The sequence below is a fragment of the Ahaetulla prasina genome, chromosome 2, assembly GCF_028640845.1.
Source record: "Ahaetulla prasina isolate Xishuangbanna chromosome 2, ASM2864084v1, whole genome shotgun sequence".
Classification (NCBI taxonomy): Eukaryota; Metazoa; Chordata; class Lepidosauria; order Squamata; family Colubridae; genus Ahaetulla; species Ahaetulla prasina.
The window spans coordinates 73,787,624-73,859,712 of record NC_080540.1 but is presented as its reverse complement, the minus strand read 5'-3'; the positions used below and the strand labels follow the sequence as shown (position 1 = coordinate 73,859,712).

General features: G+C 39.2%; 2 protein-coding genes across 10 annotated transcripts; one reads left to right on the top strand and one right to left on the bottom strand.

Moving 5' to 3' along the window:
• Positions 1-27,886: 27,886 nt before the first annotated feature.
• Positions 27,887-56,287, bottom strand: GLYCTK (glycerate kinase). Of its 7 annotated transcripts, XM_058166441.1 has the most exons (6): positions 56,023-56,287; positions 55,181-55,351; positions 40,618-41,031; positions 40,098-40,249; positions 31,500-31,675; positions 27,887-29,559 (listed from the first exon to the last, which is right to left on the bottom strand). In XM_058166441.1, the coding sequence occupies exons 2-6, from the start codon at positions 55,228-55,230 to the stop codon at positions 28,654-28,656; spliced, it is 1,698 nt and encodes a 565-aa protein (XP_058022424.1). In that variant the 5' UTR covers positions 55,231-55,351; positions 56,023-56,287; the 3' UTR covers positions 27,887-28,653. The 7 variants fall into 7 exon arrangements, with proteins under 7 accessions (XP_058022424.1, XP_058022426.1, XP_058022422.1 ...); XM_058166443.1 differs by lacking the exon at positions 55,181-55,351 and having other exon boundaries at positions 40,618-40,866; XM_058166439.1 differs by lacking the exon at positions 55,181-55,351 and having other exon boundaries at positions 56,023-56,107.
• Positions 56,153-71,445, top strand: WDR82 (WD repeat domain 82). 3 transcript variants are annotated; one of them, XR_009153142.1, is made up of 10 exons: positions 56,153-56,570; positions 60,996-61,093; positions 64,448-64,514; positions 64,720-64,819; positions 66,185-66,301; positions 66,587-66,742; positions 68,443-68,512; positions 68,730-68,872; positions 69,347-69,493; positions 71,101-71,445. XR_009153142.1 is itself a non-coding variant. In XM_058166446.1 (10 exons), exons 1-10 carry the CDS (start codon positions 56,504-56,506, stop codon positions 71,128-71,130), a joined length of 933 nt encoding a protein of 310 aa, XP_058022429.1. In that variant the 5' UTR covers positions 56,153-56,503; the 3' UTR covers positions 71,131-71,445. The 3 variants fall into 3 exon arrangements, 2 of the variants coding, with proteins under 2 accessions (XP_058022429.1, XP_058022428.1); XM_058166446.1 differs by lacking the exon at positions 69,347-69,493 and adding an exon at positions 59,968-60,052; XM_058166445.1 differs by lacking the exon at positions 69,347-69,493.
• The last annotated feature ends 644 nt before the right edge of the window (positions 71,446-72,089 follow it).

Below are 72,089 nucleotides of genomic sequence, written 5' to 3'. Positions count from 1 at the left end.
CGTTAAAATAGAATATAAGGAAAAAACCTTCTTTGACTCTCAGAATGATTGTCAATTCCTTGGCAGACACTTACAACCGGGAAGGCCAGATTCTCAGTCTTATTAACCAGATTTATTTAAAGGAAGAAAAGAATTGGGTTACATAATCTTTGGAAACAGGATATGTATACTTAAGCAATCCATATATCAGGAAGTTCATTACGGCAAGGATTCTTTGATCCTCTTGCTGACTGCCTCTTAAAATAGTGAGAAAATTGCTAATTGCTTCCCTGATAGAGAAAGAATGTGCAAATGTTCCCGTCTCATAATATTTTTCAAACTGCCATTCACTTTCTTAAGCTTTGAGAAGTTCGTTAAAACTCTGACATTATACAGATAGAAATTGGAAAACCATTTGTCAGAGACTGGACAACCATTTGTCTGAAATGGTATAAGGTCTCCTGCTGGAGCAGGGGGTTAGACTAGAAGACCTCCAAGCTCCCTTCCAAGTCTGTTATTCTGTTATAGGTTCAGTAGATGGAGCAAGACATTAAGACCTCAATTTAGCAGCTCAGGTGGAAAGCAGAGGTGTCCATCATTTCCAAATGTTGCACAAAGATGTCATTTCATAAATGATGCAAATCATGTCACTTACATCGTTTTACATAATTTACATGATGGTATCATTATGCAATTGATGTAAATTGCTTTAGTTCACTACATGTGAAGTTTATTACATTTATTGAGACCTGGTAAATGAAGATTCATTAGGAAATAATTTCCTTTATGCTAAATCTCAAGTGCCAGACTGATGGAATTGTGTTCAAATATTTTTTCATGAGAGGGGAGAGTATCCTATTATGTGTTTTCTCCATCCTGTGGATATACTGTACAGATTGCCTGCCCTGGCCATTCCATCTCTTACAAGCCTTAGCATAGAGTTTCTCAACCTTGGAAATTTGACGCTATATGGACTTTAATTCCCAGAATTCCTCAATCAATATGTTCCACACATTTCCCAATTGCCAAGATTGAGAAACGCTGCCTTTTCATCTAGCAAGAGACAAACGTGTTGGAAATTGCATTCTTTACAGACTTGCACGACATCTATGAAGGAGCAAGATTTGGACATTGCATATTTCATCATTGTGGTTAAGAAATCTATGAGAATCTACTTACAGAAGAAAATATTTGTGACTGTCTAAAGGAGAGCAATCCTAAACCACTGTATTTTGGTACCATTAAAAAAAAATCACTTCTCGTTCACATGTATTCTGATACATTTCCATGTAATTGTAAAGTCATTCTACAAATTGTGCTCTCAGAAAACCAAAACCACCAGGAAACAGTTTGAAAATATAGAGCAAATGTCATACCAGCCTCTTAAATCTGCAGTGGTACAATTACAGCTAATATATACTCTTGTACTTTATCCTGATTAATAACACTAATCATACATTTATGTAATACTTTTCATTGAGCAAAATCACAACATGCTTTTTTTCCTAAAAGGTCATTGACTTCTTTCCCAAATCACTTACTACTGCATGCAAAGGCGGCCTTTCGCAGATCAATGCAACAGCATCGCACAATAATTGTGTTTTGGTTTTAAGAGATCTAATCTGCCTTTCTCATTCCAACCTATATTTTCTTTTAATTGACTCCCCATTCTTTTGCAGCAGCCAGACTTGCTATGTTATTCTCTCTTCGATATTTTAGTCTGAAGATTATTAATGCAATAATTACGCTTAATGGGTTATATAATTATCAAGCATGGCTATTTTAAAAATGGTACAAAATTGGAGTGTGTAGTACAAAGAAAATGGGTATCTGGTTTTTAAAAGTTCAAATAATAAAGGAATGTCATATTCAGCTGCTTTCTGGGTTCAGCCAAAACTGTAAAATAATGGCGAAAATCACATCAATTACCTTACTGTCTAGTCCATTAGACTCAGTTAATCCATAACTGCTCTTGTGAAATTTCAGTCTAAGAATTTAAAGAGATTTCACATGTAGTTGGATGAATCTTTTAAGAAGTATAAAAGATTATTAACCATTATAGGATGAACTTCCCCTTCGTGACTTGATAACTACATTGGTAAGTGAGAAAGAGATTTCATCAAAATGATGGTGCAGGAGAAAACAGTTAAATAGTGCAATATTGCTGTTTCCTAGTAGCTCTGGGAAAATAAGAAGTAGTTAATTCAAATCCAGTTTTCCCACTGACATTTGATGATTTGTGAACACAGAAACGCCCCCTCCATTTCCTCTAATATGAATTATGATCCTTTGATTATGTACAATATCAAAATAAATAGTTACTATTTTTATTATGGCATCATGAGTAAAATAAGCCTTATGTCAATTCAAGAATTTGAGAATTAAATCATGTTTCATATCTATGTCTTTTCACTTATCAAACTCTTCTTCCAAAGATCTTTACCAATGTTTTTTTTCCTAAGAATTGACCTACCATTGTACTCATTCATTGATTAAATTGATATTTAAATTGTGACTAAGACCTTCCCAAGCGTCATGTTTAGTTATAATATTACCATATTGCTTCTTATTGCCTGAGTGCCTATGTAATAAGTGACTCTCCTAAAGCACACAGCCTAGACAGCATAGGTTTTTGTGGCATTTCATTAGACTTCTGTAATCTGTCACTCACCCATCTTAACCTGAGGATGTTCTGAGAACTACGGAATATTCTATATTTCAGATTGCAGAGAAGGCTTTTGGAGCAGGCTCAATTAGTCTTTATTTCCACATTCCACAACTGACAAGGAGTTTGAAAGATTGTCACTAGGCTAATCTGCCCAAGCATTCAAGAATCCTTGAATTCTGTAAACCCAGTGGTAGACTGTTAACGTATAGGAAGGATCTGCCACTTTAAAACTTTATGAGGAATTGATCTATCCACAATAAAGATACAATTAAAACTCCCAGGCCCAAACAGGAATTGTAGACTAGTATTTCTCCTAATTACAAAAAATAATTCTTCAAGATATGATATGTTGATTGATAGAATGAATTGAAAGAACTCCATGGTTATTATAAGGACCATAAACTCCTGAACTGTGGACACTGAAGTCTCTCAAGAGTAACAGACTATGGTTCCCAACACCATATCCGATATCATTTCAGCCAGTTTTGCCATGGAGATTGCAGGTACCATGTATGTTATACCATCATAATTCCTATCTTATCATCTGGACCAACACCAGGTCCAAACCCTCAAAACTGGGGTTGATGGTTTTGGCAGTAATGTTATTATATTGGCATTTTAGTATTCAAGTATTCTGGTGCAAAATGTTGTGCATTATAATATGCCTCTTCTGTCCTTGTTTCCTTTGCCATGTTGAAGACCAGCTGTTGCCAAATGAACAAATAGCTCATTTTTGTGAATCATGTTGTTTTCTACATGAAATCATGACAGTGTAGACATTTTACAACATCGGATGGATTCTTTGTTTTTTTCTAATTATCCTATGAATGTTTTTCAGTTTCATCCTTATAATTCCTATTTTCTTCAGCATCCAAACTTGAGTCTCTAACTCCATAAGGTTACTTCATAAACTTGGTTTCAATTAAATGCACATTTACTTTGAAATAAATTAAACAGGACTTGATTAGGTGCTCTTCAAACTGAGCTCATTTCCCAATAATTGGATAAATGTACATATCTTCTCTTGTCTTTAGTAATGCCTTGTAATTCTTACAAGGATGTTTTAGTAATCTTTGATTCCACCCATCCACCTTTTCTATTATCTTTTCCCTTTATAAGCTCCCCTCAACCTTGCCAAGCATATTTTTTCTCATTCAACATCCACCCATATCGCATGATTAAAGAATATGAGTTTCTGCTTGTTGCTCATTGTCTCAAACTTTTATCTGATCCAAAACTGAATCACGGATTCTTTGAGCAGTCCATGATACCCTTAGTAGCATTTCCATATCCATTATTCAAAAGATCTATATCCTTTTTGTTGCTTCAATCCAACAATGCATTTATTTCTTTATATGTCTTTTATACTCCTTCAGTCCAATAGGGATGCATTTGTTCAGTTATAAGGTTTAACAAGTCCGATAGTTGCTGTTATTAAATGTCTTTATCCATCATGGTCTTATTTACATTTGTCATAAACTTACTCCATGAACCCAAGAAAAGAAACTATCATATTTCTTCTCCATTTAGATCTCTTGTGTTAATTGTGTTGCAATGTGACATTTGTTCCTTTGAATCTGAGCTTTGAGAATCAGGTATAAAAGTTTTAAATTTTGTTCCAAGATTTGTTCAGATTATTTTCCTTTGTGACATGTGAAAATACATGAAGCCTTGTTCTGACTGTAGCTTTCATTTATTCTGAGGAAAAACTGGCCTCACAAGATGGATTGACTTCCCTTCTTCTGTTTTAAAGTTTAAATCTTATATGCCTTTAGTAAAATATTGACAATATGATTCCCAAACTGCATCTGAGAAAGATCTGTTGTGTTTTATCATTTCCTTATAAATACAGATTTTTAGAAACCCCGAAACCTATTCCCACAAAGCGCTAGAAATCTGTGTGGAAAATGGTGCTTCTGTTTGATCAACAATCTATAAATGTAGTAGCATTTCGGAAAGGAATGTTTTGTGTCATAAGGGCATATATATGCATGCTCACTGCCATGGTGTTTTTTTGTTTTTTTGTTTTGCCTAGTAGGCAGATGTGCAATTATGTTTAGCTATTAATACCTTTGCCTGATGCATCGTAACATTCCCAGAACTAATGTCAAATATGTATGAAAACTGAATGCTGAACAGACTACACTGTCAGTGTTCCTCTCCAAGCTCTTATAAATGCTAGCATTATGACTGCTTTGAGGGAGGATCTTTTTTCTAGGATATTAATCAGCACAAAGAAAATATAATAGGAGGGAGGAGCAGCTTAGAAAAACATAATGCCTTCATTCTGAGATTGGAACAGTTTGATAACACAATTCCTCTACTATTGAATTCCATGTTTTGGCTTTAAAAATCTGCAACAACATAAGACATGGAAAAAAGGGATTCAACTATAAAGACTAGGACTGTGTTAGGTGGTATTCACCAATGTGTATCCCTTTTCAGCTGCATTCCTCACCCAGCACAGAGGAAGAATATGAGGCGTGTCTCATATTTCATTCATATGGTTTATTTATATACATATAAATATGTATATGTATATACATATATGTATATGTGTGTGTGTGTGTGTGTGTGTGTGTGTGTGTGTAATAATAATAATAACAACAGAGTTGGAAGGGACCTTGGAGGCCTTCTAGTCCAACCCCCTGCCCAGGCAGGAAACCCTACATCATCTCAGACAGATGGTTATCCAACATTTTCTTAAAAATTTCCAGTGTTGGAGCATTCTGCAGGCAAGTCGTTCCACTTATTAATTGTTCTAACTGTCAGGAAATTTCTCCTTAGTTCTAAGTTGCTTCTTTCCTTGATCAGTTTTCACCCATTGCTTCTTGTTCTACCCTCAGGTGCTTTGGAGAACAGCCCAACTCCCTCTTCTTTGTGGCAACCCCTGAGATATTGGAACACTGCTATCATGTCTCCCCTAGTCCTTCTTTTCATTAAACTAGACATACCGAGTTCCTGCAACCATTCTTCATATGTTTTAGCCTCCAGTCCCCTAATCATCTTTGTTGCTCTTCTCTGCACTCTTTCTAGAGTCTCAGCATCTTTTTTACATTGCGGCAACCAAAACTGAATGCAGTATTCCAAGTGTGGCCTTACCAAGGCATTATAAAGTGGCACTAACACTTCATGTGATCTTGATTCTATCCCTCTGTTCATGCAGCCCAGAACTGTGTTGGCTTTTTTAGCAGCTGCTGCACATTGCTGGCTCATATCTAAATGGTTGTCCACTAGGACTCCAAGATCCCTTTCACAGGTACTACTATTGAGCAAGGTACCACATATACGGTACCTGTGCATTTTTTTTTTGCCTAAATGTAGAACCTTATTTTTTTCACTGTTGAATTTCATTTTGTTAGATAGCACCCAATGTTCAAGTCTGTCAAGATCCTTCTGTATCTTGAGCCTATCTTCTGGAGTGTTGGCTATTCCTGCCAGCTTGGTGTCATCTGCAAATTTGATGAGTTCCCCATCTATCCCCTTGTCCAAGTCATTGATGAAGATGTTGAAGAGTACTGGACAAACATAGCCTTGGGGTACTCCACTGCATACTTCCCTCCATGTGGATGTACTACATGGAGTACACATTGAGTGCCGTTGTTCAGCCAGTTACGAATCCATCTGGTGGTGATGCTGTCTAACCCACATTTTTCTACTTTATCTAGTAGTAGGTTATGGTCTACTTTATCAAATGCTTTACTGAAGTCCAAGTAAATTATATCGACAGCATTCCTCTGGTCTACTAATTTTGTCACTTTGTCAAAGAATGCAATAACATTAGTCTGGCATGATCTGTTTTTTACATGTTGGCTTTTGGTTATTACTTTGTTTTCTTCTAGGTGTTTGGTGATTCGTTGCTTGATTATCTTTTCCAGAATCTTCCCCGGTATTGAGGTCAGGTTGATAGGTCTGTAGTTTCCTGGATCTGTTTTGTTTCCTTTTTTGAAGATGGGAACTACATCAGCTCTTTTCCAGTCCTCTGGCAGCTCCCCTGTGCTCCAGGATCTTTGAAAGATATAGTTCAGTGATTCTGAGATCACGTCTGCCAGTTCCTTCAGAACCTTGGGGTGTAATCCATCTGGTCCTGGTGATTTGAACTCATCTAGGGTAGACAGATGTTGACTTACCATTTTCTTCCCTATTTTCACTTGTGTTCCTAATCTGTTTTTTGTGATGCTGTTTTTGATAGGTTGGATTGTTTTTTCCTTTTGTGTAAAGACAGGTGCAAAATATGAGTTAAGTAGATCTGCTTTCTCCCTGTTGTATATATATGTATATATTTATATACATATGTATGTGTGTATTTCAGATGTATAAAGAGAGAAAACAATGCTAGAAATAGGATTAATCTTTAGGGCTGCCAAATTTGGAGATACGTAGTTCTGTCCTCAATTTCCCATAGTGCTAAAAGTCTAGATATCTGGCTTCTGCTTATACCTGAAGCTGTTGGCCTTTGATGTATCTTTGATAAGGAGGCTGCTTGGAATTCAGTCTTCCTTCAAAGAGAAGTTTGGCAAGATTGTGGTTGCCTCCCTCCCTGCCTCTCCTTTTACAATCTCTGATTTATTGCTTGCAGAGAAAAGTGGGGTTACTAGGGGAAAAATGTTCTTAGTCTACTAACTTTTCCCTCCCTCCCTCCCTCCCACTCTCTCTCTCCCTCCCTATTGTTGTAAGATGGCCTTTTTCATCTGGACATCCTCCAGACACATGGAGTTCAGTACACAGAAATAATTAATAATAATAATAATAATAACAACAACAACAACAACAACAACAACAACAACAACAACAGAGTTGGAAGGGACCTAACAACAACAACAACAGAGTTGGAAGGGACCTTGGAGGTCTTTTAGTCCAACCCCCTGCCCAGGCAGGAAAACCTACACCACTTCAGAAAAGTGGTTATCCAACTTCTGCAGGCAAATCCTTAGCAGCAAGGTCATTATAAGAATTATGGCAACTGAATGTTTGTAGAAGACCCTTTTTAGCTCTGCGGGCAGCATAACTTGTTGGATCAGAGTGGTATAAATATTCACATTTATTCACACATACACAGACCCCATCGCTCATACATATACACACGTATGCACAATTTTGTCTCTTTCTCCCACACACATTCTCTTCTCGGTCCCTTATTCAGGGATCAGCCTGGCTTCATTCTGTTAATGGTAACAGATAACTAGCGATCCAATTTTCTGCAATTCTAAGTTCTGCTCTTGAAGGTGAAAGCTGCATAGAATTTCAAACTGCAGATTGATTTATGAATTGTATAAGAAGCATAACAGACAGTACCTGCCAGTAGGTAATGTCTTCAGATGCTTTAAAGTACTGTTGCAGGTATAATTCCCATTTATGTTCAAGACTAAGACAGATTTATGAATAAATCTGAAAATTAAAGTAAATTAAATTGTCCCCATTTAAAGTTATTGCTCAGTTAAAATATGGGTGGGATACAGAATAACTTTTAGTGGGCAGCCAGTTATTTTGTGGATTTTTATTACTACGGTAAGATGATGGAGGGATTCTGTTAAGCAAACACATTTGGTGAAAATAAATAGTAATCCATCCCAACAGGTTTGTTAAAACACTCCTAGAAATTCCCCAATGATTCCCAAGGTACAAGGTTTACATTTTTTTATACTGCATGTATACAGTATAATGATGGAGGGGACATAGTATATCCTGGGGATATTCTATCTACATTGCTAGAGGTCATAAATAACTAGGAAATGAAAAATGCAGACAGGTGAACTAAAATATGTTTTGTACATAGACTGGAATATTTTGTTGATGTTTACCAAAAGAACAGATGCCATTGAAAACACTTATGCCTTGCTGAAGCAGTTACTTCTGTAAGATTTTTATATTGGATCCTTCAAATTATAGTCTTGTTATTTAAGTACGATAGAAAGACTTGCTTATCTCATCTTCCTCTTCTTGAATGCAATAAGTGCATATCTTCTTAACATTAGTAATGTGGCCCATTTCCCAGGGTCTTAACTGCAGAAGTGACAAAACTTATTTTCACTTTTTTATTGTTTTTCTACTCCTGGGTCATTCATAGAAGAGATTAAAGCCAAGTCGAAACAAGCAATTGAATGTGGGAAGAAAGCTGATGCAGCAGACTGAATTTGGAGATGTCATTTTTCAATGCTTCCTGCGTAATATGTAATGTGTTCTGTGCAAGAACAAATTATTACAGATTACATAGTAACTTTTACTCATCTCAGTGATTGTACCAAAAAGATATGGCTGATCATGGTCCTAAATTAGGATACTAAAGTTTTGAGGAGTTCATTTCCCCCTCTTTTTTTGAATGTGTTGCCTCAGAGAGTATTTTCGAAGGATTCCTTCATGTCCTCAATATCTTCTTCTGAAATTTTATCTTAAAGAGAGTCTCCCTTCATGATTTGTTTTTGGAATTACAAGGGCCATGTAACCCTCACCCTCCCATGGCCAGGTAATTGTATTTTTGGCGCTTGGCAAGTAGCTCACCTTTATGGACATTTGCAGCATCCCGCAGTAATATGACCTTAATTCACAGTGGTTTTTGTCAGTTTCCATGGTTTACTTCTGGTTTCTGGCAAAAAAACTTAACAACCATAGAATTTGCTTAACGGCTATTGTGTTCATTTAACAACTGTCATAAAATGGACATGACTTCAAGTCCAATCCCAGAATGTCAGGGTCCCACGTCCAATGACTTAGGACCATAATTTCAGGCTCAATTATAACCATAAGTCAAAGGCTACCTGTAATCTTTAGAGATGCCACTGTCTACATGAGGATTCCAACAGACATTTTGAATGCATTTATGAAGAGTCAGTGTGAAAGAATTATGCATTATTTGCCTTATTCCCCAGAGACACCCTTGGGAACTCAGAAATGGCATTGGAGAACTCCAGACTAGTGATCTTGGGAACAACTCTGAACTTTGTGATCATCAAGAGAACCATAGGACTCATAACTATCAGCCTGATGCATGATCATACTTAGGACTGAAACATTTACCTTAGTGTTCTCCCTCTCCCTCCCTCCCTCCCCCCTCTCTCTCTGACAGAGACAAAGAGAACTAAGCAGAGAAATATTTCTGTGGTAGGGCTTCTGTGACTCCTTTACCATGGATAGTCCATTTCCTAATAAGATTTAGATTGGTGGCGGCAGAATTTCCTTATAGGATAAATAACCTATTAGAATGATCTGCTCCTGAAGACATATAAGATCCAGAGGTTCTTGAAAGGTTGGAAGATTTCCAGATTGATAGGGCTGATGTACTTGTCAAGCTTTGTCACATCATTGAATGATGAGATGGAAAGTTTATTGGAAAGGCTATCCATGAATCCCCTCTTTGATGCTGGTGAAGCCAGAATGTCCCCTTGATTTTTGGAGCATCTTTATGATGCTGAAATAGTCTGTCAAATGGCATACTTTAAAGATGAAGGCCATTGAGCATAAGTGAGAGCACTACCTGTGCCTATTATGGAGCTGTGGAAGAAGCAAAATAATTTATTTTATCTTTTTTATTGCATTCTTGAGGTCTATCCATCAGAAACATTTTAATTGGTTAAGGGACTCCTGGGCAGTGGGCCAGCAATGATAGCTCCTGAACATTTAGACATTCATTGTTTTTAACGTGCTAAGTGCATTGGATAAAACCAGGCATGTCTGCAGGGGAAATTTTTTTAAAAGTCAAGGTGGTGACTGCAACTGCTAAATCAAAGCCCCACCCTTTTTTTTTACATGCATGCAAAGTGTGGCACTTATAATAAAAAGGGGCGATTTTACCTAACCATCTATAACCCCCCTCTGTTCTTATCGAAGTGGAACTTCACATCATAATTGCAACAATATTTGGGGAGATCATTCTTTGGGATTTATTGTTAGTTTCTCTGGCTGTAGATAGTTGCATCTCTTCGGTCTTCAACTGTAGTATTGATCATAGCCCTGCTTGGAAATTAACATATAGCTAGTCCACAGTTAGTGACTCCAGTTGGGACTGGCAACTTGATCATTGTGCAAAGCTGTCATTAAATGAAACCATGACTGTGCTTTTGATCTTCCTTCAGCTTTTTGTTGCTTTACAAATCTGCAAAGCTCATAAATTTGAAGGATTGGTTGCAAAATTACTTTTTCATCAACAGTGTAACCGGGAATTATTGCTAAACAAGGCAGTCACTAAATTAGAATGTGCCTATTTAAATCAATATGTTCTGCTTTTGCACCTCTTAGTAAAGAGGACATCCCTGGAAAACAGTTTCTCTGTTGTAAAGAACACCTTTGGAGGCACAGTACTTAAAATTCATCAGCTTTATGTGTTTTAAGAAATTACAAATTATATGTGTCTTTCATTTGAATGTCAAGTCTGGTTTCTTGACAGTTCTCCCGTCTTTCCCCTAAGGCAGTTCAAATACACTCCTGTTGATCTTCCTAGAGTTCTCAGCAACTGTTGATAATGCAAAACTGCTTTATGAAATATTCTGTTACTGGAAAAGGAGGCAACATTCTTCTCCCTCAACACCAGAGAATGGATTTAGGTATTTTTTTCCTAGTCTATGGCTTGCCAGGCAGTGGTTCCCACAAAGATCCATTCTGTTTCCTTAGGTCTTTAACCTCTATCTGAAGCCACTGAATGATGGACAGCACTTGGGATGGGAGAATCCAACCAGCATGCTGATTAAATTAAGCTACAGAATATATTTCTTGTCCCTCATATAAGATGAGGTGGTACAGAAATTAAATCAGAGTTTGAATGCTGTAAAGCAGGGGTCTTCATCCTTGACAACTTTACAACTTGTGGACTTCAACTCCCAGAATTCCTCAGCCAGCATGTGCTGGCTGAGGAATTCTGGGAGTTGAAGTCCACAAGCTGTAAAGTTGCCAAGGTTGGAGACCCCTGCTGTAAAGGACTGAGGGTGATTGGCAACTCATGGGTCCAGAAATTAATCCTGAAAAAGTTGAGGCCCTAAGTGACCTGAAACGCATTCAGCCAACTATCCCTGATGCACCAGCTGCAACTATTATTGGTTAAGGGTGGCCAGGTGACAGTAGCCTATACTGTGGTAAAATCCCACTTGAACTAATGTAGTGCACACTATGTAGTCTGCCCTTGAATATGACCAAGAAGAAACTATCATCACTAAAGTTTAATTTAGACCAGCATATTGGTAATTTCTTTGGAAGTTATGATTATATTAGACATTATAGCTGAAGTGACAGATACTTGATATGAAACCAAATTTTCTGAAGAAGTTTGTATGAAGGTGTTGAAAGATATGTGTAAATATAGGTGCCGCTTGCATTTTATTGATTGACTTTTCTACCCCAAACGGTGGAATATCCCCATGCAGCAACTTGCTTCCCTACTACTGACTGGAGAGTAAGAATGGAGAGATATGGTAAAAGGACAGAAAAGACAATCCATGCTTGTCTGCATTTGCATTCAGGCAGACGGGGAGAGAGGAACACTAGCCTGTACAAATCAAGCTGGGTTAAATTTGCAAAATGAGCAACAGCGGGCTTACGAACAGCTCGCCTTTTCGAAAAGGCCAACACAAAGCCATGAACGCCTAAGAAAGAAAAAGATCAACTCGTGATGTTTCTGCTAAAAAAAGAAGGCCCATCGCATGTTTTCAGACTGCATGGGACCACCTGCCCTTGGGCACGTATGCATGGATTTCTGCATGACACATCCGTGCTTTTGCGTAAGCTTCTCCTTCTCAAAATAAGCAGTCCTGCAAGTAGTCATCAAACAAAGGCTAACAGAGCAATAGATCCCATATTTCGTTCCTCCCACACTCCTTCTTAACAGAATATCTCTGTTCGCTCTGTTGTCTGGCTTCCTGTCAAGATATCCTGCAGTCAGCCTAGAGCAGCCTCTAATGGGCTGCCAGGGGATTTAGTCTGTTAGGCGTGTAGACCAGGTGCTGACAGCTTGCTGGAACAGCTCGCTCTACTTGCCTGATTGGAAATTGGTCTCTCATTTTCACCCTGTCATAGTGGTAGATAGCAGACGGAAGGAAGGGATGCTCTCTTTCTGCAGTCTTTCACTGCTGCAAGAGGTGGGGCACAGACAGCTTTTTCTGCCTGAAGATGCCTGGCTGGAGCCTGTTTTCACACCACCTTCGCTCTTGTCATAATGGCCAGGTTCCGGTTAGCGTTATCAGCCAGCGCCACATGAAGTGGTGCCCCTTTGGCAGCAGATCCACTTGCAGGTGCTATTTTCCCCCATCCATTGTCTGTCCCTGTCATTAAAAAATAAAGGAGGGGGGGGAGTTCCTTTGTATGCACAAGTGTGATTTCCACGTTTCTGGATATGGAGAAAAGCAGCAGGAGACAGGCTGTGAAATTAAAACATGGCTGAGAAGCATTTGCATCGGCTTCTAAGCGGTCAGTAGAAGAATAAGATTTTCAGAAACTTTTTGACCCAGACCAATTTATTGTTTGATTTTTGTTCGCCTGTTTTAATATATTCATTGCATTTCTATATTTTTCAAAGGAACAGAGAGCTGTTCTCCAGATAGTTTACAATTTAAAATGATAGCATAATGAAAAATAAATCCTAAAAGTGATGTAGAAGAAATTTTAAAGCAATCTATCAATCAGTCAGAATAGATTTGTTCTATTCTTCTAGAGCTGGAAGCAACATTGGAGATCATCTAGTTCAACCCCCTGCTCAAGCAACCTAAAAAGCACAGCTTTTTTTTTTTTTTTTACTTAGAAGGACTTTTTTAAAAAGCCTGGCAGAGAAGAAAAAGTGTTTCACCAGCCTCCAAATTAATTATTAATGTAATTAATGCCAGGCATTTTTTTTCCAATGGCGGGCATTCTATGACTGCTGGACTAACTTTCCCCTTAATAACCTCTTGCCCCAACTCATTTTGACCAGGGCACTCAAGGGACAATCTTGGAAGATGGTCTTCAAATCCAAGCAGGGCAATATAATGCATGGAATCCTTCAGACAATCTCCCCCCAACCTCTTGAGGTTTTTAAAGTTTCACACTATTTCTTTTATTTGGGTCCTGAAAAGCAGTGCAGATTACAAAGGAACAACGTGATAAGATTTATTGACATATCAATGTTAACAATCTTACAGCTCTATTTTTTTAAAAAAAAGGTCTGCCCCACACCCAACATAAGCAATTATTCAAACGACAGGCTATCAAACGTGAATAACTGTAACTTGTCTACCTCTTTCCAGGTACGACAGTAATTGTACCAGATTAATTGATAAGAACTTCTCCATATCTCAGAGCTCACTCGTCTGCTCAGCTCCAGTACTTCATTTAAGAACAAGCCTGGAATATAAACTTGATTCTTAGAGTACAATCTTCTCCTAAACAGATTGAGTAGTACTAAGTTAGCAGGTAAACCATTATATCTCATCTGAGTTTCCATCTTTGTCCTTCAGTGCATTGCACCCACTGCCTTGCCTGTGTTTAATGAAAAGAAGAGAAAGAATTAAATGCACTCGCTTCTTACTGGTAGCACCCTGACCTTTTTAAGATACGCTCATCTGGCCTATAGATATCAATGGTATGATTGCCAGGAGCAAAGCAGCTATACTATAGCACCACCTTCTGGTATCAAACACCCAACCAGAACTGGACTTGTACAATACAGTCCTTCAACATCCAATCCAGATAGCAAAGAAGGTTTTTGTAGGCTATAATGAGGAAGCATCCTGCGGATCCTTTCAGTCAAGGAATTTTGACTGGTTGGGTCCAGAAGAAGAGACGTCTCTGCTGTGGCTCCTGTCCTTTAGAACATCTTGCCTCCCCCACCCTCCCTGGAAGTGAGATCTGCCCCCACCCTCCTGACCTCCTCTAAGGGCCTAAAAACCCGGCTCTGCAAGTTGGCTTGGGGCTGCAGTGGGGAGTGCCACCCTGGTGGTGGTTGATGGACTAATAGCAGATCCTACCTCAACCCTTGCACACCTTGTTCTCTCCATCTTTTTAATTATAACTTATAATTTTATTGCTATATAATATATTTCTATTGTTATATTATTGTATTATTGATTTTTTAAGCCATCCAGAATGACCTTCTGACTAGATGGCCGGCAAATATATTTAAAAAATTGATAAAAATAAATAAAACAAATAAATTATAGTTAAAATCACAGATTGTTCCAAGAGAATCAATAGGCTCATGACCATTCAGTTCCTGCTTGTAAAGGGTCCTCCTATGGCTAGCTGTGTCTTGTGTCCTGCACCTGGTTTCCTAATATTCATTTTGCAGCCCTCACAACTTGTTGTGGAAGATAGACCCAAAATGCTTTTATTAGGGGATAGGGGTTCAAAGAGTGACGTGGGTATCTGAAGTCAGAGCCATACTTAAGGCATACCTTTTGTTTCCTAAACCCAATTAAACTTAATTTCAAATCAGCCAAAATAATATAATATAGGTTTTTCCTACTTGAACAGGGGGTTGGACTAGAAGACCTCCAAGGTCCCTTCCAACTCTATTATTCTGTTAATCCCTTATATCAAGGGTGTCAAACTGGCAGCCTGCAGGCCGGATGCATCACATGTAGGCCACACCCATCTCAACTCCATGAAGGGAGAAAACCAGGGGTGAAATGCTCCCAGTTTGGACCAGATCAAGAGAACCAGTAGCAAAAACCCTGCCCCACCCCATGCCCAGCGGAGCCACATGATCATCAGAGTTTTGGGTTTTTTTACTTTTAAAAGCATTTTTTCAGCTGAAGAAAAAATGCTTTTAAAAGTAAAAAAAAAAGCCTCTGATGATCACGCTGCTCAGCTGGAATCACAAGAGGCTTTTAAAAGCATTTTTTACCACCTCTTCAGCCAAAGAGGTTGTAGAAAAAATGCTTTTAAAAGTAAAAAAAAAAAGTTGGCCACGCCCACCCAGCCACATTACCACCACCACCCCAACCCACGTCCACAGAACTGGTAGTAACAAATTTTACATTTCACTCCTGGGGAAAACATAGAGAAACATCACATGATGGCAATATGATGCGGTGAGTTTGATACCCATGCCTTCTATGGTGTCATTATCATCAGTCATGCCCCTGTGATTCTTGAAAGCCAAAATAATGATCAAGGAGGTTGCCTCAGGTGCAAAATATCAACTGCTGATCTAGCTTATTGCTTTGTGCCTGTAGCTTCTTTCTCGGTAAGACATTTTTAACCTCTAGTACCACCAGCAAGACGACTTTTCCATATTAGCTATAATGCACCATGTTGCACAAACATCATAGATCAGCGGTTCTCAACCAGTGGGTCACGACCCCATTGGGGGTCGAATGACGATTTGCCAAGGGTCGCCTAAGACCATTGGAAATATGGGAAGTATGCTTGTGAGTCGAAGAATCGCGCTCCAATGGTTGACTCCACAAGCCAGCTGCAGGCTCTTCAAATCGCTAGCCGAATTCGGCTTCAGGCACAATGAATTAAAAAAGAGAGAAATCTTTGCTCTGATGTCTCCTTCTCAAGCCAGCTGCAATCACTCCCAATCGCTAGCCTAATCTGGCTTCAGGCACAATAAACTTAATAGGGGAGGAGTCTCTGCTTTAATGCCTCCGTCCTCCAGGCAATCACAAGCAGTTCAGATTGCTAGCCAATACGGCTTCAGGTGCGATAAATTCAAAACAAAAATAATTTTACGGTTGGGGTCGCCACATCGTGGGGAGTTGTATTAAAGGGGTCGCAGCACTATAAAGGTTGAGAACCACTGTCATAGATGGGCTACGGGTAGCCTTCAAGTTACAGCTACTCATTGACAGACTGTTTGAAGTTACAACAACACTGAAAACAAGACCTCGACTTGTTTTTCACACAAACGTTTGCGGCATCCCCATGGTCATGTGATCAAAATTCAGACACTTGGCAAGTGACTCATATTAATGACGGTTGCAGTGTCCTGGGGTCATGTAAATCACCTTTTGCAACTTTGACAAAATCAGTGGCGAAGCCTGATTCACTTAACAACCGCATTACTAAATTAATAACTATAATGATTCACTTAACAACTGGCAAGAAAGGTCTTGAAATGGAGCAAAATTCACTTAATAAATGTCTTGTTTAACGACAGCAATTTAGGACAGAATTCTGGTCATTCGTCGAGACTAAATTATTCCTTTCTGAAGCCTGCAACCTTGAGACTTTAACGGTCAAAAGTTGCCTAATAAAACTAGAGTCATCCACATTTTTCCTATTTCTGCTCATAGATTTATGGATTGGTTTATATGATTTATAGAACCTCACATTTCACACAAGTGACCTTGGGGCAGCTTATAAGGACAGAAAAATACAGGAAAAACAAACACAGAAAAATATGCAACACATAACCCCAGGCACCCGAGAACAAACCATAACTCTACTCACAGGGGAAGAGAAAAAACACAACCATAGTAATAGAATGTATCTAACTGTTTGATCGAAATGCCTGTGGAAACAACCAGGCTTTCAATACCTGTCAGCTCTATCAGGTAGAGAAGACTTAGAAACAGACATCATGCAGATGTAAAAGTATTTTTATTAGTACAGGTATAGAAACAGCTTCTTGAAAGTCTGAATGTGTTACCTTCTTGTATCTTCATGAGACTAGGGTTGTGGGAGCTATCTGAGGTGATTTCAAAAACAGTTTTCTTAGCTGGGCTCAAGTTCTGCTTATTTGGTTTTTGCCTTGATATATAATATGTATATATATTAGCCACTTATTAGCCACAGATATATAATAGCCACTTATGACTGTATGACTATAACTTGTTGCTGGCAATCCTTATGATTTATATTGATATATTGACCATCAATTGTGTCGTAAATGTTGTACCTTGATGAACGTATCTTTTCTTTTATGTACACTGAGAGCATATGCACCAAGACAAATTCCTTGTGTGTCCAATCACACTTGGCCAATAAAAATTCTATTCTATTCTATTCTATTCTAATATATGGCAGAGGTTCTTCGCTCTGCCCTTCAAGATCATCTTGTTTGTTTATTACAAATTGGGTGGGTGGGAATGCTGTTCTGTAGGGCAGGTGCTGCCACTTGGGGATCCAACAGGGTTACATTATTCAAGAGAAATCGCCTTGATCTGGTGGGATAAGCAATCTGCATTACTTGTGGAGCCCAAATCATATGGTGACAATATAGTTAAAACATTTCACAAATTTGGTACAGCCATCTACCAAGCCATTTTTTTTTAAATCATCTCTTTCCTTAATTCAGATTGCAGCAGATCCAAACTGCTAGAAATTGAGAAGATGGAATAATAATGAAAAATAAAGCTCTTTCTGCTGGCATCATGATTAAAGAGCTTAGTAATTAATTGAAACAGGCCAGTTTTAATGCAATTTTTTTCACCAGTGTCTTGCCTCTCGCTCCATTGCCCCTGGATCAGGTATATTTTAAAAAGCTGCCTGTTTAGAAGAAACAGGTTTTTCAGCATGATAATATTAACTGTCTGAGTCTTTCAGCATTCAGAATTGTACATTTACATTCAGTTAGTATCCATTGGTCAATTCATACCAAACCATAGTTACCAAAGCCTTCTAAGGATCTACTCAGTAGGAACAACAATAACAATAACAACAAAATAGGTCTATAAATTCAGTTTTCTATAATGGAAATATATCACATATTGCTTAGATATACCGAAAATGAGATAACCAAGTGTGTGTGTGTGTGTGTGTGCAGGCACACATACTGCTCACCATACTGCAGCAAAAATTATGCCTTTTTAATTCTCAGTATTTCTGAATAAAATGGTGGATTAGATCACAGACAAAGCTAATGAATTCCATATTCCTGGAATTCAAATATTTTCAGGATGGGAAGGTCCCACAAAAATGAATATGAATGTGTTTGCTTTAATGTCTTCTAGAATACCTCTGAAGGATCCACAAATATTCTTTGATTTAAAAACATCTTTGCTATATATTTTTTCCTCTAATTATATTTAGCATAAAGAATTGTCACTCCAGTCTGCTGTCAGCACAAGATTTTATAGCTAAGTTTAAAGATGGCTCAAATAAAACTGCATAAATTTACACAGCAATATATTGTGATATGAGTGAGAGAGAGTGAGAAATAATGGATTAAGATCTTATAAATAATTGGGTCTTTATTGGTATACTAGTGACTGCTTATTTTTCTTTTTTTTAAAAAAAGGAACTAATACCTGTACCTTGTAATAGAGAAGAGAGAAATTTTTTTTTTATCAGGTAATAAGGTCTTGCTTTCATTTGGCAAGCCAATTTATACTGAATGATTAGTTCTTTTCAGATGATAGAGATTTGGAATTACAATTCTGAGACATCTGTAACATATGTGTTTCTTATCAGGTCTTGCTGAGGTGTTTACTCATCAAACCATTTTTATATTTTTGCAATTTCTCATAGCTTCATGATTATTGTGAACAAGCTCCAGAGGGTAACCAACAGCGATGTAACAGGTGAGCATTTTTAAATTAATTCTTTGCCAACTTGTGCTTTCTGAAAGGATTAGACTATATTTTGTATAATTCCCAACTAGTGTTTTTTGTATAACTCCCAACTACTATTGACTTGATTATAGCTCAATCAAATCAATATTATAATGTTTAATGTGCTAATGTGTAGCAGATTAAGATAAGGAAGGAAGCATTGGCTTCAACATTTGTAAAGGCTTCCATTTGTCTGGGAACACAGCATGATTAGGGTTCTCTTCTCTATTAGTGTTATACTCATATTCTAGAATATACCAGTTGTAGCTCCTATCGATGTTTTTATTCATGCTGCCAAGATCAGAAATTAAGAGGCCAATGACAATATTCATGAGAGCATTAGCGGTGAGGTGTAGACACTCTTTGCAAAAGCACTACTTTGGTATGCTTTGTACAAATGTAATAACTAAGTAAAACACATGAAAGATAGTAAAGCTTTATACCAATTTAGTAACTAAAGTAAGATATTTAACAACATACATATATCTATAATAGACCAAACATAGTATTTTTTCTCCCAGAAATTTAGGTATATAGTATATCAAAACCATTATTTGATATATTATTTTTATATAATATATCAAAACCCACAATTATTTGGGTTTAAATGTCTGCATTTGAGGCTACTATAATTTCATACGGTTGTACAAGCAATTCCAAAGTCCATGAAAACACTACCAGGACTATGTTTTTTAAAGAATGCTTTTCCCAAAGTTGATTGTATAACCTCCAAAAGAATGACCAAAGATCAATGAAAATATCAACATTAATGGCATAAATAAATATCTATAGGCAGGAATAAAAATATAGAAACAAGTTTGTTTCCATTTTCATGTCTTATTCACTTCTTTTCCACTTTTTCTTTATCCAAGCTGAGTATAACACATTTCCTTCCTTGTCCTTCTCTTCTTTAACGCTACTCATCCTAGGACACTTGATCACTTTGGTTCAGCCTAAACCTTGGTCTGTTTTTTTAAAAGTCTGAACAATGAAGGCTATGGCCTGAAAATGCATTTGGGGAAAAGAGGAGTGGAAAGAGGCAGTGTGGAAGAATTTACAACAAATTTGCTAAGCAGGATAATGGATACCCCATTATCCCATTGTCTTCTATGGCTTTTTATTCCTATGTGATTATATTGCTAATTTCATATAGGGATTGAAGCCATGCAATACATTGGGGACTTGCAACAGAGGATGCCTTTAAATGCCTTGTTCAGTGGAGAGAACTCGGTTCTTCATAAACAGGGGAAAGGATTGTCTCCATTAATCTTTATCATGTGGTTGCTACATCCTGCTTTCATCTGCTCTGCTACATCAGTAACCATTTTTCCTTCTCTTTCCCCATTGCAAGCAAAGCCTCCTGCTAAACAAGGATACTGGCAAGATGTTTTTTAGCAATCTGACCAGGGGTGAAATCCAGCTGGTTCTGACAGGAGAACCAGTAGCGGAAATTTTGAGCAGTTCGGAGAACCCGTAGCAGACATTTTGAGTAGTTCAGAGATATACCACCTCTGACTGGCCCCAGAGAGGGAAGGGAATGGAGATTTTCCAAAATCCTTCCCCCAGGAGTGGGGCGGGAATGGGGATTTTGCAGTACCCTTCCCCTGGAGTGGGGTGGGAATGGAGATTTTGCAGTATCCTTCCCCTGCCATGCCCACCAAGCTACAGCATGCCCATCAAGCCATGCCCACAGAACCGGTAATAAAATTTGGATTTCACCACTGAATCTGACTCTTCACATAACGTGCAGAATTAACTGGATATCGTTGCATATGGCTGGCTTCTTTTCTGTTGTGGGATTATGCTAAAACCAGCCACCATAGAGTAGAGATTTGTAAACTATGAGAGACTGAACTTTTCTAAAAGCACAGTACAACTTCTTTTAAGGGGTACTTGCCCTTACCAGGCTGTTTGGGTCCAGGCTTAGGTGGGAGGCAGTGGGGAAAGCCAAGCACATTGGCTGATCCTACAGAAAGGTCAGAAGGAAGTTCTGGAAAGCCTCAGGGCTGAACATGCAAATGGGAAGTGATGCACAGACAGGCTGATTTCTCCTGTTGGGGATATTGTAGAAGGAGGAGGGCACAGCCAGGGGCTACAGTTGAACAGAGGGAGGGAGAGGGAAGGGCTGAGAAAATCGGGGGTGTGTGTGTGTGACTGAGACAGAGTGAGATGCTGCACTGGGTCAGCAGCTGGAGGGATAGTAGCTGGATGGGACCGGTTGGAGAACAAGGAAGGGGGCAGGCTGGTGCAACATGTCATGTTGCATTGGCAGTAGGAAAGGGATGATATATTGGAGCTTTGCTCACTTCCTTTCCGAATTTGTTTTATGCATCTGGTTGAAATGGTTCGGCAGAAGTGCAGAAACACAGGAGTTTCTACTGACTAGAGAAAAAAAAGATGTTGTGCTCACTTCTACTACTTAGGTATACAATATATGGCAATAAAATAAGAATGTCATCAATCTGAATTGAGCTTTTAGTATGGCCTTCAGAGAAACAGCTGAGGCATCAATGTTTTCTGTTGTAGCAGTTTAAAAACAAAACAAAAAAACTGGTGATGATGAAAATATTTTTCAGTTTGAGAAGAGCTCCTTAAATGCATGGATGTAAGAATTATCTGTCAGTAAAATTACCTTGGTCATTTTAAGACCAAGAAGAAACCAGATACCACTAATAATTATCCAGGTCTAATGGGTACATGGGACCTTTTGCTGTGTTAGCCCTTCCTTCCTTCCTTCCTTCCTTCCTTCCTTCCTTCCTTCCTTCCTTCCTTCCTCCCTCCCTCCCTCCCTCCCTCCCTTCTTTCCTTACTTCCTTCCTTCTGTCCCCAAACCCTATTTTATCCAGGGATTTTCACATGCGACCATCTACACAGAGGTACCTTATGTAGTTCATCCTTAACTACAGAAAACATGCCTAGAGCAGTATTTTCAAGCACCTGCATCTAAGCAGCTTTCTGAAGTGGTTCTCCACCATCATTTGAAGAGAAGCACAAACAATGGAAGAAATACCGGTACTGTCAAGAGTCTGTTTCATTTATTTATACGTATGCAATTATACTTGTTTAAAATGTATATGCTGCTTCCTATTTTAAAATATCTCAAGCTGTTTGCAGCTATATCTGGAGAAGAATGATTATGCTTTTACACTCCACCCTTTGCTATCTGCTTGTGTTCAAAAGTGAGCCAAGTTGCTGTTTCTCTGAAAAGCTGAGGCCAAAGGCAGAGATCTTCTGAAGGGGAACTCTTCCCTTTAGCACAGGGTGAAGACACATCCTGCCACTGATCCTGCCTGAGGAAAAAGCGATGGACAAATATTTTTTTATCTGCAGCCAAGAGTACCCTTGGATTTTTGTGAGTTCGGGAAGTGGAAGGCTGAAAACGATGCCGTGGCAGAAGTATTACTGCTGTTATATAATTTTTCCAAAACTTTCTGAGGCATCATCAGGGGCTTTTATAAAGAATGTGTTAAATCTGTCACATTAGTGAAAATGGCAAAATTAGTTTGTGAAAAAGATTATTGGAGAACCCCTTCTGCTCACTTCATAAAGCACCCATTAACACCTTGTGAAACATTAGCCATTAATCAGAATCTGGGCAGAATAAACTACCCACACATATCATTATCTGATCCTTAATGAAGCGATAATAAGAATGCTGGGGAGAAAGGATATTAATGTCTCCTAAGAGTCCAGAGCATTGGAAAGGCTAGAAGCCAAGGTTTTTAATTTAGTGCCAAAAGCTTCCACTGTTAATAAGGTAGTTACTTATCCTCAGCCATTAGCACTGTTTGGCCACAAGTGTTCCACTTACGTAAATGAGCTCAGCCCTGAGAAAATGCCAGCTGTTGGGCTGTTGATCCTCTTCCCATCTGGCTCTATTCTGCCTGGTGGAATTGGTGTCTAATTCATCCTACCCAACTGATGGTGTCATTCAAGCCACGGTTTTGTTTTCTTGTTTGGTCATAATGGAGGTATAGAATCCATCCCTCCACAGAGAATACTTTGAGAACATAAACTGTAAGCCTCTGTGCCACACTTGACTTGACCTGTTTCACTTAACAATATCAAAGTCTAGCAAAAATACAGTAGTCTTTTAACCATTTTTTTTTTTAAAAAAAATACCCATTCCATATTTTGAAAGGATACAATCAACTTTAGAAAAGTATTCTTCCTCCTGGGGCATTTTTAACCGTGTGAAGATTTTGGTCAAAGACTGAAGGACCACAAGTGATAGAAGGGAGTAATGCAATTGTTCTCCAGTCAAAACATTTTTGCAGATTCTGGAACTTCTACGAAGAACAACCTGAATGACATGTGAAATAAATTTACATATAAATGACTTCCTAAAATGGACCCCGAATCCTGGAAATTCTGTCTATATATCTATGGAACGTAGTTGGCAGCAATAGAGACACAACTAGCATAGCTTTCTCCCTAAATGTTTTCTCAGTTTTACAGTCTTGCTCTGGGCATTTCTGCCAAACACTAACCAGGTGCCATTCTGCTTTGGGATCAGTCAATAACAGGTAAACATAGATTTATCAAAGTGATTCTCAGCCTGAGGCTCTCCAGATGCACCAGATTTCAATTAATAGAATACCCATATGGGTTTAGGAAGGATGCTACATCACATTGCTGCCATCTCTGGGGGGGAAAATGGGGAAATGTTGCAAGAATATTTTAGAATGCCAAACACCAGAACCACGTAAGATCTGCCAATCTTTTGCTATTTTCCTTCTTTCCTTTCCTTGTAGGGGTAGTATAGAAGCTGATCGCAGAGACTTGCCTATCTTTTCTATGTCTTGGCTGTTTTGGAACAAGGTAGATTTTAATGTGTAGACGTATTTAGGGACATATATCCAATTTAGATGAAGAAACACTCATATGGTCATTGACACAAAAGAAAGTACCTATAATCATCTGGTGCTCTATTTTTCTTTCTCTGACACTTGCCTTTCTTACTATTTTTCTAAATCACTATTACTGCAGATGGTAAATAAAAATTAAACTGCTAACACTTTACTATTGGATTAGTATTTATAGAGTTCCTGTGGTGCTGGCAGAACCAGTTTCTAGCAAAACCATTAGTAAAGAAATGAAAGGAAATGATTAATTCACATGTCTCCTTCTTCTTTTCACGTAGAGCAAAATCACCAGGTACCAACGAGTATTCTGTTGGGTACGACAATGACTTATGTGCCTTCAGTACAATAATTAAACCAATGACGTCCCATGACTCCACTCCCAGTCAGAAACTACCAAATGATGATATACGGTGTTGTGGATTCAAAAAAATATGAAATTTGGCATGGGTGTTAGCACAGCAGACTTTTACTTTCATTGTGCAAATGTCCTAGTTCATAAAATGCATTTGTAAATCTCCCCCTTTGGTCATTTTTATTTGCAAAGGAACCCATAGAAGATATGATAGAAAAATTACATGGAGATTTTTAATCAGTAGCATCAGAAGAATGGAAAGGATTAGTGGTGGAGTCCAGCTTTATCCCCTTGCCATCCCTCTTACACACAGCCTTTCCTATGATTATTCTACTATAGAAGCAAGAGAATACCCGGATTTGCTTACATCCTGTATGTTTTTCTTTCTTGATCTCCAATGACAGTAAGGGTTGCAAAACATGTACATCACGTTTCAAAAATGCGTTCTTATACTTTTGTTGTCCTTGACCAACTTTCCCCATTTCTAGTTTCACCTCATTAAAGGAAAGGAGAGCAGGGAAATAAAGATATTCAGAGAGGAGAAAAGCCAAGAGAACACTGATGTGAAGTATGCTTCAAGCAACAACGTCCTTTCATCTGTTTTCATCAGCTTTTCCTTTTTGAAAAAGGTATTTAGTTTAATAATCAGTGAAATGTTCATTTTAAACACACACACACACACATACACACACAACTTTAAGAGCAATGGGATTACCCTGAAGAAGTAGCTGCTGCCAAGGCTTTGCGAATGAGCCTGAAATCACGCTTGAACAGCATCTCCAAGGATTAATGAAGAACTCTGCTGATATAAAGAAACTGTTTTGGTGTGGGTTTTTTTAAAAAAACTCTCCTGAAACTGTTGCTGTGAGGGATACAGAAAACACAACGAGGACACAAAATTGGTTCAAACCTGTGCAGGAAGGCAGATATAAGTAGGCTTTCATCCTTGAGTGATTTTAGCAATACAAGCCTTAATTCCTGGTCCTCTAACACAAAGGTTCTTCACTGAAACTTTGGCAAAAAAGCATCTCATTTGCCATTAACCCTTCATATGCCATTAAGTGCTTGAAGTGTGATATATTCATTGGAAGCTAAATGCAGTACAGTAAAATGAAAAAACAAAGAAATACTGCTTTGTACTGTTCCAAATGTAGTAAGTACCTGCTAGGAATACTCTGCGTTATAGTAGGTAACCTGCTGAGAGACCAAGTGACAAATATTTAGCATCCCATACACCCCAAGACCACACACCCAGTTGAAATGAGTTTGCTTAACTGCCCTAACCTTTTAATAATGATATAGTTTTAGCATTATCTTGTAAATAACAAGTTAGAAGTCGATGCTTTAATCTTACATCTCTTGATCAAAATGCAAGCATGTAATATTTAGAGACGATACAACAATTAACTATTTCTAGACTGTCTTTAAAGACCAAAATGTCCAAAAGAATGTTTCATTTTTAACAGGTTTTCTGCACCTAGCTGGATTTTAAATTACGTCATTTAATTGTGGAGTGTGATTTACACTTAAGAATGAGTGGATCAGCTTTCAAATGTTGCCCGCTAGATGGGAGATATTTGCTCATGAACAGCTCTCAAATATTTGGGAAATGATTTTAGCCACCAACTCCTGAGCAAAGCCTGATTACGTGGATCTATTTCCCAAATGGCTGTTTTCTAAACTAAGCAGCCTCTAGTCTCAGATGCATGGTTTCCATTATAGCTAAATGATCAGCTAGAGGGCATCTGAGTCATGCGATAATCACTGCAATAATCTCTAATTTATTTACTACAGCTTTTTTTTAAAAAAATGGTCATATAGTTAATAGATGTTTCAACAGGAGATAGGAAACAAACATTTGCAGAATTATTTTTATTTTAACTGGTGGGGTCCAGGTAGAGCCCCAGCCTTTGGAACATTCTGCTCACCAAAGGTGAGACGGCCCCCTACAATTCTGGCCTTCTGGAAATGTCTGAAGACCTGGTTCTGCCAAATTGTTTGGTGCTCAGAGGAGCATGCAGCCATGGGGCTGGTTAGTGTCTTAAAGGCCCGCCTCACTTTTAAATTTAATTTTGAATTTTAATGAGCCTGTTCTTGTTTAACTGCCACCTATTATATTTATATATAGCTTTTAGGTTTTTAATTTGTACATTGTTCAGAATCACTCTGTGAGGGAGATTTTTAAATATGATATATAAATATAGTAATGCTGAAGGAGAAAAGCTTAGTTTTTTTCTAAGCATTTCACATTGTGCACTCAATTTCAGTGAAATAAAAAGATCTGCTGGCAGCAGATTTCCGAACACTTAATATACCAGCAATACACCAGTTCTGCATCCAGCTGGATGGAATCTCTCTTCGGCTTGCCTAAATGTTATTGATGGAAATCTGATGGAAACCTGGGGAGAATTAGGGTCCAGCAAATCTTTTGAGTATTTTCTAAATTTAGGGATTTTGATTAAGGAAGACACCAATGTAGTGTCAGTGGAAGAATGGAATCAAATATAAATTTCCTCCTTTTTACTTAAGTGGGGGCAGGTATGATCAAGCCTATGGTTCCCAAGGACCATAAAATTGCACTCTCTCTGTGTGTGTGTTAAAAAAAAAGGGTATCAGAGGGGCCACCATTTTAGTTTGTTGCAAAATAGGGTAGAATGTTGTAGTAACAAAAACTAAGTTGTGGTTAATTTATGGAATACTCAATTTACTATTCTCATTAAGTAGCACAAGCCTCACTGAAAAATGGATCGGTATTCTAATCGCCCATTTTGCTGAACAGAAACAGGGGCAGTTAGCTTAGGTGAATCACAATGGGTAATTTTTGTGAAAATCATTAGGTTACACGTATGGTCAAAAACCGATCTTTTGTTCAGCTTATCCAAGTGACCAGATGAACTTGGTGATGTTGCTCCAATAGTCGACCGCATTGTTCAATGCAGCAATTTGGCAAGAGTCGCTTGTGTGGGTCTTTCTTGCCTTTGTTCTCTGGGATTAGAGGAGTTAATCAAAGCGACAGTGACTTCTGGCTCGATATAGTTAGAAAGGTCACAAACCTGAGGCTCCATTGTTTTCCAGTCAATGGTAAACTGATACATAAAATGCTCGCAGCTTCCATTCTGCACAATGCATTCCCCCATGAAATTATCAATCAGCAAGAAAAAGCCATTACAAAAGGTGAGCAAGGTCAAAGTTACATTAGTTTCAGCACATCTAGCCCATTTTTCAAGCTCTTCTCCCAATAACAGGTAGTAATACTGAAATGGAGCAGGTGTTAAAAAATGCATATCCTGCCTGGATTTGATGGAAATTAGATTCTCAGTTCCAACCTCATTCGATGTGGACTCTCCAGCTGAACAAAGGAAACTTGGAGCTCTCCATTTCCACTAGGATGAGTTAACATACAATGACAAGCTGATTTTTCATGTTGGGAAACCAGAAGTATAGAGCTAATGCGAACCTGAGATCACTGATCTGAAGCTTTTTCTGTTATTACTTTTCAGTTATGGTGGGGAAATTGTCTTGTATATGAATTTAGGTTAGATGTCCCGTGGCAGGGTGTAATAAACAATTCTTGAAGAAAATGCTTTATTTTGCAGTGATACACAAAAAGTTCAGCAACACTGTATTAGCTTCAGAAACTGCTTCGGCAAATCCGGCGGGGAAAAGAGTTACAAGGTTAGCACGATATTGCTTCCATATGAAACCATTCCTCCCAATGTCATGTCTCTTACGGCTGTGTCTCTGTCTCTACGAAGTCTGAGGGGCAGGAAACTGTCCCATGTGCATGAAGAATCCCAAGTGAGCAAGTACTATCTCGGTTCCTGCTTGCATGGGTGAACAGCTACACAAAGCAACCCTTCCCCCCTATCTACAGACATCCACCATGTACTTCTAGATGGCTGAAAAAAAGATATCATCATCACATGCATGAAAGCTGGGGGAATGGGGGAAGCAAGCCCCATACGAGACAAACTCCTGTTTAACGTCCGAGAAGGGTAGTTACAAAATATTGTGGGCCAACCTTGGATAACAGAAGTTTACAAAATTAAGGTGTCCTCTGGATAGTATCCTCAAGACTAAATGGAGTTTTGTTAGCTCCTCTTTTATGGCCTGGCCCACTCAGAATGACCAGAAGAATTCTTCATACTAATTAAGAAAGTTGTTATAAAACAACTAATTGTGATAGTTTCAAGCAGCTGTTTCCGTGATCTAATTAAAGTGACCCCCTTGTCTATCAGTAACCATCCTTGTTATCAACAGCCTGGACAGAGATATGCCATTCGGGTTGCCTACAGATTCCTTTGTAATCAAAACAACTCAATGTCTGTGACATCACTAAGTTCTTCGCCTTCTGATTAAAACAGCGTGAATGTCCATGACGTTTGTGCCTGTCAGGCCTGTTATCAAAAGGTGATGTCCATTTTGGAACTTGGTGAAAAATGTGTATGAATCATTATTGTTCAACGTGCTTCCCACATCAAAGCCTTCCTGCTTGGCCTCCTCTACCAGATCCTGGCTGCAGAAGGCCCCAGCAGCCTCTGTTGGCCCATCTTGTCCATCAGTTCCACCACTCAAAAACATGACTTCATATTTATTAAGACAGCTTCCCTCCATAGTGGATTTAGCTCTGTGCAGTTCCAAGGCCACTCGCAGAGCCAGTTCCTGGTTCCTTCCACCCTTCCCACTTCCTTGAACCTGCACGGTGGTTTCTCCACCTGCCAGAAGACAAATGGGGTTCTCCACATGGGTTTCTTTCATTGTTATTAGAGAGTCTATCAGGCTCAAAACTGGAATCTCCAGCTGTCCTGAAATGCTTGTGAGTGATTCTTTCACGGAGTCTCTTAAAGGTCTATTTCCAGCATCATTTATAATGCTCAAGCACACAAACTGAATCAATAGGCTATAGAAATGGGCAACAGTGCTGACCTCCCCACCCACGGCATCACTCAAAAGTATAGTCAGGTAACCCAACTGTTCTGCTTGGCATTTGGCTCCCTCTAAAGCTAGCCTGTTGGAGCCAATCACAACATTGTAGACGTGGTAATAGTCTTGCTGGGTGCTGTGCTTTGTGGCAGAGCTAGAGAGGACTGTCAACACAGACTTTGGCAAGGTATTCAATACATCGTATTTGGCCAGTATCTGAAAGCAATCCTGCGTGTTGTGAGAAACGACAACAGTCGGGCCACTTGCTATAATGTCCAGTGGATCTCCAATGACATCAGAGAGGATGAGGCTCAAAACCTGAAATAAATAAGCAATAGTAAATATTGTTCAGGTTGTATTGGAATTTATCTTATTTTAAACTATACCTACTCTGATTTTTTGAAAAAAAATATATGAATTTTAATATGCTGATAATATTTGAAATAAGTTGCTTTCAGGTATGACTCATACAAAAAATGACATTCCACCTTTCCTTATAAAATGACGTTTCTCTACTTTGGATGTTACAGAATGGATTTTTATCAGATACTTTTCAAAGACCAGATCTCATCTTTCCATCTATCCTTTGAAATATTATCCCAATAATTCCACTGTTTAACAATAACTATGTGTGTAGGCAAATAAAGAACTGAACTCCGGCTGAATTGCTCTTCATTATTCTTGGGTTTAACCAGACAAAAACTAACTTGAAAGCACACACACACACCCAAAAAAACACCCACCCCAACAACAACAACAAAAAAACCTACCAAAAACCCTGCCTGGAAACTACAGATTCCAATTGGAGGTATTTTAGAAGTTCAGTTATAAACTAAGCCAATTTTATCACAAGATTGATAGGCTAAAATAAAATAATTACATTAATGCTGTAAGAGACTTTAGTTGACTAATTGCACTACTTGGAATCATGCACTAAATAAGGTATACATTTGAATCTACACTGAAAGGGATTTGGAAAAATCCTACATATGTGAGATGAAGCTGAGCCAGAGTCCTAAGACAGAAAAGGCAACCACCTTCATATTTCCTGCCTGCTGAAAAACTGGGAATGAATGATATAGATAATCTATGTCTTCATACACTGTATGATTCCTGCTGGAAAAAAAATGGGCTCAATGTATTACTAACAGACAGGACTGTGTTTGACTTATAAAATATGAATCATTCTTCAATTTCTCCCCTACTGCTCTGACAAAATTACTTATTGTCTTTCGCTTTTATGAAAAATAGGTCATATTTCATGGTTTATACAGGTAATCCTTGACTTATGATCACAATTGGGACCAGAATTTCTGTCATACATTGTTGCAGTTGTTGAATTCAATTTTATGATTATTTTTGATCGCAATCACATGACCATAGTGGTGTTGTAACAGTTGTAAGTGAGAGCACTGGGCATAAGTGTGAGGATCAGGCTTTTTTTTTTTCAGCACCACTGTAACTTCAAACATTTGTTAAACAATTGGTTTTAAGTCAAAGGCTACCTGTACAAGTTCTTATTTGTTAAATGTTCTGTTTGCTGCAAAACAGAGAAGTTTTTTAAAAGTTAAATCCCTGAACCCAGATTATTTACAAATTGCGTAAAAGAAAAATTAAACAAGTCATCATTTTTTATTTAATTTATATTATTCATTACAGCTTAACAATCAGAATTTTTGATGGAATGCTTTGGCATTTTTAGAACAGAACTTTAGGGCCCCTGCTTAAATATTCTATTCACCTCAAAGAATAGAATTTATCACATTTAATTTTTGGGGGGAAAAACCCCGAGCCCTTATGATCAGGTAAAGAGGAAGGACTTCTGGATGGGCTTTAGATGAAAGTTGGTGCATTAAAACTGAGGTCTTCCAGATTTGTACCAAATTAGCCCATGTTGCAATGATTTCACAAACAAATCACTATTGTTGCATAATTCACTCTGGGGGGTATTAATTTGTATTTATTGCATTATTCTGTATGCACATTCCCTAGAGCTAAAAGATTTCTTCAAGAATACTAAAAATATGTTAAGAAACAATCACAACCATTTCCCTACATTCCTTAGATGTGTCTGATTGCTCCAAATGTTTAAGCATCAGAGCTGAATGATATAATGTCCCTGATATTGGTGAGGACTAAAATTATCCTGACCTTCAGCATCAAAATTTATCCTTCTCTCAACCATGGTCTAGAGAACTACAACTGGCATTTCTTTTAAAACCAAGTTTTTGGGCCAAGACAGCTTTTAATACACTTACTTGAGCAGGATAAGCCACCCGGGCCAGCCCCCCACCTTTTGACAAAGAGAGAGCCTTTCGAATGGTATTCAGCTCTTGAATGGTGGCTCCCTTTGAAGTAAGTAATCTGGTGACGGTGGCCTTGTCTTCGAGGGTGACAGGAGGAATAGGTGCAGGTAAAAGAGCAGATCCACCTCCTAAAAGGCAGAAAAGTATGCTTTTAGGCAACAAGGCTCCTTTCTTGCCAAGGTTAGCCTCTATCAGAAGACAACAGACCCGCCAAAAAGAGCCCTATCCAGGCAGTATTTTCCTCTTTGCCTCTTTCCATCCTTTGCAATTTTTCTCCTCCTGCTTTTCAGATGATTATTTTACAGAATGACAACTGCAGATACTTTCCTATCAAGTGATTAAAACAGCGATTCACATATAAACTCCTTCTAAAAGGGCATGGTAGCTTTCCTCCCATGTATATTAAAGATAGAGAGCCAATTTGATGCAGTGGTTAAGGCATCAGACTAGAAACCAGAGACCGTCAGTTCTAATCCTGCCTTAGGCATGAAGACATCCAGGTGACCTTGGGCCGATCACTCTCAGCCCCAGGAAGACGTAAAGGGCAAACCTGTTCTGAAATACCTTGCCAAGAAAACTACAGGTAGTCTGTGTTAATGTGTTATGAAATTCATCTTTGCAAGTACAAGACAGAAAATTGGAAATGATGAGGTGGTGTGGCAGCAATATAGGCACAGGAAATTTAGCCACATATCATTGTGTGTGATGGATTCAGAGGTGGGTTTCAGCAGGTTCTGACCAGTTCTGGAGAACTGGTAGCAGAAATTTTCGGTAGTTCAGAGAACTGGCCCCACCCCCTTCTATTCTCTGCCTCCCAAGTCCCAGCTGATCGGGAGGAAATGGGGATTTTGCAGTATCCTTCCCCTGGAGTGGGGAGGGAATGGAGATTTTACAGTATACTTCCCCTGGAGTGGGATTGGAATGGAGATTTTACAGTATACGTCCCCTGCCACTCCCACCAAGCCACACCCACAGAACTGGTAGTAAAAGTTTTTGAAACCCACCACTGGATGGATTGTGTTTATGAAGAGGGAGATGGATTGCAGTGAAGGGGCAGTTTCTCAGAAAGAAGAGCGAATAGTCCAAGGAGGGGAGTGAGACAAGAGGCACCACAACCCTAGTTGGATCAGGAAGAAAGTTAGGATAGCCACTCCCTAGAATCTAGTTAGGGTGAGAGTAGTATAGGTTTAGTCTGGCAAGATTCTCTCTATACGATCTGAGCAACTAAGTAACTGAACGTTGGCCGTATTGTTTTATCTCATTCTTGGGCTGAGCATGACAATGAGATATAATAGGGATCATTCACTTTCTAAACACTCCTCCCCTGCCCAATCTACAAGATTCAGAAATGCTTTTGAACTCACATGATTGGAACCTATCTCTGCTAGTCTTTAAAGCTCCCCACTTTTTTGTGTAAGCCTGAAAAAAAGATGATTATGGTTTAAGGAATCCACAGATTTAAGTTAACATGTCTCTTCAAACAGTGGCATTTTTTTTTTCATATAAAGAAGGGTGAACAAATAGCTGAGAAGGATTGAACTCACACAAAATCCAACACACTTCTTAAGAATTATTTTCAGAACACACAGCTCTCAGAATTAGACTCCCAATAATCCAGTGAATTGAAAGTTTCATCCTGAAATCCATTCAGGTTTACTTATGTAAAGAATGCCATAGACTAACAGGGTGGAATCACATGTACAGACGAGAACACATTTTAGTGCTTGTTATTTCTGCATAAAAAGCGCTCTAAATACAGGGCCAGTTTAAGCAAAATAGAGAAGGGAAATGGACTGCAACTGAACACTTCAGCCGGGTGTCAGGGATAGATGGATTAGAGGGAGACAATCCATTAAAGAGAAATATCTCAAGCACCAGACAGACCACCTGAGCATCACAACTAATAGAAAGTCCATGGAAAGAAAAGATCAAGAAAGTAGTGAAAGGCCTCAAGGACAACTCTATGTCAATGATAGTTCAAAAGTTGCCATGAAATACAAAATAAGCTGAAGTTTGAGACACAATATCTTGCAAAATACACCTCTGAAAAACCATTATATAAGGATTTTCAACCATCTGTTAGAAACTTATTCATGACAACATTAACCAGAAAGGGAATTCTTCTCACATGAGATGAGTGGCTTACAAAAAACTAAGGACAACAGGCAGTGGTTTGATAAGGACCTCTTTTTAAAGAATTGCCTACAAAAGTACTGTATGAGTAGACTTTCCCTCAAACAGCAGTGTCATACTGATCACTTTTCCTGGGATGGTAGAGTCTATATCTATCTCATTAAGTTCATCTATCTTCTATCTCATTGCCAGCAGATCTTTATTCAAATTGTAGGGGATGGGGAGTCTGTCTTCTCCACATACATACATACATACAAGACCATTCAAGACCAATTACTCTCATTCATGTCAGAATCAGATCCTGCTAAGTCTGCTTGTGTTTTGATGTTACAGACGAGGTTCTAGTCATACAGCAGGGTTGTTAACAACTTCTTTAGTAGATTAAGACAAACTACACGTACTCTTGACCCTTATCTTCTCTATCTAAGGCAACCAAGAAAGATCCAATCAACTAGATGGCCAATCCATCATTGAACATCCAGCCTTGGCGGGTTGGGGCACTAGTATGAAACCTCTAATAAAAAAAGTCCTTTCTAGTTCCCCATCCTGTTAGATAATTTCCAATTTGCTATTCTTGAACAAGGTGGTTAACCATAGTATGGCACCTCAGATTCAGGAGTTCCTGGATGAAACAGGTTGCTTAGACTCGTTTTAGCTTGAGAACTGGGAATGAGGCTGGAAAAAACTTTGGTTGCCTTGGTAAATAATCCACAGTGAAATCACGACAAGTGGACTATGTCCCTGTCATTTTGCTGGACCTCTCAGTGGCATGTAACTTCATTTTTTTTTTTTATCTATTGCTAGGGATGGTATGGGTTCTAAATTGGGTTCTAGTAACAGCAATAGGTGAGGTAAACGATTAGATGGCTGAAGGCATTGCTATACCCCAGTCCTATAACAATTGCCAACAATTATCTCTTTATTTTGGGGCACAATTCAAAGTGCTGAGAGTAATTTTGAAAGCATTACAGGCTTAGGGTCCAAGATACCTCAGGGATTGCCTTCTTAATGGTAGCCCTCAAACTCTGGAACCCTCTTCTTAGGAGTCTAGACTGTCGCACAATTGGATAATGTTTTGCAAATAGGCAACGTCTTTCTATTTTAGGAAGGCATTCAATATCCAGTTCAGTTTTAGAAGACATGGTTATTCCTCTTAGATGTCTTTGTACATTTTTCGAATGCTGCCAAAATTTAAATCTTGCACTTATTTCAAGTGTTTTAAGTTGCCCCGAGTGATGCATATGCATTAAAGGGCAGGAACACAATGTGCATATACATATAAATATAAAATCAGTAACCATGCTGATTAATTTCTGCCTCCCTAATTCCCTAATTCCCTCCCTAATTCCCTAATCTGGAATTCCTTCTTCATGCAGCCTATGTTTTTACATTTTAAAAAATGTAAATTTTACACATCTAAAATGCAAAACCTAAAAAAGGTTGATTGTGGCCAGTGGTGGAGGATGAGTGAGGAATAAGCCTGAATGTATTTTTAAAAGATCTGCCTGAAAGTTCCCACATAGCCGATATTGCCCCTGAATAAAGAACATGCTACCCAAGCTTGCAGAATTGTGCCAATTTAAGCGGAAAGGCATTGTGAGTGAAACACAAGCAAACTGACCCCTGCTCCAGACTTCTTTTGTCTCAGCTTCATCCCTGATCCAACCATGTCCATACCATGAATCAGTTTTGCATGACAGTTATCTTACAACCGGTAAATAGCAATGCTTCCAGAAATGACGCCAGGATCCTAGACTTTTGTGTCCTACAGTGATACAAACTGTAGCTTGAGATGCCCAATAATCTATGCATGTTTTAACATTCTCATTGTTTTAATGCAAAAAAGAGACAAAATGGGTGAAATAACAAAACATAGAGAGAGAAAAAGGAAAAAAAAATCACGGAACATATCAAACAAATATTTAAATTCATCTCTGCATCTTGACCACATAGACTAATATTGGCCAATCTTTCCATTATCTGGATCAAGAGAGATCCAGTTCATAAACAGAAAGAAAATACATATCGGTAATCTCCAAATTATAAATCTGGGACCACACCATCGTTCCACCATTGAAGAATAATCTTGATACAGAGATTAGTTCCAGTTTGTGGGATGGTGGTAGTGGTCCATAATTCAAAAGTACATTCACATCTTTAAATTGTATTAAAGTTTGTAGCACCAAAGCAATATGTTTATGAGTATAAAACCATTAAATGGGTAATATGGATCAAGTCCATATCATACAAGTAACTGTTTCTTCTTAGCACATGTTAAAAAAATCTTTTATTGAATTAATGTCATATTAAAATCATAAGAAACATATTTACTATTCTTTAAAACTCTTAACCATTCATTTTTAATAAGACGCTTCAATGCTTTATTCAATTCTTCTTGCAAATAACTAATGCCTACCTTAGTGGAACTTTTTAATTGTTTATTTAGGAAAAGAAGTATTTATTTATTTATTATTTATTAATTTGATTTCTATACCGCCCTTCTCCCGAAGGACTCTAGAATTAGAACCGTCCCCAAACCAGTGACTTTTGGGAAATGTTTTGAAAACCTCGAGAAACTGACATTGCATTTGGACAATGCATTTTACAATGCATTTTGTAATGTTAGACAATCCAAATTCTTCCTGCAATAATTTAAATGCTTTAAACATTTGATCCGCAACAGCCTGATTTCAAACAATTTTCAAACTGGGATTAACAGAGTTTATGTTTACTATGGGAATAAGGTCTAAATTAGCTTTCCATTCCAATATTTTCCAAATTTACTCTGTAGCTTGGAAATACAATGGAGCTATCCTGAAATCGAGCCCTGTGTCAGGGGTCTTGATCCCCTTACATTCTTCAATTTTTATTCTTTCGTGTTTTTTAAATTACTTGCATCTGATCTTTACAACAGCAAATGAAGAAAATTTTCTGTTTTCTAATATTCCTAAATGTTAACAACTATTAAATAATAAATAAGTAATTGTTAAATTATATAATAGGCCCGTTATGGCAAATCTATGGCACATGTGCCAGAGGTGGCACACAGAGCCCTCTCTGTGGGCACGTGCGCCGTTGCCAGCTACTCTTCTGGTTTCCTGTGCGTGCATGCCGCCAGCCAACTGGTCTTTGGGTTTCCAGCGCTCCAGTGCGCACGAAGACCAGCTGGCTGGCACACATGTGCACCACCCAGCTGGTCTTGGGGTTTCCAGCACTCACACACATTGTTGTTTAGGCACTCAGTGCTGAAAAGCTTCGCCATCACTGTAATAGGCAATACATTGTTATATAACATATTAAAATACAGAAATTATTACTTATTAAATACATCTTTAAAAGCATTCAAACAGAAGAAACCTCAATGATTACAAATTTCCATTTAAATATTCATTCCTATAGGAAATGAATCAAATTTATGCCACTTACCCAAACAACCTTATAGAAGATCAAACTGTTGCATATCAACAAAAATGTATATAATATAATAACAATTTGTACCCAGTTTCATCCAGTTATATACCAAATATTCTCCATTTTCTAGTAAACCTTAAAATTAAATAAAAAAGGAGGTAAACTTTACAAGTTTCATGAGACACATTGATAAAAGGAGACCATAATTCCATCTGAAATACTCATTCACCAATAACTAGAATATCATATATTAATACAACTAAATTTAAAAAACCATATTTAGGCAGAATCTGTTTCAAAAATTTCCACTGCATCACATCGAAGGCTTTTTTCCATCTTCAACAAAACCATCAACGCCAATTTCAGTTCTTCTGAATGCATATCCAGAATTTAAATTAGTAATCTGATATTATCAGATGTTAAACGATCTTTTATAAAACTAGATGTGCAGGAGGGATTGTCATTTGTAGACCAGGATTGCTTTTAATTCATTGGAAAAGACCCCCATGTTGGGAAAGACAGAAGGCAAGAGGAGATGGGGAACGGCAGAGGATGAGATGGGTAGATACTGTCACTGATGCAAAAGGGCATGGGTTTGGGTGAATTTTGGGTGATAGAAGAGGTCAGGGGAGCCTGGTGAGCTGTGGTCCACGGGGCTGTGGAAAGCCAAGCAGACTTAGCAACAACAACAAATTTCTGTTAACATTTTCACCTCAATCTTGAAAAGAGAAATCAGATGATCAATTGCAGAGTTTCAGGTAACACAAGCCTTACTGAAGGGGGCAGGGTGGAGGGGAAATGGCATTGTTATACCTCCAATGAGAGAAGGGAAAGAGCTGAACTGATTTTATGCCACCCAATGGAATATGCATTCAGACTGGAAACTTCCTTTCTTACATAAATTTAGTGGCATCTGTTATATGGAATGGAATGGAATGGAATGGAATGGAATGGAATAGAATAGAATAGAATAGAATAGAATAGAATAGAATAGAATAGAATAGAATAGAATAGAATAGAATTTTTATTGGCCAAGTGTGATTGGAAACACAAGGAATTTGTCTTGGTGCATATGCTCTCAGCGTACATAAAGTACAAGATACATTCATCAAGAATTCTAAGGTTCAACACTTAATGATAGTCATAGGGTACAAATAAGCAATCAGGAAACAATCAATGTTAATATAAATTGTAAGGATACAAGCAACAAAGTTACAGATAAAGGCAACTTGGTCACGAGTAATCTTTAGAAGAGCTATATTATGAATAAAATCTTAATTTTGCTTTAGTTATGTTTGGTTTAGCATTACACAACTGAAACTAAACGTTTTAAAATTGCTTCAGTTGCTCAAAATGATTACGTGTATATTTTATCCTACCATACTGTGCAATTACTAGCTGGCTCAGTAGCTTTATTTCATATAATTCAATGAATATTCTGATTCAAGTTAATAAAGGGAATTAAGTTCCTGTTTAAGAACTCCCCATAACATTCTTATGTAAACTGCTCCAGAGTTTCTTAAATTTATTAAATGATGTTTTATGTATTTATGTATTCATTCATTCATTTAATTTCTACAGCTGCCTATCTCTGTCAATAACTCTGGGTTGCTTACAATTCAAATGTATTTACAAGTAAAGTTTTTTTTTTCTTTTAAAGAGAGATTCTGCAAACATCTGGGTTGTCTAGACTGCCTTTAAGGCATATTGATGTGGTCATACTATTGCTTATACCTCAAACAAAAAGAAATAGCTGACAATTAAGAAAATAGTGGAAAGAACAATCTGTGCAATAATTGCATCAACATAACTGATATCAAGAACATCAAGATGAAATGAATGCCATGACGTATACCTCCAAAACGTGACTACTTGGAATGCAAATTCAGTTCTTCCTAGCCCCTTCAGACCAAATAAATTTGCCAACTCTTTGGCACACTAGACTGTTTCCATGGATAATAGGATCAATCTATTCTCCAAAGCACCTGGGGTGGGACAAGGAGTAATAGATGAAAGATTATTAAAGAGAGTTGTAACCTAGTATTAAGGAGAAATTTCCTGACAATGAGAACAATTAATCAATGAAACAGCTTGCCTTCAGAAGCTATGTGTGTTCCAACACTGGAGGTTTTCAAGAAGAGACTGGACAACCATTAGTCTGAAATGGTTTAGGGTCTCCTGTTCAAGCAGGGGGCTGAACTAGAAGGCCTCCAAGGTCCCTTTCAACTCAGTTATTCTATATTCTATGTTCATGCTCCTTCTCAGCTTACTGTATTTTTCAGTATTACATGGCATATTCTGATTCTGGACTGCCACCTGCTGGACAAAGAAAAGCCTAGCAGTTTTGAAATTTCTAAGTAAGAAAAGCTAGAGCAGTTTCATTAGACTGGAAAGCTCAGTAGAACAACAAGAACCTATTTTAGAGATTAGTTGCAAAATAAGAGTCAAAGCATACCTACTTCTTATTTTTCAGTAAAGCTGAATTAGATGGAGAAAGAGAAAAAATGTACATCAGGCACACCCAGAATCCACCTTGGTAAATCACGGAAACTATGGAGAACTGACTCATATGAAATAACCACATTTATTTTAGCAAGCTACAAAAATAAAAATAAAAACATTTATGCAAAACTATTAGTATTACATTTCCTCCCATTGCAGAAGACCCCACATTCCCACTTTGCAGAACAGCAGCAAAAGCTAAGGGCAGTTTATGGAGAAGACTACCAGGGCCAGCAAGAACATTATTTCCAAAGCAAGCCGACAAAAAGAAAGCATAAAGGTGCTTCAAGGACCAGTCAGCATCACCCAGGGCAAAGTCATAATGAAAACCACCCTGAGTCATCTCCCCATGCCATCTGCTTTTCTTCGTTTTAACAGCAGACAACTCAACCTAGTTGCCAAGCGTGTTTGCAGAAAGTGCAAAAATTTAACAATGGGAAAGATTTTAAAAAGCATCTGGAGGTGGCAAAAGCTTCTCTGTCCTTTTGGGCTGTCAAGCATTACCTGAAATTAGTACCAGGAGAAGGTCATCTGCTGTGAGACTCTTGGCTAATTCCAAGATGGCCCTGGCTGCCTCCACAGCTGCTTTATCAGGAAGGTTGTCTCTCGCGCCTTCCAGGACTTGGATTCGGCTGTGTGGCTTCAGTAACATTTCCCTGCATTTTTTTTCCAAAAAGAGTCATTTATTAGCTGAATTTTGTACTTCTGAAACCCATATTTAAAATTTCTTAAACAGATGGCCAACCAGGATAATTAATGTGATAATGAAAAGAAAACAAAAGAATATTGATCACCTAAAATTCTAAGGAGCAACTCAAAACATCAGGTTGGCTTCTGTGTTTTCCTCAGGGTAAGTAAAAATAGGAAGTATCTCCATAGATCTGTCCAAGTACCTAGTACTTGAATTGGGAAAGCAGATCACAACTGAGATTTAAGATACACCAAGCCAAGATAGGCTACTTGAAGCTGGCTTCCAAGACAGATTTTGTATGTCATCGCCATAAAATGTGGCTGTCTTCCTTACCTCATTCCTGCATGTCGCAGAGTTTCTTGGATGCCTTGAGGAACACTGATTATTCCCTGAGTGAGGTGGCTTCCGAGGATGTCCTCAGCCACTGCTGCCATGCCCAGAACAGCCTTTCCAAAGCCAACCACGTATAGATTTCTCTTCAGTTCAAAAGGCCGGCCATGAAGCAAAAGTCTGGGGCATCCACCTGGTTGTAGCACCAAGGCCCTTTTCAGTATCGGCCCCGGCAGGACTGCATCCACAGCACTGCGGAAGAAATGTAGCCCATGGTCCTTGAGAGTCATTTTGATAGAGGATATCTCACTGGTGAAACTAAAATTGGGCCGCCAACAGTTTTTGCCAGCGATTGGCAAGCTTTTGAAAACAGAAACCATGCCCCAAATCCACCTGGAATAAGCAATGATTAATATCCTAAAAAAAGCAGATAAGTTAGAGATTAAGGATATCTGGCGAGTTCCTTTTCACTCCTAAAATATATGTTTCATAGAAACTTTGCTTGCCATGAGCTTTCTCTTTTTCCTCACCCTCCTGTGCGTTTGTTCTCCTGGAAAGGTCCAGAGGTCTTTTTATACACCCAATTTAATAGATCAAATGGGAAGGTTAATAATTTGCCAGCAAGAATTTTTTGAAAACAATCTACTTAGCAAGGTATGGAAAAAAACCAGGATTAGTAAAGCAACATAATATTGAAAAAGAAACATATACCACATATTGCCTTTTCCTCCCTCCCCCCAAAAATGTAGAATACAAACTAAATTACTGATTACAAAACACTAAAACTTCAAAAATGGATATTTTGTGAAGCTAGGGTTCCAAAATAAGACACTCCAAATAATCACTTAAAAGTTCCCAGGAAAACATGCTGGGTTGGGGGAGAAAGGGGCAGGAGGAGAGAGGGAGGGAGGAGGAGGAGCAGGAGGAGCAGGAGGATGAGAGAGAAAGACACACAGAGAGAGAGAGAGAGAGACAAAGAGAGAGGGAGAGGGATCTATTGTTTAAGGCTACAAACCAGAAGTCTGTGAGTTCTAATCCTGTCTTGCACATGAAAGCCAGCTGGGTGATTTTGGGCTGTCACTTTCTCTCTGCCTAACCCATCTCACTGGGGTGCATTGTGTTTGAGTTATTTATAAAAAATAATAAAGGGGGAATATAAATAAATAAGAGAATGAATCTTTTTTCTCCATCTATGAGATTACCTCACCCATAAGGATTTTCTATGGAGTCATGCAATAGTGTCAATAAGAGCATCAGATAGTGAGAATGGTCTTAAGCCAAGAGTGAGAGATATTGATGGTAATGAAACAATGAACGTACTAATTTCTCCTTACATACTAAACATGAAAGAAAAATCTCCAACTCTTAAGAATCAACCTAATAATCAAGAAAGAAATTTAGCCTCATGACTCATCTGATCGCTGACTCAGTAGTAGTGTTTTTTAAGAAGGCCCCAACACACTGATCCCACCTGGTCCCTGGGAGAATTCTGCCTCCAGCTCATCAGTTTTGCCATCTGTTGGCATCTTAGAACTTGGAGATGTCACTTTGCATTCAAGTCTTTGAGTATATGGAATCCAAATTTCTAAACTGTCCTTCAAATGTGTTTTGAGTTTTAAGACATCCTGAATTCTGTGATATTTGGATCCATCTCACTGGCTTCCCAGGGGGCCTGATATGACTCCCAAGAGTCTTTGCAAAACTGTATCTTTTTGCATCTTCCAACCACATATATGTGCATGTGTGTGTGTGTGCATGCACACACACACACACACTCATATTTCTATATTATATAGCAATTTATGTTCAAAGATGCCAACAGAGGGTAGAATTGACATGTTCATTAGCATCTGTTCTTTCACTTCAATTGATAGCAAGTTGCTTTGAGAAAATATTGTTTCTATTAATTGTGAAATGTAAGCTTGCAATGAGCACTCATCAATGCTCACTGAGGCACTGAAAAGGTGCAGAGAAGAGCAACCAAGATGATTAGGGGACTGGAAGGGAAAACATATGAAGAATGATGGCAGGAACTGGGTATGTCTAGTCTAGTGAAAAGAAGGGCTAGGGCATATATGGTAATAGTGTTCCAGTATTTGAGGAGCTGCCACAAAGATGAGGGGGGCAAACTATTTTCCAAAGCACCAGAAGGCAAGACAAGAACCAATGGATGGAAACTAATCAAGGAAAGAAGCAAGCTAGAACCAAGGAGAAATTTCCTAACAGTGAGAACATTCAACCAGTCAAATGACTTGCCTTCAGAAGTTGTGAATGCCTAATCACTGGAGGCTTTCAAGAAGAAATTGGGACATCCATTTGTCTAAAACAGACCTTCCTATTTGAGCAGGGGATTAGACTAGATTTATTTATTTATTTATTTATTTAATCACATTTTTATACCGCCCTATCTCCCGAGGGACTCAGGGCGGTTTACAGCCTGATAAAAAACACGAATATAAATACAAGATAAAACACCAATTAAAAAACTTATTGAACAAGGCCGAATATTAAAAATTACAATAAAAATAATAAAACCCCGTTAAAACCAAATTAAAATTTAAAATTCTAGTCCAGTCCTGCGCAGATAAATAGATGTGTCTTAAGCTCGCGGCGAAAGGTTCGAAGGTCAGGAAGTTGACGGAGTCCTGGGGGAAGTTCGTTCCAGAGGGTGGGAGCCCCCACAGAGAAGGCCCTTCCCCTGGGTGTCGCCAGTCGGCACTGCCTGGCTGACGGCACCCTAAGGAGTCCCTCCCTGTGAGAGCACACGGGTCGGTGGGAGGCAATCGGTGGCAGCAGACGGTCCCGTAGATAACCTGGCCCTATGCCATGGAGCGCTTTGAAGATAGTTACCAGAACCTTGAAGCGCACCCGAAAGGCCACAGGTAGCCAGTGCAGTCTGCGCAGGAGAGGTGTCACATGAGGAGGAGAGGTGTCAGATGACTTCCAAAGTCCCTTCCAACTCTGTTATTCTATTGATTATTCTATTCTCACATTAAGCAATGTGCTGTGATTAATTTTTTTATTGCCAAAGGAGACCCCTTCAACTGAAATTTTATAGATTTCTGATCTCAGGATTAGATTTGTTTTATATAACAATTTTATTAAACATTATGAATTCTGATAACTGCTTTGAGAATTGATCTGATGATGTAGATTCTTATGCTGAAATGACAGAAATAAAAGACAGGCCTCAGCAGGCTTCCAGGCTCATGAAAACCTTGTGAAAGAAACCACAGAGCTTGAGGATGTGCGCGTCAGGAAGTGTGAACTTCTTGCCTTATCTACTATGTGCTGTTTCCTGCTTATGTAACCAAGAAATCTATATAAACTTGTATTTGAGATTCATCCAGCCTTAAGGGGGGACCCACTGTTGTCCAGGCCTGAAAAAATATATGACAGAAAGAGAATTTGGATTCTACCTTTTTGTTCGTACCAAGCCACACCTGATTCCCTGCATAACAATTACAGTTAAAGATAAAAACTAATGTAAACTAAAAAAAGAAAAAAATAGAAAATACAGAAAATAGAAAAAAGAAAAGAGGAACAATATAATAAAGAAAATGAATATATATATATATATATATATATATATATACATATATATATATATATATATATGAAAACAAATATATACATATACATATATATATATATATATATATATATATATATATATATATATATATATATATGCAATGACTTTTTCCTTCATCACAAATATTAAAAATGTTCATAACTTCTCCTAAAATACAATAAATGATCTCTTTTTCCCATATCTCATCTCTTATCTATAAACAAAACCTTGGCATTCAACTCTGGTCAGCAAGTTACCAGAGATAACGATCTATTTTAATTAACCTTGATCAAAGAAACCAAGTTTATATTCCTTCCTTTTTTTAACGATCTTTAATCCCTTCAAATACTAAAACTTTATTTCTTTTTCTTTTTGTTGTTGTCCCTCCTTACAAAATCTTTCAAACTTGTAAGAAATTTGTTTTGTAAATCCAATATAGGAAAGTTATCCAGTTATCCTCTTTTGATTTGTTATTTGAATATCCCTTTTAATTATTAAGACCCCAGCTGGTTTCATTTGTATATCCAGTGCAGCATCTTTTTCCATATCATTCTGTTGCAAAGGTTGGTAACAGCTAAAAAGTAATTAAGAAGCAATTTCTGAAAGTGATTAAGAAATGATTCTCAGCAACCTTATGTCCATATAGGCTGCATAAAGCAGTGAATTTGATTGAAATCCCTCGAACCCAGCCGTTCAACTCATGAACTAAGCACCGCAGTTGTTAAATGATTCATTGCAGCTGGTAAGTTAGTAACCCAGTTGTGAAGTGAATTTGACTTCCCCATTGACTTTGCTTGCCAGAATGTCACAAAAGGTAATCACCTGACCTTAGAAGACAGCAGTGGTCATAAGTATGAGTCAGTTGCCAAGCATCTAAATCTTGTTCAGAGGACCATGGGACTGCTACAAAGGTTGTAAGTGTGAAAAATGGTCACAAGTCACTTTTTTCAGTGCCGTTGTAACTTTGAATGATCACTAAATGAACTGTTGTAAGTCGAGGACTATCTGTATTAAGAGTGAAAAATAAAATAAAATCCTAAAATTATTTAATTTCTACATGTCTTCTCATAAATGTGGCTAACATGGGGTAATAAATCTCCTTTTTTACTCTTTTCTGCTATTACTGGATCAAGTGCTAGCAATAGGACAATAATCAAATGCCATCCGTCTATATATGCAGCTGAAGAAAATAAATCCTCCACTGCACTTAAAAGTTTTCTCTATGTTCTTGAGTTGTTTGGTCTACTTTAATCTGCCCCATTTTGGCCAAGAGCCTGTTTTCATTCCACTGACAAGCAAGGTCACAAGCGTATCAAGAGTGGCACTAAGACCTCAGAGCCACAAGGGCTTCCCTGCCGCCTTTCACGTCTGAGCAACAGAACAGACCAAAAGGGGAATAATTTATTCTCTGCACTGAAATTAGGACTTTGAGGCAAGAGTTATGGCTAGCTGGATCGAAATGAAATTTCTTCTTGTTGTTCTTTTTTCACTTGATCATAGCAGCTGTTCAGAAAGTGATCTAGAAGCCATCATTAATCTTGGCAGATCAGCTGAGAATTGCATCTTCTATGACAGCATTGCTCTGGGACTTAGATTAATCTCTTTTAAATGAAAACTTCATAAGCTGTCATTAATGCAAACTGGTCCTAATCTGCATATTAATTTGAATAAATCATTCCAACATGTTCCTCTGATGGTTCCTTGTGACTCTTGTTTAGTTTCCATATATAAAAACGGAAGTAACTTTTAATTTCTTATTAATTCCACAGTGGCATACCAAAAGCATTCTAAAATAACTGAATCTGAGAATAAATTATAACATATAGTATACTTAAAATAAATATAACATTACAAGAATAAATTTAAAAAATTGAATTAATCAAGGTGATCTCCAAAATCACTGAATAATGACATCATTTAACACCAACCTCTACAAAGAAAGGTGATTAAGCCGGGAGTTGGGGTGGGGGAGAGGAGAGAGAATAACTATCTGAAATCAGGCAGTTGTGGGACATAACCAAATAACAATAAGAAGTAAATCTTTTGACAACACACTCTAGCAACCTAGGAAATATTATATTTTTAAGAAGCAACCTAGAACTAAGGAGAAATTTCCTCATAGAACAATTAATCAGTGGAACAATTTGCCTCCAGAAGTTGTAAATGCTCCAACACTGGAGATTTTTAAGAAGAGATTGGATAACCATTTGGTGGTACAGGGTTTCCTGCTTAAGCAGGGGGTTGGACTATAAGACCACCAATGTCCCTTCCAACTCTGTTATTCTATTCTATTCTAGACATTTATATCCCTTTGGATAGTCATGTGACCCCATTTGCTTGGAGTAAATAATACATTGTAATTAGAAAACAAAAACTAAGAGCACCTAATGTTATGCAAATCCCTAATCAGTTGCTTCCTAATATCTTTTCACAACAACATACACTGTGGCCTTGTATGCCCCTCAATCCAGGCACTGAAGCTGCACTTGTTCCTTGCTCTTCCCATCACATTCTGCTGCACAGGTAAACAGTCATCTTGATCTAAGTGACACCCACCCATCCTGCTGCAAATCCTGGATCTGACCCTGAGCCCCAACTATGTGCAAAAAATCCCCCAGAGGGGATTGTATAGGTCAGGACAGCCAATCTCAAAGCTCCTGTTCCTACAAATCCATCATTTCTCCCCAGTTTAGAGGGAGGCACTTGATGGGAGAACAAGCAACAGGATATAATTTGTCCTGATGTTATCTAGTTTGGGTAATGAAACACCTGCGAGAAAACAACCAAGACCCATCGTAGTTTGTCCTGTTGGAAATCATCACCTTCTGGCACGCAAGCTCATTACAGGCAGTTCCTGATACTCAACTCATCAGGCAGTGGAGGAAAAAAAAGAGAAAAGGACCAATCAGAGATCAAGTTTGCCAGGTTGAAAAAAAATCCACAAGAGCCCAGTCATCCTAGTTCAGTTGCTTGTGAGTTGCCGAAAGGTACACCATAAAGCAGCTCATTCTCTCTGAAGATGCCAGCCTGAAAACACCAGATGCTGGCAAAAGGTCAGACAAAAGAAATCTGGACTACAGCAATTCATCAGTTCAGACGTTCATTGATACCAGCCATTGAAGTTTACATCAGTAATATATTAAGCAAAATTTCTCTCCATGAACTGTTATTCTGTTAATTTACCACTACACTAAAAAAATCCTTACAATGTTCCAGCTGTCAGAATAAGGTATGGAATACTTACCCAACAGGAAATAAAAAGGAGATTTTTTTCAAATGACACATAAGAGAAAAATGAGTTTAAGTTCAGAAATGGAAGCACGGAGACCTTTCCTGGGGTTTGTTCACCTGCCTGTAACCTTCCCAACCTATCATTTAAAGTGGTGAAGAGAGGCAATATTTTCCTAGCTGCGCCTTATTTGATTATATTTTGAAGTAATTTTCCCATTCATTTTGGAGCTTTTTAATACAGACAGGGTAAGAGAAAAGAGCTTAGAGGGAGGGAAGCAACACAAAGAACCAGAATGGAGCAGGAAAAAAAATTAAACATCTCTTCTATCAATTTAGAATTTAAAATCAGCTTGTAGGGGAGATGGACAGTGTAGAAATTAACCAAACACATAAATTTATGCCAACATTACTATGTTTCCCAAAATGTCCTCCCACTCCCTGAAAATTCATGGCAGCTTCCTATTATTTTGTAAAATATAATTGTAATATAAACCTTAGAAAAAGAATGATTTAAGTCATGCTCAACTCTTTCTGGCTACATGAACAAATCTGTGGCAGCAATACAGAAGTGATTTGCCACTTGCCTGGGATTTCATTTTTTACTTCTTAGTCTACTAGCCTACAGCCCTAGTATTCTCTGGAGGTCTGCCATCGAAGCAGTAATTCAGGCCAAATATTTTCTTTTCTGAGATCAAGCAAGACTGACAAAGTGCTGCTGTCTGCTATAGGCACCAAAAAAGCACATAAAAAAAAAACACCTCTGCACAAAGACAGAGGAAAGAAAGGAAAAAAAGCTTCAACCACACTGCAGGTGTTCAGCTATCATCAGTTACCAAACATTTTTGCTCTCTCCCTCGTTATATACCAGTCTTTCCAAGTCTGATCTACTTCTAGTAGCGAGGACTTCAACTCCAAAATTTCATTATCAGCATCCCTATTATGGAGAGTTGTGGCAGATAAATGAAGGCAGGCAAAACAATGGAAAGAAGAGAGCAATGGGTGAAAATACAACATTGGGATTTATTCTAGCTTAGAAGCCTTTCAAATAGTAAAAAAAAATCTGCAAAGGTTAAATTATCACAAATTGCAGGTAGTCCTTGACTTACAACAGTTCATTTGGTGACCGCTCAAAGTTACAAAAGTACTGAAAAAGGTGACTTATGACTGTTTTTCATACTTAGGATCGCTGCAGCGTCCTCATGATCATGTGATCAAAATTTGAAATGCTCATATTGATGATGGTTGCAGTGTCCCGGGATCATGTGATCAGCTTTTGCAACCTTCTGAAAAGCAAAGTCAATGAGGAAGCCAGATTCACTTTACAACCATGTTGCTAACTTAACTGTAGTGATCCACTTAGCAATTGTGACAAGAAAAGTCATAAATTGGGGAAAAGTCACTTAATAACTGTCTCGCTTAGCAATATAAATTTTGGGCTCAATTGTGATCGTTAAGTCAAGCACTACCATTATTAGCCACGTCTAAAAGAAAACTTAGATTGCCACTGAATGGCATTGTTGAGGGGGTCACAGTCAAAAAAGGCTACTGAAATTATGTTCCGCTTTCCAGCAATTCAGTTTTGCTTAATTGCTGTGAAAGCTACACCCATAGTTCTTACAGCTGTAGCAACTGCACTTGTGAGTGGAAGATAAACGTTTTTGTGATATTACTTGGAAAGAGAACAATTCATTTATGGAACCATGCCAGGTTGGGACTAATCTAGAAACAGTCCCAAACTACAAATTAGGTCCCCCAAGAGAAGACAAATGACACATGAGATCAGATGGACTGATCAGATAATTTACCAACAAGTGAAAAAAATTGTATTTGAACTCATCTCAGTGCACAACAATTAATTTCTTACTATTTCTTACAAACTGGAAAGGCAGAGCCTGGTGTAGTGAAAACTAGGAGTAATCTCAAGCCTCTCCTTTAGAAGATACCGGTAGGTAATATAATTTGAAGTATTTTAATTTAGGAAAAAATGACCATGGGGAATTCCATAAAAGTGTGTAAAGTGATGCATGCACAAGAGTCATTTGACTATTATGGGGTATGTTTCATAAATAAATAAAGTATAGCCAGGTGCTACGTTTCTTCTTCTAATATTAATATATGTGGATCATCCAAGGAGGCTTAGAAAGTAGAACCACAGAACTTTTGATAACTCAAGATTTTCCCTGGCTATGAAAGATGGGTTTCAGAAGACTCAACTGAGGCATTCCCATACCCGTTAGTCTAGACCAGCGGCCCCCAATCTTTTGGATACCAGGAACTGGTTCTGTGGAGAGGTTTTTCCGCAGACCAAGGGAGCGTAATTTTGTGTGCTCCTGCATCTCTAGGAAGGAGCTTCACTTGTTTGCACAGACCAGTTTCTGGCATGTCGCAGCCCAGTGCCATACAAGGACTGGAGGTAAGAGCTACTATGTATTTACTCTTAGAAAATTTTTGTATGCATAGACTTTGCTTAACTGTGTTTGATATTTATTATTACATGATCTTCCATTCACTAACCAGAGCATTAACACTGGGAATTTAAGATTTTTTTAAAGACAACCTTTTTGCATGGTATGCAAAGCTTATAGTTTTTAATATTTTTAACAATTAATATTTTTTCTTCTGCGCATGCGCGTAATGGCGGCAATGTCTTGATCTCGGTGGAGACGGTGGCTGGGTGTCCCTGGGCCGTGATGCCGTCCTGCCGACCGCTAGGCTGCTTGGCCTCCGGCCGCAGGCTTGTGATCATGCCGGCAGCCGAGAGCGAGGTCTTTGGACCTCATTGGGCTCTCGGCTGCTGAGTGCGGAGCTGGAGTTCTCGAACGAGCAGCGGATGGCGGCGGCCATTTTGGGGATGTGAGGAGACGCTCCGCCTGACTCAGCTGTTTCTCAGCCATTTTCGGCCGCAGGTAACATCGGCGGCGGTGTGTTGGGCCGTTTGGGACGGTATCCTCATGGGCCCAAAGATCGGTCGACCGCCCCCCCCAGCTGACTTTCGGCCATGGCTTGCCTTTGCCGCAATTTCCAGCAGCGGCTTGTTTTTCTGGTCGCGTTTTCCATCAGCGACATATAGGCGGCCTGGCCTTGAATTTTCAACAGCGGCACGCTGGTGCCTTGGGCCCAGAAGCATGGATGGCGGCTTTGGTGGTGGCGGCATGGACGGCACCGGCGGTATTAGCGTCGTTCCAACTGACCACCGTGCTGCATGAGCCCCTGTCCTGTGACGGTGCTATGCCGGGAATCCGAGGGAGACCTTTCCATCTTGGCAGCCGACTTTTCCATCTTGGCAGCTGATAACCGAGAGAATATTGCCATGCCAGCTTCCGAGAGGGAGGTCACTGGACTTGGCCGGACCTTCAGACCCCTTGGTTGTTTTGGACCCTCTGGACTTTGGGTTGGTCTTTTTGGTCCCACAGATTTCAACGGATTATGGGTTGGTACCCCGGCCTGTCTTTTTCTATCTATGATGAGGACAGGGGTGAAGCAGACAATATGGATGGTTCATGATTTCAAGACCCGATGCTGTGCGGCACTGACCTGGGGACTATTATGAGATCTGTTGTCCTACGGGAGCTTGAACTTGCCCAAATGGATTACCATCTTATGTCGGGTCTTGGTGAACTATCGGAATGATTGCAACATCTACGCCGGTTAGGGATGGACACTCTTCTGCCGTTTTATCTGTTACTCTTCCATGAGATATTCGTCTGCCGAGCTATTATGACTGCGAGGTTCCCCCGCCTCGCAGGAATGGCCCTCCAAGCTATTGAGGGCCTACCTTAACGAAGAGACTTGGGACCCAAAGAGGTGGCATGCAGCCAAGAAAAACTTTTGGGGATTTTTAAATAATTTTTAAATAAGGGTTTTTTAAGGGGGAGGAGGGATATGACGGGTGGGGGGGAAAACCCGTCGGGGAGGGATCCAGTCCCTGTGCTAGTTCGCGGCACTATGGCATCTGGTCTGAAGGCAGAAGGGGAGGGGTTTGTTCCAGGATTAGAGGGTCGTTCAATCTGTACGGTAAGTGGGAGAGGCAGATATGGCGGGGGGGGGGGCGCATCGAGTGTTGGGAGCACGTGCTCGCTGTTTGAAAGCGATCACGTGCTCCGGCCCCCCAGTCCCTACCCGTTCCTCGGGTGGCCATGATCCTCAGAGCTTGGATCTTTGGTTGATGTTATGTAATGCTCAGTCCGTGGTTAATAAAGCTCCCCTGATTTGTGATCTTATTCAGGGGGAGTCTGCGGACCTCATGGGCATTACAGAGGCCTGGTTGGGCCTGGGGGGGGTCCCCCTTGTTGAGTTGTGCCCTCCGGGTTTCCGAGCATTTCATCAACCGAGGGCTCAAGGTAGGGGTGGGGGGGTGGCCGTTGTTATTAGGGAAGATCTAGAGCCGAGGGAGGCCACGGTTCCTCAGATTGCCGGTTGTGAATCCCTCTTTGTGAGGTAGGGCCATAGGAATCAGTTGGGCTTGTTGATCACGTACCTGGCTCCTTGCTGCGTGACCACAGCCCTACCCGAGTTGTTGGAGGTACTTGCCGGGGGGGCGATTGAGACCCCCAGACTTATAGTCATGGGGGATTTCAACTTGCCATCGACCGGCTTGTCATCAACTGCAGCTCGGGAGTTCCAGGCTTCCATGACGGCCTTGGACCTGATTCAAGTAAATGATGACCCTACGCACATGGGAGGAGGCACGCTGGATCTAATTTATATCTCTGGACAGTGGCTAAATGATCTGGAATTAGATGATTTAGCAACAGAACCGGTGTCATGGTCAGATCATTTTCTCCTTTGCCTGGACTTTCAAACCGCCACCCACCATCGCAGGGAGACGGAACCAATACGTTGGTTCCGTCCCAGGCGCCTGATGGACCCTGAGAGGCTCCTGACGGAGCTTGGGCCATTTCCTGAGGATCTGGCCCACGGCACGGCTAAAGAACTAGTTCTGGCCTGGGAACAGGCCGCGGCTGGAGCTTTGGACCGTGTCGTGCCTTGCGGCCTCTGACCCGGCGCAGATCTCAGCCGGTCCCTTGGTTCTCTGAGGGGCTGAGGGAGATGAAACGCCAGAGAAGACGCCTAGAGAGTACCTGGAGGTCCAGTCGTTCCGAAGCTGATCGGACACTAGTTAGGTCTTATTCTAAGACCTACCTAGTGGCAATGAGGGAGGCGAAGCGTTCTTACGCCTCCACCCTCATTGCGTCGGCAGATAACCGCCCGGCCGCCCTATTTCGGGTGACCCGCTCTCTCCTTCATCAGGAGGTGCGGGATGACCCTTTGCAGGGACGTGCCGAGGAGTTTAGTGGTTATCTATACGATAAAATCGCTCAGCTCCGGGATGGTCTGGATCGAAATTGGGATGATCCAGGTGAGAGGGCGGAGTCACGTCTTGTCGAGATTGTTTGGGATGAGTTTGATCTTGTGACTCCCGAGGACGTGGACAGGCTGTTGGGGAGGCTCCACGCCACTACCTGTTTACTGGACCCATGCCCTTCCTGGTTGGTGCTGGCCACACAGGAGGTGACACGAGGCTGGCTCCAGGGGATTATCAACGCTTCTTTGTTGGAAGGGGTTTTCCCTGCTGCCTTCCCTGCTGCCTTGAGACCCCTCCTCAAGAAGCCTTCCCTGGACCCAGCTATTTTGGGTAATTATCGTCCGGTCTCCAACCTTCACTTTGTTGCGAAGGTTGTAGAGAGTGCTGTGGCGCGGCAGCTACCCCAATACCTGGATGAAGCTGTCTATCTAGACCCGTTCCAGTCTGGCTTCCGACCCGGATACAGCACGGAGACAGCTTTGGTCACGTTGATGGATGATCTCTGGAGGGCCAGAGACAGGGGTTATTTCTCTGCCCTGGTCCTGTAAGATCTCTCAGCGGCTTTTGATACCATCGACCATGGTATCTTGCTGCGCCGATTGGGGGGATTGGGAGTGGGAGGCACCGTTTATCGGTGGTTCTCCTCCTATCTCTCTGACCAGTCGCAGACGGTGTTGACAGGGGGGCAGAGGTCGGCCGCGAGGCGCCTCACTTGTGGGGTGCCGCAGGGGTCGATTCTCTCACCCCTCCTGTTCAACATTTGTATGAAGCCGCTGGGTGAGATCATCAGTGGTTTTGGGGTGAGATACCAACTGTATGCTGATGACATGCAGCTGTACTTCTCCACCCCGGGCCACCCCAACGAAGCTGTTGAAGTGCTGTCCCGGTGTTTGGAAGCCGTACGGGTCTGGATGGGGAGGAACAGGCTCAAGCTCAATCCCTCCAAGACGGAGTGGCTGTGGATGCCGGCACCCCGATTCAGTCAGCTGCAGCCGCAGCTGACTGTTGGAGGCGAGTTATTGGCCCCAAAGGAAAGGGTGCGCAACTTGGGTGTTCTCCTGGATGAACGGCTGTCGTTTGAAGATCATTTGACGGCCGTCTCCAGGAGGGCTTTTCACCAGGTTCGCCTGGTTCGCCAGTTGCGCCCCTTCCTTGATCGGGATGCCTTGTGCACAGTCACTCATGCTCTTGTCACCTCTCGCTTGGATTATTGCAATGCTCTCTACATGGGGCTCCCCTTGAAGTGCACCCGGAGGCTTCAGTTAGTCCAGAATGCAGCTGCGCGGGTGATAGAGGGAGCTCCACGTAGCTCCCATGTAACACCACTCCTGCGCAGACTGCACTGGCTGCCTGTGGTCTTTCGGGTGCACTTTAAGGTTCTGGTTACTACCTTTAAAGCGCTCCATGGCTTAGGGCCTGGGTACTTATGGGACCGCCTACTGTTACCTCATGCCTCCCACCGACCCGTACGCTCACACAGAGGGACTTCTCAGGGTGCCGTCCGCCAAACAATGTCGCCTGGCGGCCCCCAGGGGAAGATCCTTCTGTGGGGGCTCCTACCCTCTGGAACGAACTTCCCCCTGGTTTATGCCAAATATCTGACCTTCGGACCTTTCGCCGCGAATTGAAAACACATTTATTTACTCGCACGGGGCTGGCTTAAATTTTGTTGTATTTTTAAATTTACATTCCATATTTCTAAATTTTATATGAATTTTAATGAGTTTTTAGAATTTAAAATGTTTTAAAGTTTTCGGCCAATTGTGTAATAAGTTTTTTAATTTTGTTTTAATTGTATATTGTATTGTTTGTTTTTACTCTGGCTGTACACCGCCCTGAGTCCTTCGGGAGAAGGACGGTATAGAAATCTAATAAATAATAACAATAACAATAACAATAATAACAATAACAATAACAATAATAATAATAATAATAATAATAATACATAGTGGTATTATATAACTATTTTATATTTATTTTAGTGGATTGTATACTGCCCAGAATAATTTTCCATGAAATGGGGAGTATAAATATTTGATAAATTGATTTTCTTGTACAGCCCGATCCTACACATAAGGCTAGTATCAATGTTCAATGTACAAAAGCAGTCAGAATCTTTTTTCCATATAGTGCTTTGAAAGGCATGCCTTCTTTCTCCTAGGGCTTCTCAAATTTGACAAACTTTCTTGAAGGTAAAAGTTGGGAGAGTGCAAAAAGGAGAGTGTAAAAGTTGGCTTGAAACTCAGCCTTAAAAAACTAAGATCATGCCATCCAGGCCCATCACTTCCTGCCAAATAGAAGGGGAAGAAATGGAAACAGTGACAGATTTTATTTTCTTGGCTTCCAAGATCTTTGCAGCCATGGTGCCTCCAGCCATGAAATTAAAACACACTTGCTCCTTGGGAGGAAAGCTATGGCAAACTTAGACAGCATAATAAAAAGCAGAGACATCTTACCAATAAATGTCCATAAAGTCAAAGCTATGGTTTTCCCAGATGTAATGCATGGCTGTAAGAGTTGGACCATAAGGAAAGCTGAGCACCAAAAGAAGTGACGATTTTGAATTGTGGTGCTTGGACTTCAAGGAGATCAAATCAGTCAAAGCTAAAGGAAACCAATCGATTGTCCTTTGGAAAGACAGATACATAAATTGAAGCTCAAATACTTTGGTCACCAAATGAGAAGAGAGGACTCACTAGAAAAAGACCTTGATGTTGGGCAAGATTGAAGGCAAAAGGAGGACAGCAGAGGATGAGGTGGCTAGATAGTGTCACGGACTCAATGAACATGAATTTAGGAAAACCCTGAATTTGGGAACCCCGAAAACATGAATTTGGGAAGACCTTGGAGGACAGGGGCACCTGGGGTGTTGTGTGGTCCATGGGGTTGTGAAGAGTCGGATACAACTTAGCGACTGAAAATTCGACTGAGGCTTCAACACCCAGAATCCCCCAGCCAGTTTTTGAAATCCAACCATCTTTAAATTGCCAAATTTGAGAGTCACGGCACCGCATAACAGGTCCTGCAGAGAGATTCAATCTCTCCAAAAAGAGAGGAGAAGGGACAAGGTTCCCAACCCTAGGTAGAGATGGGCTGCAATCACCACCACAAGAGTCCTGTCTAGTAGTAGTCATAGTAATAGTAGTAGTCGTAGTAATAATAATAGTAATAGTAGTCATCGTAGTAGTAGCCGTCGTGTATCGTTAAAGGCCACAATCGGTTGCACGCGCTTTCAGCTTCTTCCCGCCACCCCCACCCACCGCGCGCTAAAATACTCCTCGCCGGCCTCGGGCCTTACTCTCGTATCCCAGCATGCACCAGACCGGTAGCGTCTCCGTCGCTGCTCCTTTTCGTCGCTTCTATTTCCTCCGGTGGCCCACAATCCCACGCGTGCCGCCGCCGCCGCCGCCGCCCCCTCTCTCCCCGCCGCCCCAAAGCCGCAAAATGGCGGACACAATGAGCCGGAATTGCCGCCGCCTTCTTCCCGCCGCCTGAGCCCGGAATCCGCCCGAGGGCAAAGTCGCTTCGGTCCTTCGCCGCCTCGGCTTTCTTCTCCCGCCTTTCCCGTCCCTACCCCACCCCCACCCCCACCCCGCCTCAGGCTAGCCCTCCCCGACTCCGCTTCCCCTCCCCTTGGCCGGCGCGCAGGCCCCGCCGGTTCCCTTTCCTCGTAACCCGAGGCGGCATGAAGCTGACGGACAACGTGCTGCGGAGCTTCCGCGTGGCCAAAGTCTTCCGCGAGAACTCGGACAAGATCAACTGCTTCGATTTCAGCCCTAATGGCGAGACGGTCATCTCCAGCAGCGACGACGACTCCATCGTGCTCTACGACTGCCAGGAGGGAAAGTGAGTGGCGAGGCGGTATGTGGGGGTGGGGGGTGGGGGGGAGATGCGAGGAGCTCTTCGCGGGAAAAGAGGCCCCGCAGTGCAGGCCTTTGTGGATTGGGGAGGCGGGATGTGGACCCGAAGCGGCTTTTCTTTTCATCCAAAGCCCACAAAGAGCGGCTCTTCTCAACTTTTACAACGGGGGGGGGGAGGAGGAGAGAAAGACGTTGCTTTTTTAGGTGGATGCTCAGGTGCATCTCTGAGGCTTTGCGTTGCAGGGACAACGTCTGAAAAGTAGAAGAAACCAGGGACAATTTTTTTTCTTATTTATCTCGCTCTGGGAAAAGATGTGCTATAAGCCTTAGGTTAAACATAGCCTTTTAAAACTCCGCTCATGTTCGTATTCCACTAAACTGGGATTTTAGTTCATTCTAACCCAGAATGTATGAAAGGCACCTCCGTTTAAAACTTCTGTCGCAAATTGCACTCCTTATGAGGATGCTGACTCCCTCCTTTAAATTTTGTAGGGGCTTTTATTGAGTCTTTGGGTTCTGTAGACTTGTAAATAAATAGAATGCTATAAAATATCAGTAAGTCTCCTGTGGCAGCATCCCAAAAGCTGTCAAATCTAGGTCAGTACTGTACTCTTTAGATTTCTCACCATTTCAATAAGTGTTATTCGTTTTGTATTTGTTTGTAAACGGCCCCAGTCACTTAGTAAAAGGGGCAGTGTACACATTTGATAATCAAACGGTAGGCTCTGCCGGACAGTATTATACTGGTGGGGACCGTAGGTTACAGTTTCCAAGCATATTTATGGGGTTATTGTGAATAGTTTGAGACACTATTCAGAAATGTATTCACCTTGGGGTTAATAGTGAAATGTGCAGTGGTCTTAACTATGAGAGATGCTTGGTGTGCTCTGAGCTTGGTTGTTTTGCAGAAATTTCATTACCCAAAGTACTGTAGGTAACATCATTATTGGTTTGCTCTCAGTTTATATTCTAGTCTAGTGGCTGGCCCTATCAGTGTTACTGGGAGTGATCTTGGTGATTCTTTGTTTGGGATGTTTATTGTTAGCTTGCTTGACAGTTCCTTGATTGGGGTATTGTTTACTTCTTGACTGCAGGTCTGGTATTAATCTTGGTATTAATTTATGCTCATCTGAGTGTTGGTGAGGTTGTGTTCTGGTCTTTATGTTTCCTTTTTGTCTTGTCTCTTTTGAACGGTATGTAGATGTTGTTTATTTCTATGTGCCTGTTGATGGCCGATTTGTCGGGAAAGCCAGGCTTCCAGGAACTCTCTGGCATTTTTGACTTGGGTTGGTCTAGGACAGGTGTCGGAAACCCGCAGCTCCAAAGTTGCATGCAGTTCTTTTGTCCCCTTGCTGTGGCTCCCTGTTGGCTGAACCCACCACTGACTGGCCCCACCCCTTGCCCTTCCCTCTCAGTCACTCCTCGCCTGCCCTGAGAACGTAAGGGTGACAGCGGGGCATGTAGACTCGTTCTATATTCCAGAGCGGGAGCGAAGCACCCCTGTACTTGCTGGGTCTTGCGGGTGTTTCTTCCAGCCCTTGTTGGTGCTGCGCACACCTCGGTCATTCAGGGAGATACACGACTTGCTCTCTGCCACAAGACACTGGCCCATCCCGGCTATGGCCAATGTCGCTCTCGCCACCTCCATAGTCTGCCCACTGCTTTCACAGTACAGTTAAATTTAATGCGCTTCACAATGGAGGAGATGGTGTCCCGTTCTTCTGGAGCCCATTACGATGCGGAGCATCAGCCGCAGCTGGGCCAGCCAATGTCTCGCAGCGGAGAGTTTCTCAGGCCAGGCAAGGAGTGACTGGGAGGGGAGGGTGAGGGGCAGGGCCAGGCAGTGGTGGGTTCAGCGGACAGGGAGCTTACAGCAGTGGGACGAAAGAGCTTCAGTTATCTGGGAACCTGAAATGACTCTTGATTTAAATCATATAGTAAGAAGCACCCCCAAAAAAAGAACAACAGTAAAAAACAACAACCCAACCCTTGCCTGTTTTTGGAAATGGGAAGAAACACACACACACACACACACACACATTATGAGAGAATGAGATGAGAGAGAAAGAGAGAGAGGGAGAGAGAGAGAGAGAGAGACAGCGAGAGGGGGGAGAACAAGAGAGAGAGAGATGAGAGAGAGAAAGAGACAGGGAGAGAGAGACCTGTTTTCCCACAGAAAAGAAAAAACCGGGAGCCACAAAATCTGGGTAGGCGTGGCCGGGGTCATGTGACTGGGTGGGAGTGAGTGACATTCAGTTGGCCATGCCCACCCAGGTTTTGTGTCCCCAGTGTTTTCTTTTCTGTGGGAAATGGGTCCAAATGGCTCTTTGAGTGTTTAAGGTTGCAGACCCCTGGTCTAGTATGGTCACAGTTTCCCAGTTGAAACTGTGGTTAAGTCTGTTCATAGATTGTGAAATGATGGAGTTCTCATTGTGTCTTCTGACAGCTAATTGGTGTTCATGAATGCGTGTTCTGCTAGTCTTTTGGTATCTTAGTTTGGGTAAGAAAATGTCTGCAAGAAAACAGCCAAGCTCACAAAGCACCAAGAACTCATTTCAACTCTGAGCTACAAATATTCTCATTTATGACCTTAGCTAATTTAGTAATCACACCAGGCAATTATGCTAACTGACCATACTTTCACTACTGTGAAGCAATAGAAATGAAATTGTAGCTGTAATTACTTCAAGAACTGCCCTATATTTATTTTACTGTATAGCTGGGAACTCAATGATTTGGGGATCATTATTGCAAATGCCATTTCATATTAGTGGATTTTAATGAAGTGGATACTGAAGTTGGAGATAGATATTGTCTGGTTTTTTTATAATTAGGTATACAGTTTACATTTGCTGTAAACTGTCAGTGTCATCTTGTCCCAAATCCAAAACTTTATCTGTCAGCAAAGTATTTGACCTTCACACTTGCCAGGCATTCTTCAATTTTGAGCATAAGGCTGACCTTCTCAGTTCCTTAAGTAAGAATAAGCAAATTTGTTAAATCTTTAAACTTGTAATGAATTGCTAATTCTTATTTAGATAGGTACTGTATCATCTCAAGTAAATGTTATTGATAATTAGTTTGAATGCAGTTTAACATATAAAACAAAAAGGAGACCAGTTGAATATCGGGGAAAATATCCAGAAATCTTTTGTTGGTTAACTTTCAAGATTTCATGACCCTTTTATTAACTTAGATGGCTTAAAATCTAAAACAGTGGGAGTGGTGGGATGTGATTGTTGTTTTTTCTGCACCAGCTTATATTCTTAAATGGGGTTTTGGATAGCTTGCAGAGAAATGATCTGTTTTTCCCCCTTTCAGCCAAGAAAAATAGCTTTACTTCAGCTACTTTTCTGGTAACAGGAACAAATATTTCTTGCCAGGCACTAAGATTCACACAGTTCCTATCAGTCTGACCTTCCAAAAGGCTTTGAAGAACTGGCTTTTCTCCCAAACATTGGGAATGGGGTAAGGCTGGAGCCCAGTGATTCTGACTGTTTATGTTATTAGGGAGTGCTGCTTAGAGCACCAGAAGTTGTTTTGTGGATGCTGGTTTTCATTGCTTCTTTTATCTTTTAATTGCTGTTGGAGTGAGTTGCCCACAGTTATTGCTGTTTGGACAAGCAGGCATATGCCTCATAAATACGCAAATATCATCTTAGAACTGAAACCTTATGCAAACATGGTATCAATACTAACCACATTGTTAACCCTCTCCATTGTCACTGTTAAAATTGCATCCTATTTTATTTATTTATGTTTCATATTTCTAAACTGTTCATCTCTCTCAAAGAGAGGCTTTTTTGCTGTATGTCAGTCTAGGGAGCAACATAAATTATAATCCAATAATAGTACTACCAATATATTTAGAAATAAAATACAATTATTCCTGGATTTTATTTCAAATTTAAAAATTTAGTTAAATGTTATCATTAAAGTGACCAGCATTTTCCAAGTTAGACTATATCAAAGAGCTTGTTATAGTTCCCTAAATATTTGGGTTAAAAAGAGGGGTGCTTTCAGCTCTTCTTCTAATTTGTGGAAAGCTAATCATAAAAAACAACAGACTATTCTTTCATTTTGTGTCGGTAGCACCTCCATGCCTTGCAAGATATTACATCTAGACTTACATGAAAGGACTAAATTTAAATTATAAATTTAAATCACCATTTATAACCTTCCCAGCCAGGTTCCAACAACAAAGTCAATGGAGAAAAGCCAGATTCATTTAATGACCACATGCTTCACTTCAAAACTGCACTGACAAAAAAAGCCATAAATGGGGCAAAACTCATTTAACAACTGCTTTGATTAGCAATGGAAATTTGGGGCTCAATTATGGTTATTAAGTCAAGGACTACCTGTATGGCAAAACGGAATTTCTCTATAATATTTTTTTCCCTCTTGGCAGGCCCAAGAGAACACTTTATAGTAAAAAATATGGAGTTGATCTCATCAGATACACTCATGCTGCCAACACGGTTGTATACAGTTCCAATAAAATAGATGGTAAGTGAGCCATTCTTCCTGATAGTTGCCTATGCATATTGGATGTTGAACACTTTAATAAGTATTGAAGATTTGAGAAGACTGATTTTAACCTAAATTAATAGTGTATTCATTGAAGCTGTTAATTGATAATGTAATGTTTCTTAATTTTAAATCCTAATTTTAAAGCACTGTTTAAGGTAGTTTCCTGATCAGCTTTGAGTCAGAAGTAAATCAGAATGAAGTGCAAGCATACACCAACAACTTAATATCAGTTAAAAAGAAGTTTCTCTATTCTTTTCTCTATTCTTTGAACAATTAACAAAGTTTTTGTCAAGGAATAAATTGTACATTTAATGGGATGGCTTTTATTGCTTTAACTTGCAAAAAAGATAAACAGGCTACTTCTCTTTCCTGCTTCCTCCAGATCATTACTTTATTGGAACAGTGCCTATCAGTAAAAATGCAAATCATTGCCCTTTATCAAAACAATAAAATATCCTGTTAAGCATATCAATCCTTGTATACCCTCTTATCCATTTAAGCAAAACTTTTTCATTTACTTTTATCCTTTCAAAGGTTCCCGTAAAAAGCTTTGGGTTTCTGCATATTCTTTTGCCTAATTCAGCAATTTCTTCATTTACTCTGGAGACCTTGTATGCCTTTCATAGCAACCATGAACAACACGGAAATGTCATTAAGGCCTAAAATCCTTTACATGTTCCTGTAAAGTCTGAAATAACACAAAGTAAACATTTTAACTTGAAAATTTTTGCATTTTGAAAATTTACATCTAGTTGGATGTCTTTTTCTTTCAGGGCCTCCTTTTCATATGTTTCCTCCTGATTCTTTGGTAACAACTAGTTTTCCATGTCTTTTGCTTTTTCTAATTCTTTCACAGACAGCAGTCTTTACTTTTGGTTCATTGCTACCCTCAACTAATAAAATATTTATTGGATTATTATTATTGAACAAATTTGTATTCTGCTACAATCATAAAACTGAGTGGCTTACAAACTACATGGAGTTATAAAATAAACATAGGCCAATTGAACTCAGACCTAATTCATAACTTCAGGGCCCAAAGACCCTCTGGGAAAAAGAACTTCATTTTTTTCAGAAAGTGGACAATGTTGGAGATGGAAAAATCTCTATATAGAGATCTTTCCAGAGGACCAGTCCCATCACGGAAAAACAAAGCTTCTGGGTTTCTTCCCCTAACTTACCCCAAATAGGAGACAAACAGCTGCTTCTGGCATGATTTGAAGTGCTGAAACCAACTCTAGTGAGGAAATGCAGTCCTGCAAGTAACTACGTGTCAAGGGATAAATGGCCTTATAGATAAAAACTTGCACTTTAAATTGTATCTGGAAGCTAATTGGAAACTAGTTAGAGACCTAAAAAAAACAGGTAATATGGTAGTGGCCAAAATTGTGGAAATCTTTTGGGAAAAGTGCATTTTCTAAAACTGGCTAATAACACCCCTTTTTTTGGGAGTAGTACCATAAAATTATATATCAATGGAAAGATAATTTAATCAAGAATGTAATGCAATAACTTTTATGAAGGATGGGGTATTAGAACAGCAGTTACAGTATAAAGAAGAAAAGTGAAACATGTAGAAAAAACGAGATATACAAAAATTATCACCATAGAAAAATGAGATATACAAAAATTATCACGTCAGTTAATTCTTCGTTGGGTAACCTTTAGCATGAATTACGGCCTTACAGCACACGTTTGGAAGATTAAAATTCTGGTTCCAGTGACCAACCAAAATTGGATCATGCAACATTATCCCGGGACATGTATATATTCGCCTTCATTCACTGAGAATCAATTTCGTATGCTGTAAAATAATACAGGTGGAATAATCTTGATCAAATTCTTTCTTTGCTTTTCAAATGCTTGATGTTAAAAAAAAGTATTTGAGAAGAGCACCGTTATGTATGTTAATGTTATGTTATGTTACGTTGCGTTACGTTACGTTACGTTATGTTAATCACTGTATTTAATACATAGTAATGGAAATATTTTGGCCATTTTTCTTACGAGAAAGCATACAAAGACACAGATAAATTAATTTTCTTTTTTCCTGCTAGAAATTAGTATATTTGAATTATACCTTGAATGTGAACCAAGTCTATTCATACCATCCTTTATGAAGAATTCTTGTTTTTTTAGCTTTTCTTCTGCTTACTGCACATTGCCTGGTTCCAGGCTGAGGTAGTAGTTTGTACAGTTTGAGGGTCTATGATACCACCCGGTACAGGAGATAACTGTACAGGCCACTGCCTTGCCTGGGGCAGAGCTTTACGACTACAAGAAGAGATTTCCTGCCCATGTTTGTTTGGTGCCAGGTAACAGTTGTTCTCTGGAAAGCACCAGTTTGTCTCATATGCTTGTATACGTTGCAGATTTCCTTGTAGCTCTTTTGTTTGTGGAGAGTCGGCTCTTCAAACTTTTAGGTCTAATCTTGTTCATTCATGTTTCTCTGTAAAACTGTGCCTTGAAATAAATGCTTGCTGATTCATTGGAAAATCCTGAAGCAGATTATTTCCACAAAATAAAAAAAATGCAGAAATATGAGCTTGCAGGCATAAATTAATATCATTTAATTTATCTTTGAAGAAAGGAAAATTGACTTATCCTATAGGGAAAGTATACTTAATCTGTTGTACCAGCTGACTTGCATATACTTTGAGTCTTGATCACCTACAGGTAAATGTTTTTTTAAAGAAAGTTCTATAATTTAACAACCTTCCAATGCATTCAACCTGTATTTAACAATCATCTATATTTAAATCAGTTAAAAAATGCTGCAATAAAATATTACACATTATTCTTGATTTCATATTCATGGTTTATATATGCTACTAAATTATTTCCTTTTATATTGTTTATCTGCTTTATAATATAAGGTGTAATCGGTGTTTCATATACACGTTTTTATAGCCATTACTGAGCTAGAGATGAATTCTGGTTCTGTATCTGTGGATATAGAAATACTGTATGTATCTTTTTGAGCCAGATTCTTACAGAAGGTTACACTTCGTGACCGTATTGTTTACACCCACAATAGCTGATTGGATTTACATATTTTGTTATGCCATGGTTTATTTTCACTGTGATTTTATATATGTTTAGTTCATATAAAATACCAAACCATATACCTGAATTCATACATAGCATTAAATCATTGTATGCATGGGTGAACTAGGAACTGTGTTCATGGCTGAATGTGTGTAGTTAATTCCATTATTAAAATGTGAGATGTGCAAGTCAGCTAATATTAACAAAAGTCTTACTCTAATAAGCAAGCTGCATTAGAAAGTACTTTTATATAATGTTTGCCTTGTTGATGTTTCCATACAGATACTATCAGATACCTTTCTCTTCATGACAATAAATACATTAGATATTTTCCAGGACATAGCAAGAGGTAAGATGAGTAGAGTGTAGCATTTAATTTTATATTGCTTTAACTATAGGAAGAATTAAACATGTAAGAGTCATTATAACTAATCCACAATTTTTGTTCTGTTTTTATTACGGTGCCTAAATTTTCACTTGTTTGAAGAATAAAATATATATGGCATATGATGCAGACTGCTTTGGCTGTATTATTTTTTTTCTCTTCATTTCAGAGTTGTTGCTTTATCTATGTCTCCAGTGGATGATACCTTTATATCTGGCTCACTTGATAAGACTATCAGACTTTGGGATCTTCGGTCACCAAATTGTCAGGTAAACTTCTAAAGCCCACATGAAGTATGTTATTGTATTTCAAGTGTTGTGTAGATTGCAGATTACAGACTTTATTTCCAGTGTAGTAGTAGATATGAACAATAGATACACACACACACATACATACACACCTCAAGCCTAAGCCTCGCATGTTGAAAAGTGCACTTTCTCTTAGGTGATTCTTAAGAAAAACAAACAGTTTTTGAATAATAATAATAACAACAGCAACAACAACAGCAACAGCAACAACAACAACAAATTAAAAGGATTCAAACCAGAATCAGTAACAATGTCCAAAGTAAAGTGTAACAAGAAACAATTAATGGCTGGAGGAAAAAGGGGGGGGCTACCAAAATATCAATTGATCTATTCCTTTTGTTTTTTCAAACTCCTTCAAATACACAAATATACATGTGTGTATTTATGTTTGTCCTTCTGACATTTTTGCCTGAATTTTTAAATTACCTAATAAAAAAGAAGTCCAAACATTTTAGTACATTTTTAGATCACATCCTTTTTAACAAAAAGCAGTATTTCAGAAATGATTTTTTTATTTCTGTTAGAGATGCTATCACTTTTTTTAAATAGATCACTGTATTTTGATAAAAAGCAGTTGCATGTATTAACTCAGCCTGAGATTTAATCAGATGGGAGTTGACTTTTCAACAGTGAAAATGAAGACGTAAGCAAAAGACTTCTTTTTCAGCATTGGAAACACAAACATATGGCTTTAACTATTTTAGCAGTTTGGAGAATTAATATAGAGCCACCATGGATGCTTCTAACAAATCATGGCTTTAATTAATCATTGTTATTATTTAAATTCACACCCTGCCCAACTCCCAATGACTCTGGGAAGCCCACAAGTACAACTATTCAAAACAAAACAAAAAATACAGTGAGAGACAAAAATAAAAGATGACAAGGATGACAAGCACCCAATAGAAATGAAAGTGACACAAATTTATACAACTCAAAGACTCAGGTGTACACCACGGTCTTCAAATTCCTTTGAAACACCAATAGATGGGATCAGTCAATCAGATTTTGGGGGACAGCGCATTCCAGAGGACATGTGCTACAGCAGAGAAATGCTGCTTCCAGAGTCCCAGTAGCTCATATTGCTTAATAGTCAACTGAACCTGGAGATTGAATAAGCCAAGCAAATAACTATGGAAGACAGACAGCCCCTGAAGTAATTTGGCCCAACACCAAAAAGGGCTTTATAGGTCAGTGCCTTGAAGCAAACAGGCAACTAGTACAGCTCACAAAGGTGTGTGTGTTACTTACAACATTTATATAGCTGCTCATCTTATATTGAATTTTGGATGGATATATATTTTTGTGTGTGTATTCAAAATCTAGGGTCTGATGCATCCACAAGGAAAACCTGTATGCTCATTTGATCCAGAGGGGCTGATTTTTGCAGCTGGGGTCAATTCCGAAATGGTGAAACTTTATGATCTTCGCTCCTTTGATAAGGTAAGTAATATGTAATGTTTAAGTGCATTCTGAATATGGCATCTTTTCTGAGATGAAATTCCTAAGATTGTAGATTTAATATTCAGACATATAAAAGCAAAACATTAAACTCAGGATTTCTAGGAATTGAAGCATAAATAATTTACAGGTATCCTTGGCAAGTTCTGCGGCCTAAGAAAATGAAATTTTTTTCCCAAGTCTGCCTAGTGAGGTATTCTTTGCAAAATGATCAGAATATCTGGAATAGTTTTACTGCATGCCAACATCTGTCTTTCTTTTTTGAAGGGTCCATTTGCTACCTTTAAGATGCAATATGACCGAACCTGTGAATGGACTGGCCTGAAATTCAGCAATGATGGAAAACTTGTTCTTATTTCAACTAATGGAGGGATCATACGGCTCATTGATGCCTTTAAAGGAGCGGTTCTTCATACTTTTACAGTGAGGGACATTTCTCTATCTCCACATATGGTCTTTGTTTTGGATGTTCTTTAGAATTAAGACAAAATTTATGGAATATTGAGTTAGCATTGCAGTAGAAGACACTTTTACAGCTGGAAATAAGGATACTTAATTCATCAGGTTATTTTTGCTGAACCCTTTTTATTAAGTGAAAATTGAGGTTTGATGGTGCATCCCTTATGTAAAAGTGAGCCATTAAGCTGGAATATCTGAGAGTAACTTCTCAATTGAAAGAGATCTACTGGAATAAAGAGATGAAAAGATAATTAATAAAGTAAAAAGCATGTTATAAAATCATGCTTTAGATTATGTTTTAGCATCCTCCCATCCTTTTACACTCTTTTCAACCCATGGAGTTAAAAAATAAATTATTCTCAATTGCACAGCCATTCATAGCTACAAGTATACATTCTTATTAATCCTGACAAGAAGAAAAAGTTCCTGTTCTGTGGTCCATTCTGGATTTTTAAATAGTCCAGAGATAATAACAATTTTTTCATTTTCAACTTTTAAATTTTCCTGGGGGAAATTATAGGTGGTGTCCTTGTAATGCTATTCAATTTTTTCCCATCAATTAAGGCTTAATTTGAGAGGTAGTTTGGCATAGTAGTTAAGGCACTTGGCCTAGAAACCAACAGAATGTGAGTTCTAGGCCTCCCTTAGACATCAAAGCCAGTTGGATGACTTTGGCCAGTCATTGAATAGAATAGAATAGAATTTTGTATTGGCCAAGTGTGATTGGACACACAAGGAATTTGTCTTGGTGCATATACTCTCAGTGTACATAAAAGAAAAGATACCTTCATCAAGGTTCAACATTTACAACACTTAAAGATAATCATAGGGTACAAATAAGCAATCAGGAAACAATCAGTATCAATATAAATCATAAGGATTACCAGCAACAAAGTTACAGACCTCACAGGACTGTTGTGGGAAAAATAGGAGGCAAGAGGTAATAGGAATGCTTGCTGCCCTCATTTGATCAATACAGGAAAATGGGCAATAAAAAATGGTGATGATGACTTTCTGAGTGATGCCTTTTTCTTTCTGTTTTCAGCCATAATCTCTTACAGTTTCCATAGATCCAGATCTTTCCAAGAGTAATCCTAAATTTAGATTAACGGGATAGCAATTGATTTTACTAAATGTGCTTGATATTGTACACCATCTTTGTGAGGGAGATGGGCAGTTAAGAAATGTGTTGTGACTATTTTGTGCTAAGGCTGTTGAAGAATTAAATCTTCTAGAATAGGAGTGGATAACCTTGTGATAGCATAGATGCATGTAGTATTTTAAGGAAAAAAGTGTGGTTGGTGAGCTCCATTATTGAATGGGCAGAGTGTGGTTTTTTCCTTCACTGGTGGTGGGCATTTTCCCTGGTGTAAACTTTTTTAAAAGCTTTCAGCAGACTTTTTATCTGCTTCTCTCCTGAAAAGGCAAGGACAATGGATGGAAGGGGCTTCTTGGGCACGCTGACATTGCAAACCATTTTTTGTTTGAATTAGCTTTAACTTTTCTGTTATATTTTATGGTCACAATCTCACTGGTTTTTTATTACTGTTGTTCAGACACTAAATTGTGTCTGACTCCATGGACCGTAGTACACTAGGCCCCCCCGTCCTCTACTGTCTCTCAGAGTTTGTTAAAATTTATATTCATCCTAATTCTTTTTACAGGGATATAATAATAGCAAAGCTGTCACATTGGAAGCTTCATTCACTCCAGATTCTCAGTTTATAATGATTGGTAAGAGAGTTATATTTCCTATGTATATATCAATGCAGCACCAATTATATAAAATAATTTCAGGGTCACTTCCATAAAGCATCCAAGTGGTTTGTACCTTTTGGGGAGGATTTTTTATATGGTACTTCATTTTTGCTACAATCTGTTATTTATTGCTATTTACTTGAGTTGCTTGATGAATCAGTCCTGATTCTGTTGATTCTGGTTGAAACTACAGGATCAGAGGATGGGAAGATTCATGTCTGGAACGGAGAGACTGGAATGAAGGTAGCAGTACTTGATGGGAAACACACAGGACCAATTACCTGTTTGCAATTCAACCCCAAGTTTATGACATTTGCCAGCGCATGCTCTAATATGGTAAGGAAACCTAAGTTGATTCAAATTTCTAAGCAACTCAAGTCCTTCTGGATTGAGAGGTCCTTGGTGTTTTCTAAGCTTGGTTGTTTTCTTGCAGATGTTTGATTACCCAACATCTGCCAAAAAAAAAACAACCCAAGCTCAGAAAGCACCAAGGACCCCTCCTTTCAGACTTAACCTACAAATATTCTCTTTTATTGTTACCTTCAAGATTGATTGTACTTAAGCTCAAGAGATTATTACCAATAATAATACTAATTCTCTTTGTTATTCTTGTTAACCCTCTACCTTATCTTGAAATTTTGAGACCATATTATTAATGATCTCACAAAATGGCTACCATGGGGAGCTTTCCTATTTGTAAAAAAGTCTCCCAAATTAAAAACAATGCAGCAAAAACTTCCAGAGCAGGTATGGTTATTTCCAAAATATCTTTTTACCAGGAAGCAATCAGATGCATTTGTTTTCCACTAGTCTGTACACTCTTTGGCATGAGGCATCTAAGAGACAAGATAGTAATCATCAAATATCTGAAATAATGCTGAAGAAGGAATGGGTTTACTCTATATTGACCCAGAAGGAAGGACCAAAATCAACAGGTTAAAACTAAAAGAACTGTGGGTAAGCTAAATGACAGGAAGAACTTTCTGATTGCATAACATGTTAGCTAGTGGAACAGGCGAATACATAATATGGTGAGATCTCCTTTGTTCAAGGTTTTCTGTACAAAGTTTGTCAGAAAACCTCTAGCAGATCTGCGCTGGACAAGAATTGGAATAGATGATCTCTAATGTCATGTACAACCTTATAATTCCATGGGTTATAACGGTATGGACAACCATGAGATAATAGTGGAAATGTGTAGAAAACTATCTAGTCAGCATCCATTTTTGGCAGCCCAGATATACTGCCCATATTCCACTTAATATCCCTAATCTTTTTTCTAGGCAGACAGGGACATTTTCAAACAAAGCCACTAGGCTGCAGTCATTTTTATTTTCTGAAAATTCCTGTTCGACATCTGTGCTGGTTGAAGTCATTATTGCAACTAGAACGTGGATCTAGAGAAGTGGCAAAGTGGTGCTCATGGGATATCATTCTGCTACTTTGTTTTACATACATTACCAAAATGCCGTTTCTCCGATATTTAAAAAAGAAGCAATATTATAGCTCCATTTTTCTCACTCACAAATGAATGTGTTATTTCTGTAAGGAAGACACACACACACAGAGAGAGAGAGAGGTTAGACAATAGACAATTATTTCTGTATACTTGGATGTCACTCTGGGTAGGCAGAAAAATGTTTATTTTTCTATTTAAATAAATATTTTAAAACAGTAGTAAAACATACTGATGATGACTATTCAGATTCAGAACCTTCCTATAGTATTTTTTAAAAGCCCTCGTATATGGAAGGGTATCATTTTAAGAATCCCATTGGCCTATGCCAGTCAAGTAATGTAGATTGGAATAGTTGAAATAGAAAACTCAACACCATGCATTTTTATCCTAAATATATGCATTCCAGTTTCTGTACTATACCAAATTGGTATACTGAATTTGATTTTGTTTTTACTTCTCCCAACGCTTATTTAATAAAAACCAAAATAATTTATTTTAAAATAAATTTGAGTTGTATTAATGGATCACTTACATTCAGAATGTAATAGTGGTGTTGATGATAAATACATATATATCACACATAACATTCTTCTAGCCTGTTTTTCCTCTGCCAAAAAGTTGCTTACACATATACATTTACGAATACTCTGCATTACTGAACTAGTAGTGGCTGAAAAATGTGTAGGTGCATTGTTTTAATCTTGTAGTATCACATTAAATCAATCACATTGTATTATCAGAAAAGTCAGAGTGTTACCTGGGAACATATGAAGATTCTGACAAAGTAAAAACTGTGTATCACAGTTTAGAAACTGAATTTCTAAAGGGCCATGAATGCTGGTTCCCCACCGCTATACACTCCTACAGCCCTTCCTGCAGGAAATATTAGCAACTTGGGTTACCTCTCTGATGCTACTTCCCTATTAGTGATGGAGTAGAAAAATATTGTCTCTGCACAGCTGCTGCGTAATCATTTGGATAGCTGTTAAATAAAGGGCACAGGTGGCCATCACAATATAGCTAGGATTGCTGATGCAGTATGTTAGTTTTTGGCATTGTTTTAAGACAAACCTTGAACATTGACATTATCCTGTTCTTTATTCAGGCCTTTTGGTTGCCAACTATAGATGACTAATCTGAATTCATCACTTCCAGTGGACAGTTTCCATACTGTATTGAAAGCAATGCAGTATTTTTAAAGACAACAGTGAAAGTATTGGAATTGGGTCAGTTGGAGATGAATATTCCCACCAAGCACATTCTGCATGTATCTCCTTTTGTCAAGCTCTTTCCTGCATCTCCCACAAAGGATTTCTTCATGTGATTCTACAATTCCTGCTCTGAACATCTCTTCCAACATCAAATTGAAGCAGAACTATTACAGCTGAAATCAACTAGCAGCTTTGCTTTGGAGTACATTCGGAAAGAATTTTGCCAGCTCTTTGTCTTTGTAGCTGACTTGTAAACTCCCGGGATTTTGGATTTGGTTAAAAGTATACTTTCTAACATATTCTGTCCCGTTTGAAATAACAGCAGTAACCATGCTGTGTACTCTTGTGCTATATAGATACCTTTGTGCCATACATACATACACACATACATTTATACAGAGAGATCAATATCAATTGCTAGGGGGACATTGTTAAAGATGTTTAGCCTTAAGTGCTCCAACAGGTTCTGAATCTTTAGGAAACCATACTGATCTTCTTTGTCATGGGCAGCTTCTGACATGAACAGATAATTGGATGTCTGGGTAGAATGCCAAGCAATACAGAAGTCTCAGCTGGACTGGATGGAAATGCACTTCCTGTATCTCTTCCTTCAGTGTATCTTTGCAGATTTTTATAAATAACAGGGAAAAGGGGGAGAATGTGAAAGGGTCGCTATTGTTTTTTACTAGCAGGTATTAAAAATAGTAATATTGGACCAACACAGTATTCTGGAATGAGTGTTAGTGTACTTCTCTTTCTCAGAGCATTCCAAGTCTCTATTCTTCCAAGTACAAACGTACATTCCACTCTTCACAATGCAAGTAGTACAACTCCTCCCTCTGCCTACACAGGGGATCACCATTCACTAAGCACTGGGATATTC

Excerpts from the sequence above, each read along its gene's own strand:
- GLYCTK (XM_058166437.1), bottom strand. The coding sequence starts at position 55,371 with ATGTATCTGTCTTTCCAAAGGACAATCGATTGGTTTCCTTTAGCTTTG. Across the intron at positions 40,250-40,617 it reads CTGCGACATGCAGGAATGAG|GGAAATGTTACTGAAGCCAC; the intron begins GTAAGGAAGACA and ends AAAAAAATGCAG. Across the intron at positions 31,676-40,097 it reads TCTCCTGGTACTAATTTCAG|GAGGTGGATCTGCTCTTTTA; the intron begins GTAATGCTTGAC and ends TCTGCCTTTTAG.
- WDR82 (XM_058166445.1), top strand. The coding sequence starts at position 56,410 with ATGAAGCTGACGGACAACGTGCTGCGGAGCTTCCGCGTGGCCAAAGTC. Across the intron at positions 61,094-64,447 it reads CAGTTCCAATAAAATAGATG|ATACTATCAGATACCTTTCT; the intron begins GTAAGTGAGCCA and ends GTTTCCATACAG. Across the intron at positions 66,302-66,586 it reads ATCTTCGCTCCTTTGATAAG|GGTCCATTTGCTACCTTTAA; the intron begins GTAAGTAATATG and ends TCTTTTTTGAAG.